Consider the following 68,085-nt stretch of genomic DNA (forward strand, 5'->3'; position numbering starts at 1 on the left):
TTTCACTGTCAACTCACTAATGTACCATGTTGCTGTTTCGCCCTTGGGCTTGTCTTCTGAGCAGTGGTGCTCCCACAACACACTGTGTGAAGACACAGGGAAGATTGTGGAAGCTGCATGCTTCTCTCTCAATCCAACAGGAAAAAAAGAAACTGATTGTGGGCTTTGTGTATCAAAGACAAATGCACCCCTTGTTGTTTGCACAATCGATTTTATTCACCGTTTTTAGTCAATTTTAAGAAAACTGCCTTTATACGCTTCCTATTGCGTGTATGTCGGGCAACACTGCCCAAAGCCTGAGGCATTGCCTTTAAAACCCTGATTGATTTAGGAATCTACTCATTTGTGAAAAGGGGGTGAAAGGAAGATAAACAGAACTAACTTGTTGTTTATTAAATGTCTGGGGGACATGATATGCATCAGGGGAGGAGAGATGTTATTTCGTGATTGTGCAAGTGTGCCCGGGCACATGTCACCCTCCCCGGGATGAGCTCTGACAGCCTCCCAGCGTAACTCCCTCCAAACGAACTGCGATCGGTTCACCTCAAAGGAGGAGGCACCGAGATGTCAACGTGACACATTCTTGATAGGATGAGACTTGCAAATGTCTAATTGGGGAATTTCTTTTTTAAACTCATAATAATTTACAGTCACACACAGATATGTCGCCTTATTTGCGTATTCTTCCACGCTCTGCTGCAGCGACAATCAGGAGAGGCCGCCTGATGTCTGACTAAATTAAGCCATCAGCGGATGATTAGAGATGCATCTATGAAGAGTCTTGGCTCAGCAGCACAGCGACCGGAGCTGTCTCACAGTCAGGTGCCGCCAAGTCGCGGAGCAACCAAACGGCACAAAACAGTTCAATTCGGCTGCTTACGAGCGGGCGCCTCTGATGTGGAAGGAAGAAGCAGCCCCACATGCCAGAGCAAGGTCAGCTGTAGACGAGTGGCCAAAGCGGCTTGAAGGGAAGATGACAGCGTCAATTCTACCGCACCAAAGAGCCGCAGACGGATGGCTGGGTCGCCCTTCCTGCTCGTCGTCTCACCTTCCACTTCCCATTCTCTCGTTCTTCAACCCGTTTTCTTCTTTCCACCTGTTGGCTTTATTCACCGGTCTGCTTGCCAACTCAGCTCAGAACACTATAAAATATTTAGGAAGCCTTTTTTTTCTTTTTTTTAAACCAGGAAATAGTTAATTTATTATAACATACAAACAAGAGGCATTTGGAAACTTGCTTGCCTGGCTCACTAATTGATCCATTATGTCAATCCTCACTACCAAAGAAAATCGGATGTGTTATCTGTCCGTTCCAAAAGAACAGAGGAAGAAAAGGTCATTAGTTCAGTGCACAACTTCCCATTACAGTCATAATGTCTCAATTTACTTTTGTTCGCTTGTTTTAATAAATGTGTGGACAGTACAGAAGGAAAAATCTGTGCTGTAACTATGAACCCAGAACACATTTCAGGGAGAATCACTAAAGCGGTTCACCTCCATTCTGTCTGTCAGTTTGCTCGTGATTTAATATGAAGGGCAATGGCTTGTGAAGACATTTTTCTTACATTTATGTTCAAGGACAGCATGAGCTATCCAAGCTGCCCCACACCATAAGATCCATCATAACTCACCGCTTTATTTTGCTGATTTCACGTGGTTTTTGTCTCACTGTGAGTTACATTGTGTTTCTGGGAAGGGTTTTCCCTGTTTTCCTGTTACATCTCGCTCTATTATTTGTTTTTGCTTTGGTGCTTCTATGTAACTGACGTAAACTGAGAGAAAAATCACGGCTTGTGGAGGGTGGGGGAGGTTGGGATGATGATGGGGAACATTGAGTTGTTGTTTTTGTTCCCATCATGCTTCAATTTTAATGCTTGTTATTTTGGACATAAATTCATAATGAAGTTTCAAAATAATATATTTATTTCATGACTTGTATTGTAAATGGTTTAACAGGCTGTGGCAACTTAGGCTATTGGTCTAATCTACATATCTATACATAGATTAAAACCTGTGAAATTCTCACTGTGAGGCAAGAAAGTTAACTCTAGGCGAGGGTTATTATTTATCCTCACCTGGTGAATTACACCATTATCACAAAGTGTATTGGGTTTTTTGTTCTTGTTTTGTTTATACAAGGCAGCTGCAGTGCTGTGCAGTATTCATTTCTTGTCACACAGTATTTATTGCAAGATTCAACAAGGCATAAACTTGAAAATTTGTCTCAGGCCATGAAGCCTGTATACTCGCTCCAATGCAGCACGTTGGCTTCCCTGTTTCCTTCCCATCTCTGGTGTGAGGGGAATCTGGTGTGTGCTCGACAGTCCTCTAAGAAACAATTTGTGGGAGATAAAGATTACTTCCACAGCAGCAAAACTCTGCTTCAAATGTGGCTAACACAAAATAGATGAGCGCTGATGCGTTATATGGCCTAATGCTAGCACTTCTTTTACCCGCTGGAAGAAGATAGACATAATCCGACTCTGCACAGAGGAATTTTCACAGCTCTTGCACATCACTGCATTTTACGGCAGTGGGGTCTCACTGTGGGTCTGCTACTGAAATACCAAGCCTCCTAATGGATTTGTGCATCGGGGTTTGCGCTGCATGTTTTCTCATGCATATGATATGCCCCAATGGGCTGTGGGTTATAATACTACCAGGGGGTTTTAGGTGTTATTTGGTTAAGGAATCCAATGAGAACAGAAATTGTGATAGATTATATGAATTCACTTTATTTTGGACTCAATTATAGATTAAAAAAAATATATATATTTTTTTTTTTTTACTGATAAATTTGTTCTATGGTCCCTTGTGTTTATTCTTTTGACAAATGTTGTTGCTCGAGATAAATTTAGATATTTAACCACAGATTAAAAAAAAAAATACAAATAAGAAGTGTGATTTGTGAGGAGGGGGGCATATCCTAACAGGGAAATGGAGTATGTTTCTTTTATCAACATGTTTTATTTCCTGTCATTTTTTTTTACGAGAAAAGAGATTAAGTGGAGTTTAAGAATATTCTTTATCTTATTAAAAATCATAAATTCAGAACAAATGTAATGTAAATATAATGAAGACCAATTAAAATATTGGAATAAGCCAAAAGTCTGTAACAGGTATGACAGTTGTTGTCAAGTTTAAAAGGACCTACCCCATAACGTAACCCTTTTTAATTGTCTATGAATCCCAATAGCCATTAATAAAAGCCATTAGTTTTGTGAAGTTGCTTAGGAAATATGACATCTATCAAAATTGCTACTTGCATTAAACTGTACTTTCATCACGTGATCTCAAGGTTTATATTCTAACTTTCACTTTTGATGTACGAGAGTTAACAGTTCTGCTTTACTTGGATTTCTAAAGACACACGCATTTTAAATGTTTTGTAGCATCAAGCACTGAGAGCTAAAGATAGATTTTACCCTCCTTGAAATATAAAATATTTCAAACGAAAAGCAAATAGTCAAGCAGAGGAGTGTTAGAGCCACATGATCCTCCATTGAATATACCTAAACTGTAAAGTAAAAGCAGATGTATGTATTATTGAGTGGTTCACTAAAATTCAAAGCTCTCTCTGCTGTACAAAGTTTGCAATAGTTTATATAGAAACCGTTTCCTTTGCTCGTCTCCTTTATTGTGAATATAATTGAACAATGTGTTTGAAGCAACATGTACTGCCTCCTATATGCAATCCTGATCTCGTTTCTTTCCGGAATGAACTCATTTACAATAGCAGGACCTCACAGTAGCCTACGCTGCTTTGGTAAACGTCTTGGATGCTTGGTGTTTCCATCAGTGAGCAACAACTAGAGGAAAATGCCTGTTGGCATCAATGAATGCTCCAAATGACCCTCCCCCTGGCTGTAAGTGTACATGCAGCATATGATACAGCTATTCATAGCACAAACTATTTTCACCGTGTTTTAATTCTGACTCCTGTTTCAAGTGGAAACTTCATTTACAGCAACAGTTCCCCATAACAACACTTTAGATATTTTCTGAAGGACGCCGTGTCGCCCGGTCAAAACAACAGGTGTGGAGTGAAGAGGGCCCCTATTTTGACATTGAAGACGACTGGTGACATAAACGGTGCCAGAGACTGAGCTCGGAGGATCCAGACACAGAGAGCCATGAGAAATACTTCCTTGAGTTGAAAGGTCAGAATGCACAAGGAAGGACAACCGTGTACTGAACTTGTGGTGACAGACTCCCTTGACTAAATATACAAATTGCTATTCCATTGAGAACACAACTTTAGTCGATCTTCTATTTTTGCACCGGTTTTATTAAAATTTATAATCCCACCATGACATATGCATGTAGCAGCGACTCTGTCGACCGGGGTTTACGGTCTATTCCCAAAGAGTCGCGCAATAAAACATCTAATTAACTTTTAGTTTCCAAAGAAAATAAGAAATGAAGTGAAATGGAGGGATGGTATTTTTATTCGGAATGACGTGATTGTCCTGTTTATGCAAAGAGGTCAGTGTTTACTTTTTGCTTAATCCTCACACCGACACAATGACATTCGGCGTCCGGTCCCACAAGTGTCCACTTTTGTGAAAACTCTTATCCTGAAGAAAAAGTCACATGTAAATTTTGCAATTTGAGTAATGTTTCTAAACTGAAGGAGAGACACTCTTTGTCACTTCAGAAGGCCGAGGTTGGGTTTAATCCTGGGGTGCAGAATATTCATTTTCTCCAGGTACTCTGGTTTCTTCAGACAGTCCCAAATCATGCATTTGTAACTTTGGTGATTTGAAATGACCTGTAGATGTGGATGTGAATGTGTGACTGTTTTGGCGTCTCTGCCCTGCATTGAACTGGAAACTGTTCACATTGTGTCTTGCATCAACCGATATTCATATTGTACAGAACTGAATTTGCCATGAAGTATTTTGAAAGGAGAATTGCCTTCAACTCAGACTCATTAGACCCGAGCTGAAAAGAAATAGATAAATTCCTCTATCCATCTTCCACCTTCATCCAGGTCATGATGAGAGATCCCATGTGGCAATACATGGTTACACTCTCAGGTTGCCAGTCACCACACAACTACTACAATTATACCTATGAGTCGTTTAGGACAACCATCCAACCTCAAATGCATTTTTTTTTTATTGTTGGAAACTCAATTAAACCCACACAGGCAGCGGGAGAATATCAACCTCCACATACAAAGACCTGGCCTGAACTGAACAATGTTAAAATAAAAAAAAAAGAAAGAATTCAAGGACCCTGAAATATTGTGATGTTGTCATAATCATAAACATTATTTGCATAATATCTTTAGCAGCTACGAACTGCTCCTTTTAACGATGGACTTGTTTAATGACACATTCACGTGGATGTAATGCAAAATTGATTCACATTTGAAGTACTAAACAAATGTGCTTCTGTGTGAGGTGAAATTATGTCTCCTGCTGCAGAAATGTGACACACGACGGAATAAATGTGTCCGATTCCGAGCAGTAAAACGTTGAAAACCTATGGCAGGTTTGCTCAAGACGCCAGGTGAACATAAACACGGTGGGTGCGCGGTGGGAAGACGAATGAATCCGACCGACAGCTTTATTACATGGTTGAACATGGAGGATGATGAGCACTGATTGACTGGTTTTATGTATCAAGACAAGAAGAACAAAAGATTTACTGTATGAGTCAGCGGCAACAGAACTCCAATAAAGACTAATCTAACTCAACATGCACGGCTTGGCTGAGTTTAAGAAGCGAATAAAGAATTATACAACCGCTATATTCTTTTTACAGGTAATCTACGGCGAGGAGCACAATAACATGGTGTAAAAAGGAAAACACGTTGTTATAATCCAGCGATTGTCAACAATAAAGCTGGTGCAAGTAACTGACAAAGAAGCCCAGACCTCAGTTTTATTTCTTCATGAGATGGTACCAGTTCCTTCTTGGGTTCTAAATTATCTAAATTGTTGTGTAATTGAAATAGAAATAACACTCTCGGGTGGCAGTCATTTGAAAACTAAGTGTAAAACTCGACCTATTATGTCCCTGGCTTTTTTTTTTTTTTCACAAAAGGAATGTAATAAATGTGACTATGTGATAATTGTGAAAGCTATTAAGTGCCAAATTGCATGAGATTTTATTGAAAAGCTGAACAATCGTTAGAAGAAGAACCAGATCTTCAAGAGAATGACGTAACCAAGAAGACCTGTCCAGCCTAATTTAATACTTTTAGCTGACAATGGAAAATCAAAAAGTCACGTGTACCCTTTTACAATGAGAACGATTTCTCTTAGCCAAGAAAAGCAGGATGAAGAAATCTTACTACAAACCAAACATTTTTTTGAAAAATGATTTCGCTTAGTTGTTGAACTATGAATAAAACACTAGTGACAGCCTTTATTTTTACCACTTTACTCCCTGAAGTTTAACTCTTGGTAAACGCTGTGCTCAAGTGACATATCCTACAGCGTTGAATCAAAACTGTAACATGTCACAAAAATAAGAAAATATCTTGTCAGTTTAATTAGCATCACATTTCAAAACAATATGATTCACTGCATAATTTAATTGCTTGAAATAAGCATATCATTGTGAACACAGATCACTGAATTCTTGGTTTTCCTGGCTGGTGAGTCTTGAGAGTCTTTTCAAATTAAATGTGTTTAGGGGGAACCTGCAGAGCCCAGGACCATGAAAACAAAGCCAACTAGAGCAGAAAGTGCCACTTCATGACACTCAGCGAGAGAGACTTCCACCAGAAACACAGCCAGTGCACCCACACCACCTCACTAAATGTATATAGTTGGCACGAAATGGTCCCAAACGACTCTCTGTTACATCAGCAATTAAACAAGAAATGTTCTGCAGAGTTGAATTATTCAGCACAAACACATACGGTACATGTGAAAGGTGCATTTAGTGCAACAGAAGACATTGCTGTTATGTCACGTCTTTTTCCTTTTTCTTCCAAAGATGCGATCTATTTTAGTTGGCAACAAATGATCCTTCAATAATGAACATGCACATTTCAATCCATCCCTTTTAGTGCTATTTTTAGAGCCTGTTTGGGAATGGAAGGAAGAGGCCATGCTGTGGGCATGTGAGGGCACACTTGTGTATTGGAACAAGAGATTACATTGCAATTAAACACTATCAGAATGTATTTGACTTTACAAATGCAGGTATAAAACATGCAGTGAACTTTATTTGGTTAAATGTTGAGAAATAAAAAAAAAAAAAAGAGTAATTTTTAATTTGGCAATTTGGTAAGAATTTCGGGACATATTTTTTATTTACTCAAAGGATAAAAAACGACATATTATGGGAGATGTAATGACAACTCGTGGGAAAATTGTGCTGAAAGCTCGTTGTTGAAAGGGTTAAAACGCAGGCCAAAACCGCCCTGCCAAAGCATCCATTCTGCCTCGATTACCTGGCACTTTGTGACAAAAATACAATCAAAACATTAACTTATAATTTCCAATAATAGTTCTTGGTCTTTTTGACTTTTTATTTTTTATTTTTATTTTTTTAAATTTTACTTGGAATCACATATTTTACCAATAGCAGATATTACGCCACCCTAAAATCACACCTCCGTGATGAAGCTCTTTGTTTACTTCTAAAGTCATCTGTCCCCACCTGCCTAAAGACTGCCACAATTGTCCCCGTCCCCAAATGCTCCACAGTGACAGGCCTAAACGACTACCGGCCGGTCGCCCTAACCCCGGTAGTCATGAAGTGCTTCGAGAGGCTGGTCATGACTCAGATCAAGGACTCCATCGACGTCACTGTGGACCCCCACCAATACGCATATAGGAAAAACCGCTCCACCGATGACGCCATCTCATCGGTGGTCCACACAACCCTCACCCATCTGGAGAGCAAAAACTCCTATGTCCGTCTGCTCTTCCTGGACTTCTCCTCAGCCTTCAACACCATCATCCCGCAGACCCTGGTGCAGAAGCTCCACTCCCTTGGACTGAGCCCCACACTGGGGAACTGGATCCTGGACTTCCTGACCAACAGACCACAAACTGTCAGGATCAACGACACCGTCTCCTCCCCCATCATCCTCAGCACCGGCTCACCTCAGGGCTGTGTGCTGAGCCCCCTCCTGTTCACTCTGCTGACATATGACTGCACGGCAATACACCCCAGCTGTCATATAGTGAAGTTTGCGGACGACACAGCAGTAGTGGGACGCATCACAAATAACGATGAGTCCAAATACAGAGAGGAGGTGGAACACCTGATGCAGTGGTGCAGTGGAAACAACCTCTGCATCAACGGGGAAAAGACCAAGGAGATGGTGGTGGACTTCAGGAGGGTCAGGTGCCCCCCCGCTCCCCTGCACATCGGAGGAGCAGCTGTGGAAGTGGTTTCCAGCTACAAGTACCTGGGGGTACACTTGTCCAAGGACCTCACCTGGAGCGCCAACACTTCCCGTCTGGTCAAGAAGGCCCACCAACGCCTCTACTTCCTCAGGAAGTTGCGGAAAGCAGGTCTGGGAAGCTCCGTCCTGAGGAGCTTCTACCACTGTGCGGTGGAGAGCGTCCTCTGCAGCTGCATCACTGTGTGGCATGGCGGATGCACCGCCGCTGAGAGGAAGGCTCTGCAGAGGGTGGTAAAGGCCGCTCAGAGGACTGTCGGGAGCGGCCTCCCCACCACCTCAGACCTCTACACAGCACGATGCAGGGGGAGGGCTCTCCGCATCATGAAGGACTCCACCCACCCAGCACATGGACTGTTTCAGCCCCTCCCCTCAGGAAAGCGGCTGAGGAGCATTAGGAGCAAAACCACCAGGCTCAGGAACAGCTTCTTCCCCGAAGCTGTGAGACTTGTGAACTCGAGCCATGTTCCGTAGACTCCCATCTTCCTGCACTACAAACACTTCACACTTACATTCTGCTCTTGTATATTTGTATATATTTTACGCTCTATATATTTTATTACTATATATTTTATTACTGGCTCACCGGGACCTGAGTCCAAATTTCGTATCATTCTTTGATATGACAATAAAGAATCCTTGAATCCTTGAATCCTTGAATCCTAAAGTAGCGTTTGCATAAAAGCTACCACTTTTAGGGAGGATCTGTCAAAACATAAATGCTGAAGGCAGCAGAAATGATTTTTCCTGAGAATTGGCAGACCTTTTACATCATTACTCAAAGAGAAACGCTATGGGAGGTCAGATTACAGATCTTGTGGCCGAATCAAACAGCCCATTTAAAAATATATAGACCTTTCACCATAATTTTCCCCAGAGTGATTGTTTAAAAATGAAATGGTACCAATTCTTCTTTGGGAAATGTAATTAGTTGAAGTTTTGTAAAACCCAATTTAATCAAATACTTCTCTTGAATCTATTTTTGCACTAAAACAAAAAATGCACTGCAAAGTAGTTTCACTAAAATCAAACCATTTTTTGAGATACAATGCTGTGATAAACATTGCATACAACTGAAGCTACATGCATGATTCGTGGGTGGCTCTTTCAGTATTGAGAGGGAATATTGGATACCTTCTGGTACAGTGTTTGCATGTTTACCCCCGGTGGTCTGATTTACTCCCACAGTTCCAAAACATGCATTTGAGGCTGATTTGTGAATTTAAATTGTCCTGAATTTGAATGTGTCTCTCCGTGTTTGTCCTATAATGTACTGATGTTCAGAGTGTCGCCCGTTACACCCGCAACAGATTACAAAATATTTAATTCAAATGATAAAAATAGACTATATACAACAAGTTAAACAATAAAAGAAAAATTGAGACAAAGTGAAAAGATGGCAAGCTATAAACAAATTTAATGAGAACATTCATCTTCGTACGATTACAATTTTGAGAGAAGCTAACAATGAATAGTGTATTGCGCAAATCAAAAAGATATATTATTCAGGAAAATCAACATAGCTTTTCAGGGTGAGACGTTTGTTCTGGTTTGGGGGTTTTTATCAGCTAAAGATAGAATTATCTGTTTACCTCAGCAAAAATGTTTATCTTATCCCCTTATAGATACATCTATTAATCGTGTCCATCACATCTTTATAATTTTTTAGTATGAAACATTTTGGATCATTATCCTTCACCAAACAGTTAAATTTCATTGCTTTAAATGGTTATGTTTATAAAACTTTTTTGCTCCTTTTGAGGTGTATTCTTACTTTTGTTAATGTTCTATTTTTTTATCATTTCTTGTGGTGAATATGTCTGTTTTTATAGATGTATATGAATAAAAATACCTTTTTAATAGTCAGTAACAGACTCATCCCACCAACGTGCACTACAGAGCATCACAGAATATCTCCCACTCCTGTGGCCATCAGTCGTTTGTGTTATTCTATAATTCTATTCTCCCATTAATTCAATTCAATTCAACTTTATTTAATTGTCATTAAATACAACACAGCAAATTGTAGGTGCCTTTTACAGAGAGAAACCCAACAAATTCACATGAGCAAACATAAGTGGCTGTGGAAAGGAAAAACTCCCTCGAGCAGGAAGAAACCTTTGCAGAACCAGGCTTGTTAGGGTGAGGGGATGGAGGAGAGAAAAGGATAAGACAGATAGACAGATTGGGGGAGGGAGTCAAACCCTGGTTGGGGTAGGGATAAAGACCGTAGTTTAGATACTGTAAGCCTTGTACATATTAATATTAAATATTTACTTATGTAATGTTTATTTGGTATTCTAAATTTCGACTCTGTTTATTCTATTCTGTGTGGAGCAATGCTGCAAAGAATTTATCTCTGGGATTAATTAAGCATTTTCTATTTTATTTTTAGAAGGAAGAAATGCTCTTTCATGGAATACAAATATATAATAATATGTGTGTGGGAGGGTTTCATGGAAAAATCGCGACTTTTTTTCTATAATATAAGAGTAAACATTTTCATTTAGAAATGAGGTCTGCTGTATTTTATAATGCAAAGATACTAAAGAACTCGTGAACAAATAATGATAAAAACAACGCCTTTATTATCTTCTTCTTCTTCTTCTTCTTCTTCTTATTATTATTATTATTATTATTATTATTATTATTATTATTGTAGCTATTGTGAAGTCTGATCTCGCGATACTCGCACCACTCAAGTCTCGTCACGTGACGATCCCGTGACCATACAGGAAGCGTGCTGTGCAGCATTGACAGGATAAACACCAACATAAGCTGTTATTAAAAGCTGTTGACTCTCTGTGTCGTCCTCTCGCCTCCTGTTAGCCCAGCAATGGACGGATCAGTCAGAGCATCTCCGGACGCTGTGCCGCCAGCGTATATCAGAGGGTGAGAAAACTGCCTTAGTGTAAATACACTGTAAGCTGCCGTTAGCCACCTAGCTCGTTTAGCTCATCCCGTTTGAACGCTTGATGCAGAACAAGCGACATCGTCAATACAAGTCTGTTGTTTTGGGGGTTATTTTCTTTATTATGCCGTTGTTCTCACATCAATATCTTCATGTCGTAGAGCTGCTCTCTTTCCGCATTGTGTTTTCCCTGCCCCACTCATGAAGTTGTGCTGCCTGTCCTCCAGGAACGAGAACTCCCTGGTTTCAGCCCTGAAGACTCTGCTGTTCTTCACCATCCTCATGGTCACGCTGCCCATTGGACTTTACTTTGCGTCAAAGGCCTACATCTTCGAGGGTAAGGCATGGTGGTGTTTTTAATCACCACAATCGGTGGGTTATGAGACTCTTCTGTGTTTATTTTGTTTGTTAAATTCACATGAAAGCTCACACACATCGAACTATCCACTTAAAAATCAACCGAAAAGAATAAATGCAATCGGAACAGGATCACACAGCCCACCTGAAGGCAGCTTCCCAATCATCTGATCTCGGCTTCTTAAGATTGCACTCTTGGTGGTCATTCCATCTTCCATCCATCCATTAATCTTCGATGCCACTTTATTTCGTTCGTTGATGCAGGGCATTGGAGCACAAAGCAAAGACAGAGAGACAGACAACCACACAAGCTTACATTTACACCTCGGGGCAATTTAGAGTCACCAATTAACCTTCCATGCCTGTTTTTGGACTGTGGGAGGAAATCAGGGTACCTAGAGGAAACCCACGCACACATGGGGAGAACATGCAAACTACCACAGAAAGGACCGGCTGGCATTTGAACAAGTCATTCTTCGCTATATGAGGGTTCTTATCGGATTTTTTTCTTTTATAATTTTGCTCATGGTGTTTTTTTTAAACCCCTGATTGTTTTGCTCTAGAGTGCATATCTGTAATCTGCCACACAAACATTCAATTGTTCATCCGTCCTCTTTACCACTTCATCACACTCGTGTTTGATGAGATACAGTGCATCCCAGAAGGTATTCACAGCATTTCACTTTTTCCGCATTTTGGGCAATTCCTTTTTGCAGCACCTCTCAAGCTTCATCAGATTGAATGGGAATGTGTTAGTCCATCTGGAAGGTTCTCCTCTCTCCAAAGAGGAACTCTGCAGCTCTGACACAGTGAGAATCAGATTCTTGGTCACCTCCCTGATTAAAAAAAATAATTAATTGAATCCATTTTGGAATAAGACTGCAACATAACAAAATGTGGAAAAGGTGAAGCCCTATGAATACGTTCTGGATGCACTGTACATAAAATAAACTTAATCTCTCAGCCTTGCACCATATACTTTCCCCTCAAGCTTCTTTTCTACATTTCTGTTCAATATTCAACCCACACACCTCCAAGATTGATAGTCTTTAGATCATATCTTGTTTTCATTATATCCTTGCATTTATACATTAGTCACCCTATTACATTTCTATTCATTTTATATCTAGTGTGAAGTGCATTGAACTATAACACTGATAAACACTATGTTAATGGGAAAGATACACTTTAATGATGTATTACTGTTTTCTGTATACATAGCTTGTGGCTTTGTGGCATTTATTGGTAAACCATGAACAAAGATGTGATGTCTCTTCTTTTTTTAATTCATTGACTTCAGGGACCAGAAAGAGAGAGGATGCAATGGAGAGGGAAAACCCAAATAAAAATTCTTTGTACTAGATTTAGCAACTAATTAATACCTATGTGTAATCGTTGGACAGAGAAAAATAAACAAAGCACAAAAACTAAATGAAACTTCACCAGTGAGCACAATCGGATTCCAAGCAAACGAGCACAAGGGTATTATATGCAACTACACACTCAACAAGAGCAATGAAGTAAAAAAAGCAATGGAGGTGTCACGCAAAAAGTTTCAAGGTCATAAAATAACATAGGCAATGTTGGTTGATGGTTTATTTGATTTAGCAACATTGGAGTCTATGCTGCAGATTGTTTAGGTTGATAGAAATTCCCTTGTGGCTTAAGAAGAAAAGACAGATTGTGTAATGACGTATGTGTCTTTAGGAACACTGCGATCTCCCTTTGATGCTCAGGGTAGAGCGACCATGTGCTTTCATGGTGGAGAAACACTTAATAGATCCATCAAATTCCTGCTGCGATATGCAGCTTAGATTATCTCTCTTGCTTCGGTTCCTGTGAGCTCTCATTTGTATACAAGAAGGTTGGGAGAAAAAAAAAAAGAAATCTCCCCAAGGTATTGGCCCGATGTGCGCTAGTGGCAACGTGAAGAGTTGATATCAACTGACAATGCACGCCAGTGAGTTCAAGCTATGCAGCAGAACCAATGGCAACCCAACGCAGATATTTCAACACATAGTTGTTCCTTGTGTTGGTTCTACGCTGACTTTTTGTCATCATTTTTGTCCTTATTGTGCAGATTTCCTTTACAGAAATCTATAGAGAAAGAGTATGTGTATTTAATTCATTGATCTTGTCCATTGCATCTCAAAGATAAATGTGCGTCCTTCCAGTTGTTTGCCTGCAATAGTGAGTGAACATCCAGCTGACTTGAATGCCCGCCCATCCTCGTGTGTGTGTGTGTGTGTGTGTGCGCGCGTGTGTGTGTATTCTTTAGACTGCTTAGAAAAGGAAGTAAACCTGTTAAGTTGAAATTCGTGCTCTCGTCGCATAACCTCAAGCTCATGAGTTCAAGTCTGGGTCAGAGGCTACATGTTCTCCCTTTTGTTTCTGGGGGCACCCCGGTGTCTTCCAAAAGTCCACTGGTCCGCTGATCTTGACCTTTTATTAAAAATTTTTTTATCATGAGCCATCAACATTTAGGTGAGAGTTCCTCTTGTGTCCAATTTAAATTTTTTTTAGCAACATGTGATTAAGGGATGAAGAAACTGATACCTTCATCCATGTGTTTGTAAAATGACCTGAGTACCATCAAGAACACACAGTAATACTGAAGAGCTGCCAGATATTGAAACGGACCGATTTATAATCAATATTTACCACGTCACGCCCCAGTGCTCCTCTTCTCCTTAAAGTGCTTCAAACCAGTTCTGAGTCGGTGAAGGTTTTTCAGGCGACTCGCCGTCTTGTCCTCACTGACTCTCCTCCTTTCCGTCTCCCTCTCAGGTTCGATGAAGATGTCGAGCTCCGACAGTTACTTCTACGCAGCCATAGTGGCCGTGCTGGCCGTGCATGTGGTGCTGGCCCTGTTTGTTTACGTGGCCTGGAACGAAGGCACGCCTAAAGGCAAGGGCAAACACGATTAAGGCACGTCCTTATCAGCTCGGACCGGAGGAGACGTAGACAGACGCGGGCAGAGATCCACAGAGCCCCCCCCCCCCCCCCCCCTTCCCTCCCCCTCCTTCCATCGTGGGCTTCAACACTTACAACAGCTCCATCTACAAACCAGACCAGCCTGAGTATCTGGTCCGCACGCAGGCTTTAACACAAAGTTAGAGCGTGAAAGTACTGTATTCTCTTTAGAATGCGGGAGTGCAAGCTGCGGGGCGTGTTTTGTCGCCACGCCCCGCGACCTATTACCTTTTGCGCCAAGAAAATACCAATTTAACACTGGATGACCCCCGGCTTTGAAGGGGGCTTTGTCCGAAACGAAGTGCTGCAACTTAAACACTTTGTTGGGCTGGGGAACATCTCGGGCCGTGACCGTTGGGTATGTGTGCGAATACATACCTTGTTTAACTTTAACTGTGTGAAAATGGAAGTTTATTTAGTCGACAGTCCGACTGTTCAGAGCATCAATGTAACTGTATCAGTAATTCTGTCCTCCACATTTTGTCACACATTTAAAAACGACCCCCGATGTCGGTTTAAACTGTTCATATGCTTAACTCTTCCTGCTGTGTCCTGGAACAAAGTCTTCATGATGTCTTGTTCTCAAAGTGATCTCGTTCATCTGCGAGTGCTCTTGAAGTTTGTTGACGTCTGATTGGCTTGTGTTGTGTATTGTGTGCAAGGTCAAATGAGGATAAGTGTATTTAAAAAAAAAAAAAAAACTTTTTGTAGAACGATCGTTTGAGAATGTAGATTTTGATGTGGTGCAGATGCAAGTACTCATTGCTTAAATAAACTTTAAATTACATTTTATTTGTTTTGTGTTTGTTTGCAAAATTGAAGTGAAACCCTTTGCTCGTGTGTTACATACAATAGGGCACTGCGATGATTTCGACCGAATTGGATAGTAAAGAAAACCTTGAATTCACTTTTTATATTCACAAAATAAGGCCTGCGCATGATTAGCGCGCTCAAACATGCATGAGGTCATGACTCGGTCTACTGTCTTTTCATTGGTCTTGCCAAACAGAAATTAAATTGTATAGGCTTTGTAGGGTTCTTTATAAACAATAAATTTGTTGGTGTTTTATTACAGAGGCCACTTCAGCTGTCACAAAATAAGCAGTCTTGATAAGCAATAACACAATGCTACAATGAAAGCTATAAAAATGGATCACTTAGTCCAGCCTCTTTGAAGCCAGTGAAGCATAATGTGATTTTTATTGTTACACATCGTTTGTGGTTGGTAAGGAGGCACAGAAAAGTAAAAAAAAAAAAAAAATTAAAAAATCTTTGACATCTGAAGGTGGTGGGCCTTTTTTTTTTTTTTTTTTCCCCCTACTCGTAAAGGTTGAAAAGAATCAATCAACACAAGCTTCGCCCTCGATGGTCCTATTTGGAGACTTCTGCAGAGTCACATGGTGGCAGCAAACGATGAGCCTGTTTCCACAGACAGCAGTAAAGAAGCCGAGATGAGAAGTGACACATACCAGGCAGTAATGATGTTTTATGCCTCAAAAACCATGTCAGCAGCTGATTCTTGTTTGCGCCCCCCCACCCCCCATCTCTCTCTCGCTCTCACACACTTCTGTGTCGCATGAGTCTCCTTCACCAGTACCAGCTCTTCTGTGGCTCCCCCTGCTCTGTGTTCAGTCCAGTTTGGGGCTGGAGCTGTGCGTTGAGTTTAGGAGGGAGGCTGGTGTTGGTAATGAGGTGACAGGCCTGCAAGCGATCAGACTGATTCAGTCAGCAAACGTCAGAAGTCTCCCCGTTTTTCCTCTCGGCTGATATTTCATCAGCTCACGCTTGCAGCAGTGCAAAGTTGGTGCAAGGGCAGGCTTTGCTTCTGGCTCTCTGTCGTTTATCACACATTAGCAGATTGGCTGCATAGTGTCAGAGTGATGAAAAACAGGCCAGAGAGCCCAGAAGTTACTTCAGTCAGAGATTTTTTTTTTTTTAATATAGAAATGTAAAAAAAAAAAACCCACACCACACGTAGATTAAAAATATTTGATTATGGTATAATTCCGCACACATTCAGGCCTGACTTCTTTGTATGCTGCACATACTTTATGACTGAGTAGGACAGATTACCGGTACTCAGATTTAGAGAGATGGAGCTAAATCTCTGCTCACTGTTGCATGCAACATGTAAAGTGATTCAGGTACAAGCTGTCACGCCTAGATTTCCCTTGTCCAGCAGATGGAGCCCCAGCAGCTCCATCCCAGAGTCCTGTGGTGTTTGTGTGGAGGCAGAGGAAGAGGGCAGTAGAGCACTGTGCAGCAGCTAGAGGGAAAACGCTGTGCCACAGTGCTCTGCAGGGACGGGAACAGAACAGAGTGATGAAGTAACTCATCTGGACACATAAAATCATATCCACCATTAAACATAACCAAAAGCTGCTCTCTGCGGTTGTTGCTCATTGTTATTCCCTGTGAAACCACTGCGATCAGGTGCTTGGAGAAAAACAAGAAACAACACATTGGGTTTTACTTATTTATTTCAAAGAACTTGAGCTTCCTCCCCCAACTCGCACGTGCTTTAGTCAGTCATTTCCTAATGCGCTTCACATTATAAGGTATTGTTGCACATGTCTGTTGGGATCCAATTAAAATATTGATAATAGTTGTATCCTCCATTCATTTCTTTTTATTGTGTTTGTTTTTGTTTTATTTTATTTTTCCATAAATTGAAAGGAATAAATCATGGAATGAAAGCACCCCCCCCCCAACCCTAATTTTTCCTGCCGCTGCAACACCCCAGAGAACACCTGCCCTCACACTTTAAAAGCACTGGTCAAGTGGATTATATTATTATACGGACTTTAATGAAGATGAACTGGAAAAGAAAGTATTCTCAGGTTCAACTGTCATGGCTTGTCCCGTTTGTTACAGATCAATGGCACTACAAATGTATTCAAATTGTCTTAATGTAAACCTGTAGGTATTCCCAATAATCCATCCTTCAAAAGCCGCCTCCTTAACATTTGACCATTTTAGTCCCATCTCACTATGGCAGGAGGAATTTCAGTTCTTTCATGTTGATAATCAAGAACTTGACAAGGAGAGATACTTTAAAGTTATCAATCTAGTGGGTTTTTTGCTTTGCTGTTAAAGGCCTTTCAAGGGACAGTGGATGCTTGTAAGTCTGGAAAAGCATTTGAAAAGATCTGATACCAATAATTACACAAGTGGGAAAAAAAAGAACTGCACTGTTACTCCTGAACGAGATTTTCTGGGAAGGCCAGAAAATCCAAGAGTAGACTGTTTAATACAAAATGAAGTCTCCAAGAGCCTGAAAAAGAAAAAAAAAAATTATCACACGGGCTGAAAATAATTTTTTCAACAATTGGTGTCACTTTAAATGCATTTATAGTCAAGAGGAGGTCACACAAGTTTGACCTGCATGGGAGGAGATCCAGGAAAATGTGTGTGCAGTCCAAAAAGAACATGAGAGCAAGGTTTTAGTTTGCCAGCGAACATATAGGCAAATATCAGGCCTTTTTTGTAATAATGTGCTTTGGACAGACTAATCAAAGATGGAGTGTTCCGTCACAGTTCGAGCAGACAGGTTTGGCGCAGACCACATGCAGTGTTTCAGAGGAACAAAATGTGAAGCATTATGGTGGAGATGTTTTGGTTCGCAGTTGCTTCACTACATCAGAGACTAGGCAGCCCAGACTCATTGATTTGACTATGAATACTGCATCAATCAATGCTGCACTGAGTGAATGATATCTCCCAAGAAAAATACAACTATATTGTGCTGAACATTCTCCACAATATTAATCTGGATGCATGAAATAAAGGCCCAATGAACACACATGCTCATGACACAGATCAACTATTTTCACCCTCAGGAATTTATCATGGCTTTTCTTTTTATTGCATTAAAGTTTCTGCATGGTTCATTTGTGGTAACTTTGTGTTCGCTATTGTGATCCTCTGGTTCCTAAAATTGATTTGTTGTCTGAAAAGTGTATGAATGTTTGGCAGATAGCGATTATCTCCATTTTAACTGTTTGAATTTTCCCTTGATTCCTTGACTGCTGAGTGTAAAAAAGAAAAGAAAAGAAAGAAAGAAAGAATTCCCATGTGGGATTTAAAATTGTAGTTGACTTGTGACTCTAGAACAAAAGTGCGAAGTGCAACCCCCCTTATCCTACCCTGGGACAAGTAACCAAACCAAAAGAGACATGCAACTACGGTACTAACTATCGCAGACATGATTTGTACTTTTGTATCTCCATCTTTTAAAAGAAGATTTTTTTTGTGTAACTAATTTAATTTAATTTAATTTAATTGTAAAATTTGGACATTCTCCCTGTGCGTGCATGAATTTTCTGTGTGTCATAAAATTTTACGCAACAGTCCAAAAATATGATTTGAGGTTCAGTAACTCCAAAGTGTCCACATGTGTGAATGTAACTGTCACTCTGCGATGGACCTGTCCATGGTGCCTTCACTCATAGTCAGCTGGGATCATCGCCAGAGGCCCTAAGTTCGATCAAAGTGTAAAAGATGGATGGATGTACATTTTAGTTGCTTTAGGGTCAATTCATGTCAAACTGTTGCTGTATTATGTTTTATTTTGGTTGAAATATTATATTTCTGGGAAAAAAATGTAAGGCATTACATTGCATTACATTTTGAGGCCCTGGGCATGCACCCAGTGTGCCTATCCAGTGCTCTCCTTATGTTCTGATGCAACCACAATGTAAAAGTTTGGCTTCATGAGAGGATTTCATTTCAAAGTGCTGGATATGACTCTGAGTCCTCATCATTCATATTGGTTCATCTGTCATCATTTCAGGAACACTTATAATCTCAGTCTCACAGACGATCACGTTATTGTGTTTCACAACGACCTCCATTTTTCATGATCTTTTGTAAAAAGTAGTTGTAACATAAAAAAAAAAAGAAGAAATCTTTATATTCATGGAGCCATACATTACAAATTACACATCTGATTGTTTTGTCTTGTTTTATGATTATTTGTTGTCCTCAATAACATACTGGGGATGTGAAGCACCTTGTATCTGGCACTTCAACATACAAAAATCAATCTTGTGTATCCAGAAATGACAACTGAAAGACATTGAACTCATTTGTTTTTCACACATTTAAACGGCAAGAAAAATCTGATTTGCTCTTCTTGTTGACACACGAAGCATTGACAGGAAATTATAAACGTACCAGGCCAGAGAGATGACGGCTCTCTCTCGTCATGAACATGCTATGTCATTAATTTCAAGGTTCTCATACCAGGAGGTGCGTGTGTGCCGAGCTTTCCTGGCACTGGTGAGACTTTCATGCTGTGCTGGAAATGCAGACAACAAAGACTTCACACATGACGTGTTTATTCCCACTTGACCGTGCTGATTTTTAACATACGGACATGTTTGCGCGCAGATCCCGATGAGTCAAACTACACCTGACAGATTCATTTGAGAGTTGCATGTCAGAGCTACTGGACATGGAAACCAAACACGACCCAAAGATCCAATTTAGGACTTTGACAATAAACTTTACATTATTGAGATACAAACTTAAGATTACAAATAAACAGCTAACCGTGCAAATTTAAGACAGGTTTATTTCAAGCAGTTTGTCACCGAGTGCCTTACAAAAAACAAAATAGCACAAATACAGGTAAACAAACAATGTGTTTATAATTATGTACTAGTTGGCTGTTGCAATAAAAAAAAAAAAGAGAAGGAAATAGAAAAAAAAGACACGTTACAAAATGTTGGAGCTCCTGAGACCAGTGCAATTTGTTCTGAGGCGCGATCTGGAATTTGAAACAGCAATTCCAATGTGTGTCAGGTATTGCGCAACTCGTCACTTCAAGTCTAAGCAAGTGAACGATGCTCAACGATGACCTGAAAACAGTTGGCGGGGAGGTTAATTTTAACTATTCGACCTATCTGATTTCTTTAAACAAGGTCAGGTCATTGCTGAACAAGTTCCTGCTTTGGATTCTGGAACATTAGGAAGATAAATCACAGAAATGTCCCATTTAGAGCTGAACCTACCGTTTTGTGGTTGTTGTTGTTGTTGTTGTTGTTGATTCATTTGTGGGTCACAACTCTGAATGGAGGATAAGTCCATACATTAAATAAATCAAATCAAATAAAAAAATAGCAATATCAACCAACATTTACTGAAAATACTGATTGATTGCTTTAAGAACAGTCTTTCACTACACAGTGAAATCCAATTGGCTTTCAAATAAAGAAAAAAAGAGAAGAAAAGAACCCAATAAAGAATAATATGACAGCTGTATTTTCTTGAAGAGGAAAGTTTGATACTTGTTGAACCATGTCAGTCTCGTCCACATCACAGTATACTTGTGGCCTCTCTGTGTGCCCCATAAATGTCACTCCCCTCTGAGCTGGAATGAGTCAAACCTATGCTATCTTAAAGAGAGAAGTCAGGACAGTATGTCTGAATGCTTCCGAACAACATATGATCACCCTCGCAGCAATTTAAGACCCCTCTGAGAAACATAAACCTTCTCATATCTTCAGATCGTCTATTCTAGTCTTGTTGTTGCTGTGTTTGGCTCCGTGGCTGGGCCTGGCCTGCGCAGGTGACCCCGGGACCGATCCTGCTCCCTTCTTTCCTTTCAGGTCACATTCCTCTGGCTTGCTGCTGATCCTCTCCACTGCCAGATTGTCTTTATTTTGCTTGTATGCGGCCTTGCTGTGGTATGGGTGGAAGGAAGCGTCTGTTCCTGCAGACAGTGGAGAGAGGTTGTAACTTGGTACGGGCGGGTAAGTATTTTGTACTTGGCGGTGTTCATGGAAGTAGTCGTCGTAGCTTGGCGCAAAAGGCACGGCACCCTCTCCTGGCTCATTGGAGATGCTCTCGGGGGACTGATTTCTCCTTGTGAAGGTGACGCCCTGGCGACACTTGGTAAAGCCCAAGTGGTAAATCTCTACGAGGTTGAGGAATAGCGACACACTGGCCACTCCCAGCATGAAAATGATGAAAATGGTTTTCTCAGTGGGCCGGGATATGTAGCAGTTAACCACATTGGGACAAGGTGGTCTGTCACATGTGTACATCGGTTTCAACTCAAAGCCATACAAGAGGTACTGGGCCACAATGAAGCCCACCTCAAACAGTGTCTTAAAGATCACATTGAAGACATATGTCCGCAGCAGCTCCCCCTGCAGACGCACTCGTCCTTTGTCGTCCCGAATCAAAGCCTTCTTTTGCTTGCCGTCCACAATGAGGGCCTGTTTGTCTGAATGATGTGGGAGCTCTTTTTCTCTCTGCTTCTCTTTCTCTTTATGCTTTTCCTCCATCCGCACCAGGTGGAGAATGTGTCCCAGGTAGATTAATGTCGGCGTGGACACAAAGATGATCTGCAGCACCCAGAAGCGGACGTGGGAGATGGGGAACGTGATGTCGTAGCAGACATTTTCGCAACCAGGTTGCTTGGTGTCGCACGTGAAGCCCGACTGTTCATCACCCCACACCCTCTCTGTGGCAGCACTCAGGATCAAGATGCGGAAGATGAACAGGACAGTGAGCCACACCTTCCCCACCACGGTGGAGTGCTCCTGAGCTTTTTCTAGAAGCTTCCCGAGCAGGTTCCAGTCCCCCATGGCTGTGTGAGGGTCAGATCTGTGGTCACAGAGACATCAGAGTTATGAAAGCAGTCCCATCAAAAAAAAAAAAAAATATGTGTCTCATAAAGAGTCGTCTCCACAGCAGAAGTGCACAGTGACAAAAATAAAAGTATTCCATACGTTAAAGTAAACTTGAACGTTCCAAACGGCTAAGTCTCCAAAATGTCTTACCAAGTTCAGCAGAGCTCAGCACAAATGAGACTCCAAGGAGCCAAGCTACAAACTGATTCCCCAAGTGGGAGACGCTTTGGCGGAGCAGGTAGTGGTCTTATCCACGTGTGCGCAGACAGGATTATATTTACTTTAGGAGAGTATATATTTGGCAAGTGTGGACAGGGGGAAGGCAGGGTTCAGTCATGACTCTGCAGCTCCTGGCCTCCGTGACCTGAACCATGGCAACACGATCCACACGCGGTGAAATCAAACACCAGGCCAATGTGGTAGCAGTACGAATTAGAAGCAGTTGAGTAATACTGGTACTGCCGGCCCCTGTGACACATTATGTTAAAAATATATTCCTGTTTGGATGGATTTGCTGTAGCAAAACAGAATAGGAAAGTCAAAGTATGCTACTGTGAAAGAGAATTGTGTCTGAGTAACGACTGACTTGTTGCAGGTGAACTGATGCTAAGAGACAAACCTTCTAACAAATCTTGCGTTTCAGCAGAATTAGACTGAGCGGACCTTCTGAGATTGCTGGCAGAAAGAGTTTAAAAGGAAGTCATGAGAAAAGTGTCTCAAGATGATGGAAAAAACTCTACACGCAGCTATTGGTCACGGTTTATCAACCTTCAGTGAAATTTAAACTAACAAAAAAATTCCACGTACTGGTAAATTCACAAAATATCACTGAAAACCTACCTTTACTGGACAAGGCCACCTTGTCAACTTATACGTCCCATGGAGTGAAGCTGTCCAGGTCTTGGATGGTCCATGAGGCGGCCCTGCTTCGCTGACAGGCCTCAGTGCATCGCTGATCTTAAGGCCCTGAGCAATGCCCTTGAATGGACAGGAAAAGTGGACCCCCTGCAAGCTGCAGACTCCGTTCCACACTGACAAAAACCCCCTGGGTCAGTGGTCTGTCTTCAAACGCTGCTCAGGACAGGAGTCAGGATCCTCAGGGTCTTCCGCTGACCACAACACACAGCCGTAACCCACTGGACACACACAACACACACTCAACCATGTCCAACCTGCCCTCTCTCAACCCCCTCCCTCCTCATCCCCACCCCCTTTACCATGGTTAAATTTGGCATCGTCCACACTCTAATGTAAACTATCAAAGCCCCTCTACTTGCTTGTTACAGTGAGTGACGGAGCAGCTGACCAATGAGGCTGCCTGCTAAAGTCTGTCTGGGCCACAAGTGTTCCAGGGCTCTAAATATAGCACAAGGGTCTCTCTCCTATCATTTGGGGAGGAGGGGGATATGATTCGGAGATGAGCAGCCACTGGCATCCTCAAGTCACAAATCACAATGACAGGAAGGAGACAAGTCAGTGAAAAAGTCCCATTTCTACATAACAGACAGGCGAGGTCAAACTCCGGCATCCAAACTAGGAATATTTTTCCCGGATTCCGTTTAAAACTACACAGAAGTGTCATCTATATCACGGAGCAAAAGAAAAACTCAATAACTTCAAATAATGCCTATTGGTAAGGCAGTTTATTTCTTAACATTGTATAGTTTCATCCCATTCTACAATGTGGATTGTTGACCTGGAAATAATAATAATAATAAAAAAAAGTAAGCATTTCAATAAGAGAGTACTGTATGCATTACATGAACAAAAGACAAAACAAACAAAAATGATCTTCATGACGTACCATCCGTGTGTGCCTGTGCATGACAGGACGTTTTCCGGACCAGACACTGAATAATAAAGCATGCTAATGTTAATGGGAACAGGTGCAACTTTATGGTAGTGATGTATTTCTGTTTGGAAAAGTAGGTCAACTACAAACATTCATCAGAGCCCAGAGGACTCTAACTACAAGACAGAAGCTGCAATAAAGCGAGGAGGTGGTATCCTCAAATGAATACAATCCGAGTCAAAACGACTACAGTACTGGGATTTACAGATCTCTAAAGAAATGAGCCAGCAGACAAGTAAAGACAGAAGGACAAATAGTTATTCTAGCCTTTTCGTCACTTGATCGATTATCGACTGATTTGTTCATTAAAGTACAGTGATAAGTAGTATTATTATGACTGGGTAAATACAACCACATTTATTTTGGATAGCACTTTTTTCTTGAGATAATATTTGCCAGAGCAGTACGAGTTGCACGGCCGCTTATAAATGTTTGGTTTTCTAGCACCATCCGTTATTATAGAGTCACTGCAATATTCTAAGTTACATAATGATTATTATATATATTTTCACAAAATCCATCTTAATGACAGTGCTGTAAAATGTAACCACCACACTGTTGCCATCTTAAAACTACAAGTCATTACTCACAAATGTCTTTCCCTCCCACAGTTGTGCTAGTTTTGACTCCCACTGGAATTAATGTGGTATAAAGCCGCATTAGTTTTTATACCTAAACATTCATTCAAACAACCGTTCAGCTGTTTAATTCCCTCAGTAATCTGCTTTTATTTAAAAAGATTGAAACTGTAGGTTTTGTACACTTTGCGCATTTTAATTTGAATTAAATACACAAAACATTCCAGCTATAGTCATTCCAAAGGTTTAGTTTGTTTTTATACAAGTTAGAACTTTTTGTACCTTTCAGATGACAGCACACCGTATTTGATCTCAACATAATATGAAAGTATTTCCATAAAAACCTAACAAACATGCTCGAAATAATTCCCTTCATCTTTTTTTTGTTGTCAAAGCCACATCTTTCATGCAACGGCAGTCAAAAAACATTGGCCAATATGAAAAATCTTCTGTGGTGTGCATACATGTGATGATGGGAAAGTGATATCCAAACTCCGAGTCGGTTGCCAAAAGCAACCTTTACAATGCAAAATTCCCTTAACATCTATTTTACACTTGATATCTTGTGTTCTGGATTAGATTTTTCCCCTGTATCAAAGCTTATGAAAACGACTGTTTTGGCAGAGATTTTGGTCTTTTAAGCACGCAAACCAGCCACACTGGCTGGATTTCAACAAAAGCACACTTTGAAGAGCCTCGCCAAGCAACGACAATGCATCTTTGACAACAACAAAGGAAAGTATAATGCTCACAGTTAAGAATTTAACTTGAGCAATCGTCCCACCTTGACAGCTCGCTTCAACTACAGAAAAAAAAAAAGGAAGAATTGCAGAGAGAAAACCAAACGATTTGAAGCAAGCTTGATCATACAATATTGTCAGCTATAACCGATTTAAATGTAAATGAGCTAAAACGCATAAATCCTCTGCTAAGACCATTCCTTACAGACTTTAAATTGTTTTGACAAAATCTGCAAATGTTCTTGTCAGTAAGAGTGAAAAGAGGAATGCATAAATAACATCTCAAATATACAGTGTACATGCCATTTGTGTAGAACACGCTCCATGAATAGGTGTGATGACTGATGATCAGTATCGAGGAAGTCTCAGAAAGCAGAACACCTTTCGCCCTTCTCAGTCGGGGTCTTTTTGGTCACAGTGAACTTCGACTTGAGCGAATGATCTGCTATCAGCTGATTGATTTCATTCTGTCTATAGGAAGACAATTTCTGACTTATCCAAGCTCCTTTGGACTCGTCGTCCGAGCCGCGACAGCACCGTTTGCAGGCCCTGCTGATGAGGTACAGGACCTCAGCCAGGTTGAGCAGCACACACACTCCAGACACTGCCAGCATGAACACGGTGAAGATGGTCTTCTCCGTCGGTCTGGAGACGAAACAGTCCACCGTGTTGGGGCAAGGGAACGAGTCACACTTCACCAGTCGCACCATCTTGAAGTCGGGATAGATCAAGTAAAAGATGTAGAGGAACGCCGCCTCAAAGACAATTCTGAAGATGATGCTGATCATGTATGTCCACCAGAGAGCTCCTGTGATCTGGAACTTCTGGTTCTTGATGCGTTCCAACTCCTTGGGGCTGCTGCGGCCAGCCCTTTTCAGAATCTTCTTATCCATGTGTCGTCGGTGAGCGACATGCATGGCCACCAGCAGTGCAGGGGTGGAGACCAGGATGAGCTGGAGTGCCCACAGGCGGATGTGCGAGATGGGGAAGAACTGGTCGTAGCAGACGCTGTTGCAGCCGGGCTGCTGGGTGTTGCAGGTGAAGCCAGACTTCTCATCTCCCCACACGCTCTCTGCAGCGACCACCAACACCAGGATACGAAAGATGAAGATGACCGAGAGCCAAATGCGTCCAATGCCAGTAGAGTGCCTGTTTACGCCGCTGATCACGGCATAAAAGGAGCCCCAGTTCATTTTTGCCTCCAGGTCTGCAAAAAAAGAACAAAAAAAACCAATAACATTGAGGGTAGACTTACAATTTTAGAGATTTTCATTAAGCAACAAATTAAAATTTAATATTACAGAAAACGATCAAGGAATTTCCTGAAAATTCAGCAAAATGCCTCAAACAGAATATTTTATATTTCTATAGTAACAAGTACCTTTTCACACTTCTTATTGACCAAAAGTCTGTTTTTTGTGAGTTCCCAAAGTACATCATCTGACACCTACAAATACTGTTGTTCGTAGAAAATGTAACCATCTTGAAAAGCATAACATTAGGTTTTAAAAAGTTTACCAGGCTCAGCCAGTGGTGCAAGCGGCGTAAGCAGCGCCCGGTCCAAAGATGACCATCTTGAGGTGTGATCTGAGCATCAAGCTGGATTTTGGCGGAGTGAGGAACAACAGACAAACATTGCCAAGTTGCTTGCCGGCCATATAAAAGCAGGGGCGATGGCCTACGGCCGTGCACCGTCACAAGACGCACCAGGTTGAGGCCAATTGCGAAACATTTGGTGGACCACGTGGTTCGTTCACCCTGTATTAATACCGTACTCCAAGACTGACCTTCCGCCCAGTTGCAGACAGACAGACTGCCAACAGATTCCTCCGACATGCCTGTTTCTTTGCGATTTTCCTTTCTTTTTTTTTTTTTTTGAGGACAAAGGAAAGTTTGATATGCCAGATGTGCCTAACAAAATTCTGAATTCCTAATGCTCTTTAGAGGCATATTAAGTACAAATACAAGCAGGGTGAGGGCAATGGCAATGTCACCATAAGCATTCCAAGTATTCTCCGAGGCATAAGGGTATGTCAGCCGTCACCCACATCAAACCCAACCCCTCCACACTCTGGATGTTAGTAGAAAAGGATCAAAAGGACAGAACATGTATTTTACCTTCTGCTGTGGTGGTACACAAAAATGTGTACAAAATGGGAAGAAATGAATGAAAATATTGTGTTTTTTCGCGAGCCAGAAGGCTGGATTGAGAACACCATGCGTTTGGAAAATGCAAATCATTCCTCCGCCACTAGCCACTGCCCTGCACCGTAGCAGTCATATGCTCTTATATAAACTATTTACATACAATGGCACCCTTTATTGTGCTGCAACAAGCCTCTTTAGAATTCAGATCAAACGCCTCGATTTCCGCCTACCCCGGGGCAAATGAAGGAATCTGTGTGGACACAAAAGGCCTCGGCCCGCCACATTATTTATTGTCCTTGGCAGAGCCGGCAAGTGAAGGAAGCTTTTGACCCAAGCCACAGGGAGCCAGGAACAGGTTTGCAAAATCATCCAGAAAATACTTTTTCTTATGCTCAGAGCACAGCAGGCCTCCTGCCCCTGTGTGTCAGCGTAAATTAGGATACATACATGTTTGATATCATTAAAGTATTCATCCTGCATGAACCATTTTCAAACTGTTTATACTCTGATCTAAGCCTTCTCGCTTTGTATCCATTTCTACCAGGAATTTTAGACACAGGCAACTGAACCATTTATATCACTAAAGATGAACCACGTTCAATAATTTGTGCCGTCATTCCCATTATTAAATCTAATCACAACTGAGGTTTAACAGCTGTGATCAGAAGCTCCCCTATAAAAAAAAAAAAACCCAACCTAATTTACAGTAACGGTAAACTTCACGCAGCAGAAAGCACAATGTGATTGTTTGTTCGGGAATATCAAATGATCTACAGCGGTCCACTGTACTGCGAGCACGTCTGCGTCACTTATGACAAGAGTTGTGGGAGGGTTTGGGTGGCTTGGCAATTCTTTGAATGAACTAAAAACTCATTTACATTTTCCTGACAGATGGGCCACACGAGGCATGCAGTGCAATTGCAGAGAGTCTTTTATTTCGGGAACGGAGAAGCATATGCACAGCAAACAATAAGTCAGCCACTCTACAAGAACAAATTAACCACTATCAAGTATCAACAACAAAGAATGTAACCTCAAATCAAAAATACTTAAAAATGTTTTCCTTTAAATCCTAGAAAATAGTTAAAACGAAATTCTATGTAACAGTATTTTAAGAAAATGTCAAAATAAAACAAGCAAAGCAGCTTTGTACCCACATCTGCACTTTCTACATGTTCAACCAGCCAGAGGGAATCACAATACCCAGGAGGTGGACAAACGTGTAGAGAAGTCAGATGGATCAAAGTGCTGTATTCTATAACAAAATCTCAAGTTCTAGCCATCTTATAGGGAGCGATTACAAATCATTAGGCATGACGTTTGTACTCGTTACCAAATGAGCTGCAATGTGAAACACAGAAAAGGTACAAAAGAGCCAATTGGGGCCATTTAATCCAGTAAGATATGCTATCCGTGTGCTTATTCCTTTACATAGATTGACGTTTCAGTGAATCGTAATATATTTAGTCAACTTTGATTAATTGCATCACTGGCTCTAAAGGGAGAACCCCCCCCCCCCCCCCCCCGAATAACAGTAGTGGCTTCAATGTGCTAATGTAGCAACTATAATCAAAATATTCTATCATTAATACCCATTTTAAGTGAAACTTTGCATTTAATAGCCTTTATTAAATCTAACAGAGCTTTATTTCCAAGTTTAGTCATTTTAGATGGTGTGTGTGTTTGCGTGATTTGACAAGACTGTCTATCATACAACACAAAAACACAACAACACATTTCCTGTTTTTGGAATTACTTCTTATTGTGAGCGTAGCGCTGGATGAGGTATTTCTCCCAGTCAGACTCTTGTTTACGAGACCGATGCTGGAAAGTATCTGCAAAACAAAATTCAGGACATTCAGTCACAGCGACAGTGATGGCAATGAGGGGGGAAAAAAAAAAAAGAAAGAAAGAAAAGTCAAGCGTGTGGCGTGTTCTACACGAGCTATACTGCCACCCGCTGTAGAAGCGCCACAACTGTCAAACTCCTACCTACTTTTTGTCACTGCCGCAGCATTCTTCACTTTGTCGTGCAGTGCATGCCCGTTTTGAGCCAGTCTCAGGGAAAGTGACGCACCTCTCCTAAAATATGGATTACAAACCGCATCATTGCACAGTCGGGATCTTAAACGGATACTTATGGGCTCAGGCGAATATTTAAAGAGATGGCAGAAATGAAAACAGTGCGGGGAAAAAGGGCATGCCTAACCTAATAATTTACTCCTCATTCTTCAAAGGCAACCTCATCCCTGAAGCTCTCAACACGGCTCGACAAACAACGCCGGTTTAAATGGCGTCTTCTACGGATTTCATGTTTCAGCTTTCATTAGAGGTTTGATAAGATACAGCACAGGGTTCACAGGAGGCCACTATAAAACAGAGCCGAGTTTTGTTTCAAACTATTCAGACTTGTAGTCATTAATTTGTGGATCTGCTTGCTGACAGCCAAGAGCACACGACGGTCCGGGGACTGCGTTGGGCCCTGCAGAGGTTTATCGCATTGCGTGATCGGTGAAGCAAATAAGCCCTAAAGATGCAAACAAAGACTTCACCAGTTGGATTACCGAGATGGCAAATTCCTTGAAGACGCAGCAACTATCTGGAGATGTTCAAGCCTTCACCTGCAACATGTTTGTTGTTTATCATGAGCTTTTGTATTCATATTTTTCGAGTGAATACTGTTTGAAGACTGCTTTTCTTGAAGTCTAAATAAACTTAAAAGACTGATTGAAAAGTTTGAAATTTAACATGCATCCTGGTTTTTTTTTAATCTTAACTTTATAAAATCAATTTATGTAGAAAAATAAACCTTAAAGCACATTTGTTGAGTTTGAATCAAGAAATGAGAAGTGCAACATTATCTGAAACGATCCGTCCTTTATGGTTCTGTTAATATTAAAGAGAATTAGACACCTGGCTGTAGTTCACTGTCAAATACCTCATAACACCAAGGCTTCCCTTTTCCAAGAAGAGTTCGACTGCAACTTTGGTCTCCTGTGGGTAAAACCGGGCAAAGAGCGTCCTGTTGCGCACGATGGCTTTGAACCAAGCCAGGGACTCTTCAGACCAGTGGCTCCCATTCACAGGCTTTACCTGAGGGAAAGGAAACAAGCACAAAATAGCATGACCTGAGATAATTCATTTCCTTTATCACTGACGAAGAGATAAGCTGCGACGAATCGTGTGGACAAGTGTAAGTAATTAAGTCTGCACTCTCGCGGCGTAGCTTATTAACCACTTCCATGTATAGAAATTCGGAGACAAGCGCATCGCAAGTCTGTTTCTGAACATGTCGACGTGTGCCCTCGTTGGGATATTCGTGTTCTCTCTCTCTCTATATATATATATATAAATATATATATATATATTTTAAGGAAAATAGTGAAGATGCGGATGAAGTGTGGCACTTGCATTCGCCAGTGAAACCTTTATGGCCTGAAGTGGCAAAGAAGCCATTTCAAGGGGGAGCGCCTTCAGATTCCTCAGTGACAGACAAATAGCGTCCCCGTGGTCAAGTCTTTTCACCTCCACCTGGATTGACGGCCTGCCGCTGGAGCCATCTTCGGCAATTTCGTCTTATATCAAAAAAATAGAAAAAAGAGGGAGAAAATATCCAGTTGACAGTGGCTACAGTCAGGTAAAGTGACACTGCTGCCACCTAGAGGCACATGAGGGCAAAACTATTAGGAGATTAAAAATAAACCCACCTCTGTTTATGCCACATATTTTCATCACCTGAGCCCGGCACCAGAGTTTCTGCTCGGGGAACCAGCCCATTACTACGGTTCCCAAGTCTGGAATGCAGTTCTGCTCGGCATATGAACTACTGGCTTTCCAGCTGCTGCGATAGAAGAAAAAAAAATATATAACGACAACCAGAACATGTGGATTATTAAAAAAAGAGAAGAAAAAAAAAATCTACAAAGAAAGCAGTAATGAACAAAATGGATAAATGGCTCTTTAAGCCCTGCAAATGTGATCGCGGAATCAGTGAGGGTTTTAGAGAACCTGAGAAAAAGCAGACAGGAGATTAGGGCTACATGTTGAATGACTTACTCTCTGATGAGGGACTGCAGCTTCTCAAGGGAGCCAGCGCACTGGACGTAGAAGTCCCCGGGATCGACGACATGGGACACCACGACTTCGGTCTCTGCAAATCTCCGGATCGGGAACCGGGGAATGCTTACTTTGTTGAACGTCTGCATTTTGGCTTCGGCTAAAATCTTCTTGCGTTTCGCTTCTGTCCATTCGGTAGTTTGGGTTTTCCCGTCATTCTTCGCATGGGAGGTCTCCACCTGAGCTGTTGCGTTATGGTCGCCATTGGCGACAGGTGGGCTCGGTTTTGATCCCCCTTGTCCCTCCTTGAAGAGGACGTCTCCAAGATCCCACAGTTCAGTTTCCGATGTAACCACACACTGGTAGGTCTGAGAAGCGCTGGACTCGACTTGCTTTACTCTGAAAACTGGGGCTTGGTTTTCAATATTCATTTGCGCCTTTCTTGGACTGAGCGAATCTACAAGGTCATCGCCTACGACGGGTCTAATTTGGGAGCTCTGCGTTTTGATGTCGGGTGAAACCGACTGTGGATAATGTGAAGCGTGTGCGCTCTTCGTCCACTCCATGACAAGGACCTTCGCTGGATCCACGCTTTTAGGCTTTTCTTTAAAGTAGCGAAGCAGCTGAGTGGAAGTTTGTTTTGGGTGTTGCACCTGCACATCACCCTCCCATCCCGAGCTCATCAGTGGGGGTATGGTCATGGGTTTAGGGTCGCTGATCTCTGGGGGTGTAACTTGTGTAGGAGGTGGTAGCTGGGGCCTCTCGGGACTAACCTCTTGCTTCTGAGTAGCAACAAGTGGAGCGATCCCCGAATCAGGTTGGCTGCTCGGGTCACACGTTTGTTGTTTTTCCGTCTCCGAAGAACAGCGAGAGACTGTAGTCAAAACAGCGCTTTCTAAGTTGGACGAGATGGTGCTCGTCACGTCATGTTGCTGGCCTGCGGCAGGCAGCGAGGTGAAGAAGGGTTTCAGCTCCCGAAGGGAGAGCGCGTCTCCAAGCTCTTGGACCGCTTTAGCTATGGAGCTGGCCATGAATGGGCTGCTCATCTTGGGCCCAGACTTGACTACATTTGTAATCAGGCTCTTTTTAAGTCGAAGTGGCTGAAGCTGGTTTACGCTCGCTTCATTTTTGACAGCAGGCAGGAAATCAACGTTTGGTGCTATGGAGATAAGAAGAAAAAAAAAAAGTCAGATTAACTAAAGCGGCAGAACATTTAATTATTCAAATCAAACAGCATTAAGCATAATCCTCATCTAGTAGTTCAAGGTTATTTCTCGGAGAATCTAAAACATTTGCTATGCCATACAGCAGCAAAACACTGTGTGATGAAATGTCAACTCACCAAGTGTGAAGTCTTTTAACAATGCTGCAAGATGCTGCATTACTTGACATTTCACATCCAAACCTTTGGAAAGATCAATGAAGTCAGTGGCGGGGCAAGAGGAGTCCAAGAAATCCTGAACTTCTCCATAGGCCTATAGGAAGAGAAAATATGATCAACATCAAAACTTTTTTCCCCACTACGTTTGCCAAAGCTTGTATACTTGCCAATAAATCTGATCTGCCAAAGGTTGAACAAACAAACAAACCACATATGTCTAAAGCCAACACAAAGTGAAACACATGAAAGATACCACTTCTGGTGGATAATTTAAGCTTTTATTAATGGACAGATAATTGATTTCTATTAATGTATCGAGTATTTGGGAGCAACTTTGATCATTAGCTTCTGTCTTTTTTTTTTTTTTTTTGCAGAACTATTGAAAACGTTTCTGTATTTTATAATTGAAAAGCGTACTTTAATTAATATCACAGTATATCCTCCCAGAGCATTACACACTTTACACAGGACACTTTACACAGGAGTGAGTTGACTATGTCGCAGCTGCATAAATACTTCAATTCAACCTTGCTCGTGAGGTTACGGAGTTCTTGTTCCACCGTATTCCGGGCACTTTCCAACAACAGCAGCTTCCGTATTAAGTGTACTTTCTGTGAAATAATGGAGGGCTGCTGCAGCTGGCGGCCGAGCGTCGCCTTTCCCGTCATGTTGTGTCCGTTCGCCCGGGGAGCCTCGGCTGAAGGTTAGCCTCTTCTTCTTCTGCTTCTTCTTTTTCCTCCTCCTCGTTCTTCTTCTTTCTCCTCCTCCTCTTCCTCGTCTCCGTGTGTTCCACTGGCAGCTAAAGGCGAGCTAGCTCACCAATCAAGCAACATGTCGCCAGCTGTTTTGACGTTGATTGAGATAATCTTCTTGCTGGCTTAAGTTAAAGAAATGTGGATTTTCCCAGCATCTGCACAATATATGGCGCTCATCTCCTCCGTCGACCTTCACCTCTGTCTCTTTAAAAGTCAACGCGCAAAGATTTACCCTCCTCGCGAGCGCCATTTTACCCCCCCCACAATATTTTTTAATATTTTTGTTTATTTGTTTTTTTTCACAATATTATTCTTCCGCGATAATTTGGCAAAATTAAAACTCAAATAGTTTTTTGTTGTGTGTTTGCTGTATTTGCAATTGAAGTATTGGAAATGATTGAAAGTCAGGTGTTGTTGTCATAATATTAAATATTTATAAATGATCTAATATACATTTAACTGTGTTTACTATTTTACTATGTTTACTGTTTTGCACCAATCTCACCAAAGTAAATTCCTCTTATTATGTAGAGTTAAACTATACCCGGCAATTAAATTGTTTCTGATTGGGACTATAAACATATAAAAGACACCTATACAACGTCAAATCTTGTCTTTACACCAGGGCTGCCAAACATAAGGCCTGTGGGTCAAAACCGGCCGCAAGAGTCTCCAATATGGCCCAACAAACAACAAAGCAAATTGAAAAAAAAATCAAATCAAAGAGAACATGGACACATTTTTTATATGCAGTAGATATAATGCAACATTGAGACCCAAGGTTATGGTGATGCTGCCATGAAGGCAAGCTATCAGATTGCTCGAAAACTAATGTCAAAGCCATGGGTGTCAGGGTGAGTTTGTAAAAACAAGCATAATGCAACAATTGAAGGAGTCGTTTTTTTGATTAGTTTTTTCGACTGTATTTTGCACCAGAAGGTATCATTAAAATTGGTTTCATGTTGTCATGGTGGTAATTTTCAGTAGTCATTTCTTGGTTTTGCAAAAATACAAAAATTTTTATCCGGTATACTCTGCGCCTAAACAAAGAAAAATATTGAAGTTTAGATTTAGAGGTCATTATGGCACGATTTCACAAGTCCAGCACACTCAGCATGAAATTTGTATGTGCCCCTGAACTAAAATGTGTTTCACACCACTGCTCTACACCATTCACGTAGGAAGAAAGTGTGATCATCAGGCAAGTTAAAGTTACGATAAGAAGAAGTGGTAAGCGATTTGGCTCAAGGTTTTGTCATCTATTACTGTCAGTGGTCTCCGGATTTCTAAATTAACAGCAAATTGGCTTAATTTCATTGCAGGTCTGATCCAATTGCTTGGCTGGTGATACAAACTACTGGTCATCGGAGTGCCTCAATTTGTCCAGTTCTAATTGACAATTATTTAGTTTAATGTCTCATTTTGCACTCTGAAATGACACGATGCAACAAATAAACAATTTGAGGTAAATCAATTTAGAAACCAAAATGCATTCTTAATGTTTGACTCTTCACAGTATACTGCAGAGTACTTACAGGAAACATTTCCTTGAATCCACAAGCTTGTTGCTATGAGGTAAGAGTGTTAACCACTGCTCTATCGTGTCCCCTGGGTCACTCACATAGACCCAAAAGCCTCACTTTCAAGATTCTTTGTTAGTCATATACATAGTTATACTTGTAGCACCACATAGTGTAATGTTTTTTATGTCTGCACATGTAAGGAACACATATAGATATGAAAATATACTTATATACACATTAATGAGGAAGGTAAGAATATGTCCTGTTGGAGTTAGAGCAGTGATTCATTGCGTGTAGGTGTGAATCTGTCTCTGTGTTGGCCTTGTGATGGACCGATGAGTGGTGAGATGGATGGATATAAAAACTGCAAGGCGTGGAGCACTTAAAGTGAGATCACCCCAGCCTCCCACAAAGCCTTTGTAAACTTTGTGAAACACTTTTAATCTGCCCCGCGAGCTTGCGTATTTCTTGCATCATATTCTGCGTATGTTTATAAAGTCAGCTTTCCATGAGGTCAGAAATACAGACACATTGTCAGCTTCACAACAATGCATTTTCCCTGGCAGTTCCACTGAGTATTTAAATATTTTTATTTTGGTCAAGCAGTTGGAGAAATCTTTTGCAGCTCATGCTCCAGTTACTTTGTTTCTACTGAATTGCGTTGGTATGAAAAATCGTTCGTAAAGAAGTCAAATGATTGTGGTGGAGTAAAAACTACACACTTTTTCCCACTGAGTTAAGCAATATTTTAGTAAATGCACTCGAATTTCAGCTCTTGAGCACAATATAGATGCATCCACACCACTAAGCAGTTCTTATACAGCATTTTTTTTTTAAAGCAGGATACGTTTTTCCTGGGCTGCAGCCAGACTGTCGGATGTGTCATTCACTCTTTCTACGCAGATATCAAATGAAGAGACTTTATGACAAGTCAAGACAGCGAGGAAGCCATTTATTATCTGTGGACTATTTGATAGACGGCGTCAAAATGAATACTGCTTGGGAACCCAGCAGATGGACTCCTCACCACCTCAGATCGATTTACTGCCTGACTTTACAAGTAATTATGGTGCAAAACTTTTGATATGTTCCTGACATTCTGTTCCCAAAACACTACCAAAATATTATTTTCTGTCAAAGATAAGAAACGATGAATATTGGCAATTTCAGAGGCAATTATTGTGATCTGGAGACTTTGTGAGTCGTGGACCACTGCCATACATTTCTCTTGAGTGTTCTGATACCAATAATATGTTAGGGGGGAGAGTAGCATGATGTGTTTGTTAGGACAACTCTGACTGCAGGTTAGCATATTTTGGAACATTAAACAAAGAAAAATGACAGCAGAACAAAGAGAAGGTTGGATGATATTCCTAATATAACAACACCAGTGCCAATAGAAGGACTTGCAGATGAAAATATGCAGAGAATGCTACTTGCTAAAAAAACATCCAGAATAAATGGAGTTTCAAATCATGTTGTTTATGCCGATTACTATATATATTTTTTAAAAACAAGTCCTTAGGGTTCTCACAAGGTCCTTCTGGGCGACCAGGTACCTTCAGTCACCACGTTGGCTCCCAGACAGAAACTGACAGTGAGGGCTGCTTTTTATTTTTTTTTCTACAAACTGTAATGTGCCAACAAACTGGGTGCCGCTAATGCTAAGTGCCAACTATTACCCACTGAGTAGAAGAATGAATACAATTTGTTACTTGCATTCCTTTGGCTTCACACCTAATGCTACTTACACAGCGTCCTATTCTTCCACTGCTCCTTGCTTGAACTTGTCATGCTGCTACTTGAGCTCGAACCCAAACCTTGTGGGTGTGGGCAACAAACACGCTTCCTCCAGTTGCTCAAGAGCCAGATCACTGTGCTGTCTGGCTGTTCTGACTCTGGTGCCGGTAATGGAAAGAAGTGAAAAATGCTGGAAGAGGATTTGTCAACAGAAGGACGGCAACAGGATAGCTTAACAGCACACCTTACAACAAGGCTCATGAGTCTCTATGCGCTTTAAACCCAAACTAGTTTACTCTCTGTGTAGATTTCCGAATCATCGCTTTTCGCATTAAAATGCACCATTTATGTATACATTGCAGACATTACGTAATTGTAACACATATTTGCTTCAATGAGGATGTTAGTTTCCCAGTAAGTTTATTGAGAGAGACTGAGCCCTGACTGACTGATAGGAAGTATTTTATGACTTTAGTGGAACAAATTGCTCAACACACTCTCTCTCTCACACACACACACAAACACACAAAACAGGAAATTGGATTAACTGAAATTGCTTCCCTTCCAGCCCACATTGATTTATTTCAAAGGAACAGGGGGCATCATTTGAGGGATGTCAACAGGAGCAAGTTATCAGGCATCACATTTTATTCATACACAGTTGCCATTTTCATCAATACATTTGAAAACATCATCTCACAATACTTGTTTCTTTCATAACAATTTACAAATCCCGTACACATATATACAATAAGCTTATTTAGATACAGCATACAAATCATACAATGTTTTATCTCTTCTTCTGATACTGACAATGTTAGGCATATCATTAAACACGAAACAATTTGAATCCAATGTTCCAAAACACGTGGAAGTGAAACCCCTCCGTCTGATAATCAGATTGTACTGACTCCCCCAGAAAAAAAAAACTGTTGATATTTATAATTTCAATCACAACACTGTAGCAGCACAGAGCAAAGTCATACACGCCCTTTATACTCAGTGGAGTAGAAAGAGCAGAACAGAGCGGGGAACAGAATGATTTCTGAACTCTTTACTGCATTTTATCTGCTAAAAATCTTCTTTTGCAGGCAGAACAGCCATTTAGCCACATTTGTGTTTCTTAACAAAATGGCTCATACAAAGTGAAAACTCCTCCGAATTGCACTTTGTTCTCCAAAGTGCAATTCGAATGGCTTGTTTGAATTATAGGACTTCTATGGATATACAAAAGAATGCAGTTACATGAGGGGTGTCAAACATGTGGCCCGTGGGCTAAAACCAGTGTTGCAAAGCGTAAAAATGACAAAATAACACTGAAGGCTGCAGAAACTGTGCTGAATATATATGTAAATATAAGTCTAAAGAGAATTACTTGTGGCCAGAAGAAGTTCTAATCAGACTTAAAAAAAAAAGATTTCAGTTGGATGACATAAGAATTAGTGACACTGAACATGTATTCATACTTGCTTGCGCTAAATCAAACTTGTCATTATGTTTTGGTTAAGAGGTTATTGCTTTTCTGGTTCGAGGTATTTCAAATTAAAAGGGTCTGTATGTGGCTCCTGAACTGAAATGAGTGTAACTCCTCTGTACTAATCGTTTTCAGACAGTTTGCTGAATTCACACTACGAAAGACTTTTGTGCACAACACAAGTTTTTGGTAGCGACAATGAGCACAAGTACGAGTCCAGTCACAAACAAGACGATTACGATCATCTGCCCAAAGTGAACTTCCTGTGCGTTTACACGAGCCAAACAATACATTGGAGGATTTTCCAGATATTCAGTCATGAAATAGCTTTTAACGCTCGTAAAGCATTGAGTCTGACCGACGTCGGGCAGTTTGGCCTCTGTCTGGTTCAAGACTGTCAGCCACCCACTGTCGCAACAGTTGAAATGATTTCCACTGATGTACATGTTCATGAGGTGTGCCGATAAATTGTGAATCAGCGACTGGTTTAAAGTTTTGAAATCATTATTCGTTATGTCGATGTCTCTCAGGGGAGAGCAACTTAAGCGGCCGGGTAACACATCCAGGTGGTTGTTCGATATGTTCAGCCGGGTTAAGGCTGGCATGCAGGGCAGAGAGAGATGAGAGCTGCTCATGTTTGTCTCACTGATAATCAGGGACTGAAGCGACGCTCGCACGCTCTCCAGCGCCCCCTCACGCATGACCATATCCACGTTCTTTGCAAGGTTGAGAGAAACCAAAGAAGTTCTCTGAAATGTGTTTCTTTGGAGTGTTTTGATGTTGTTTTCCTTCAAGTTGAGGTGCTTGAGTGTTTGTAATTGCTCAAACTCCACACAGGATGTGTTAAGATCCCCCCGCTGTGTTGAAGCACAAGGCTGCACTGAATTGTCTTGTAGATTTAACGTCTCCATCTGTGGGAGTGCTCTCAGGAAGAAGGGAGAAATAGACACAAGTCCGTTGCTTTTCATTTCAAGGTGCTTCAAGGAATGAAAGAAAAGCTGACGAATAGATCCCGAATCACTATAATTTCTAATATCCCAGTCGATGTTTTGTAGACAATTATAGCTCAAATTCAATGTTTCCAAGGATAAGAGGAGGCTTAAAGTCTCCAGTGGGAATGACGTGAAGTGGTTATAACTCAGGTCAATATAAATCAGCGGCATGAGCCTCCAGTTTGAGTGCAAGTTATTTTTTTTAACAGTTTTCTCACGTACAATCTCACGATAAAGAGAATTGGCCTCCGACACCATCGTAGCTTCTGAAGTCAAGCTACCTATCATGTTATTCTGTAAATGAAGATACTGCAAATGGCTAAATTTTGGAACCACGGGGAAGTAAAGAAGTTTGTTGTAGCTCAGATCGAGAATTTCGAGCTTGTACAGCGCATCGTTTTCACGTGCCACGAAGAACTCAACTGAATTCCTGCTCAGATTTAGGTATTTAACCTGGTACAATCTGAAATCGCAGATGCGTGCAAGGTTATTCCGTGCCAGGGTTAGGGTCTCTAATTGACTCAGAGGCTCGAATGTCCCCTGATCTATCTGTGATATCAGGTTCTCATCAATAGTAATGGTCCTCAAGCCTTTATTCCCCCTGAACAAGTTGTGAGAAAGGCTTGTTAAAACATTACCAGTCATCCTAAGATGATCAAGGGAGGGCTTGTTTCTGAGGTACAGCTCCACTGCGTCATCGCTCAAACCGTTCATTGATAGATCCAAATTCTTCAGCCCACTGAGACTCTGGAGGGCTTTGCTGTTGCTGCCAAGGTTGTTGTTCAGTTCATTTCTGGATAAATTCAACTGTTCAAGTCGAGCCAGGTTTTCAAAGGCCCCCTCAGAGATGAGATCCAGCTGGTTGTTGCTCAGGTCCAGCTGCTCCAAGTATGGCAAAGCAAGTGTGTGCAACTGTCTGATGAAGTTATTGGACAGGTCGAGACTTCGAAGTCTTGTATCCAAATCCAGCGGGACAGTCGAAAGGTTCTGGTTGTTCCAGGACTGCTCCTTGAAATGGAAGGGACGTTAATCATAATCCTAAAGTGAATTATGAAGACACGTAACATGAATTTAACAATCTCTCTCTCAAAAGAAAACAAAATAAACAATCACAAAACTACCCACTTTGTGAATCGTGGGAAAATCAACCCATCTGAGTGAAATTTTTGCATTGGATTTGTTTGACTTAACTTACCCCTGAAGCATCCGTACAGCCAATTTTATAAAGGTCATAGCTGAGTGACCAGAGCAGGAGGAGATTAGAGAACATATGTCGGATCATCGTCCCTCTGCTGCTTCTTCTGCTGCTGTTACACTGAACTACTGCTGTTTTCAGAGCCCTCTCTCTCTCTCTCTCACACACACACACACACACACACACACACACACACACACACACACACACACACACACACACACACACACACACACACACACACACACACACACACACACACACACACACACACACACACACACACACACACACACAGAGAAGCAAACAAACAGCTGTGGACACCAGATAGGCATTTTAGACACTATATTTAGATGATAAACACTCACACACTAATATGTCACTTTCGACTTTAAAAAGAATATAAACAGTGACCCTGTAATTTATAGATTAAGATTGTCATGTTTGTGCAGTAAATCCAGCATTTATAGAGATTTATGTGCAACTAACACTAGATTTGTGTTGAAATGCTGAAGCAGATGTTTTCGGTTACAATGTTTTTTTTGTTTTTTTTATTATTATTTTAACAGGATGCAATCAAGTATTAACAGTGCTGTGGACTTTCATGTGAACAAAGACAACACCTACTGAGTGATATAAATTCACGGGTGTGTTTGTTCCTGACCAACACTTTGGAAAACGGAAACCGCTCTAAAATAGATGGGAGGAACAAATAAGCAGACAGAGTGGAGGTGGAACAGGAGGGAAGCGCCTGGCGAGGTGCAAAGAGCAGAAAATAGACGAGAGGAGGCGGCGGTCGAGGCAAACGACTTCAGTGGTGGGTTTAATGGTTTAAAAGTCAACGATTGTGAAAAATGACAGATGACACGAGTTCATTTGAAAAGTTAATTGCACATTTTCCTGAGGTTAATAACAGGCCCCGGCAGTTTTTCCTGCTGCTGCCACTCAGTCCTTTATCAGCCTCCGCCTCAAACAACTCAGAGTCACTTTCAGCTTCCTGCAGCAACGAGCCGCATACTTATCATGCCCATTCTGTACTTGATCAGTTCAGCTGTATGACACCAAAAAACGTCGACTCTGAGTCCATGGAGATGAGGATTGAGGGCCTGTCCGGGATCACGAGCTCCAGCTCCTCGTTTTGAGACAAGCGCACCGTGCCTGAAAAGACAGAAATTGTTCAGAGACGAAAACAAGATATAATACGGGGGTGTCAAATATGCGCCACCTAAAACCGGCCAGCCAGGGGATCCTATTCGGGATGATCTTGACATATAAAAATGCACTTTATTTTGAAATAAATATCCAGTTGATTATATTAAGTCCTGATAAAAAAAAAAAAAAAAAAAGGGTAATTGAATGTTCTTGTATTCTTGTTATGAAAAGAGATCATCACCTGAGATCATATTTGTATGTAGTACATATCGAGCCCAATCCCTTCATGTCCCGTATGGCAACACTTTTCTTTCTGGATTGTTCTTTTAAAAGCATCAAATGTTTGTCGGTCATGACAAGTGAGGTTGTTCTGCTTCAGTTTAGCTGGCCTTTTGTTTTATGCCTTTCATATTTGCTTTCTTTTAAAGAGTCCAATGGGAAGATTGATACCATCCTCATGTCTGCTCAGCAGTGATGAGGGCAAAGCCTTGACAAGCACCAGGAAGGAAAACAGCCTCTCTTGCTGAAGCCAAAGGTAATGAAAACCCACCAGCAGCAGCAGCAGCAGCAACAGCGTCTCACTGACCTGCAGTGTAGCACGTATTGGCAGGAGGTTCATCGGGCATCTCTTGTAGGCAGCACAAGAGCTCCCTTTTGGGCCCCGCTTTAGTGGGTTCCCAGCTTTGAATGATATAACCCATAACTGTGCTCGGACTCTCAAACAAAACCTGTGAATTAAGCAGAACATTAGTGAATAGTTGCAACAAATTATAGGCAGTATCATCTTAGTTATGCTTGAGTTAGGGTGACACAATACTTGTCCAAACACCAAGTAATAACCATCTTCTTGGACAACAATCCTGTTTTCCTTTAGTGAAATTGTATTTCCTTGCTGCAGAGAAACAGTCCAAGGGATCACTGTTATATTTCCTATGGGGAAAGTCAAGATACACTTATTCAAAATAATGGCAGACAGTACAGTGCTAAAGCCAAGGACTTGAATTTAGTTTTACCTTTTAAGTCCGGTTGTTTGTTAGTGTTAGCTCTTAACTGCAGAAATGATGTTGGAGCTGGCATTAGAGAGGGAAATAAATATAATACTTTAACTTTATTAACTGTGCAAACACTGTTTCAGGTCTCACTACCAGATTAGACCGTAACTAATGGACATATTTTCAGTTCTCAGCTCCAACCCACCTCTGCAGCTGCTCTGTTCCCTTTTTACTCTCCTCGACGATAGCTTCACAAAACCCTGAGCTTTTTCGAAAACACTTGGCTTCATGTCCTAGGAGAAAACAAAGCATTAAGATAGTATTTATTATTGCAATGCTTTCTGAGTACTCACTAATGGCAGAAATCTCAGTAGTACAATGTCCAAGATGACTCCATCCCGCATAATCAGTGACATACCTCCCTTGTTTTAGACATCTTGGCCACCTTCCCATTGACTCCCTCAGAACGTGGCTGATTTAATTGTAGAATTACGTCCCCTTGGAGGTTGCGAAAATCATTTTCTAAAACACTGGCTCTGCGCAGGAGGAAAAGGCTGAGACAAAACACGAGTGCCGTTAGTGATAACAAAGCATTATAAAGCATAGCGAGGCTTGCAGACTGGATGTCCCCAAGTTACTCAAACGACTGAGGTCACACATCAGTGTACTCCGGAAACCTGAACATTCAGTTTCAAAATTAGTTTTCTAAATGAGGAACTATCTTCTCCGCGCCTGTCAAGATGTTATTCATTTAGATCACATGAAGATCACGGCCAACTTCGCAGTGTGTTGTGAAACTTGCTGTCAGACTAAGAGCCACGTTTTAATAAAAAGGCCTCGCTCACAGAACATCATTTGTTCTTGTCAGTATTCCTGCCAGCTTAGTGCGATGTGAAGGAGACGTCTGAACTTCATAAATTATTACTACCAGCTGGTCAAACACACACACACACACAAAAAAAAACCAGACAACTGCATTTTAGACAGAAAATGAAACATTTTAATCCATCAATCAACTCCATTTACAAAAGTATATCCCATTTTATATACAGTATGTACAGACGTGTATTAACAGCTATCATTTCTCTACATGGATTTATTCATAAGGTAACTAAAACAATAGCACTGTAACAAGACATATCACTGATATTCTTCAGGGATGCCGTAGTGCAAATGTGCGCAAAAAATGTAGTGCTGTTGCTCTGTGAATACCTTATAACTCCAGTTTTCTTAGCTTTGCAATGGATACCTTTATACTTGCTTTGAGCATTTATATAATCTCTTTTAATAACCCTGGAACATGTGGAGCTAATAAGCTCTTTTAAATCCACCTAAAACTGTTGACATGATCAAATTCAGTAAAAATGTCAAATAAACAGTTTTTGGAGATACAAGATTGTCATTCAACAGCACTTTAAAAAGTATGTAACTACTAAGTATCAGTCAGCGCAATGTCTTCCTTTGCTATAGAGATGCTGGGTGTGTTGACACATAAGGGTGACTATAAATAGATACTTTAGTTTGATGAGGACATTTGGTTCGTTGAGGCTCATCTCTCTCTGCACAGGATCGATGCGAATGGAAGCGGAACAGTCTATATTGTCCTTTTTAATACAGACGTGGAAGTGAGCAAAGTCATCCATGGGGACTTCTTCACTTTTAACAACCCAGAGTTTCCTCTTGACAGGGGCGGTTTTTAAAAGTCGCTCCGAATCAATGTATCAATCCTACATGGGACAGGACGTGATGACCAAGTGACTCGAGGACACGTGAGACTGTCTTGAGCAACTTTCCCACTTCTGCAGAGGGTGCTGACGGCTGGTGCAGTTATCCGTTCTGTCCAGCAGATGGCGCCTCTCCGAGCCTGACGCTTCCCAGGAAGGTGGTGTGGTTGGTCATGTTGATGAGTGTGTACTCATGGGCTATGCGTATGGAGATCCTCTGGCCGGCGCGGAGCGGGCTCACCCCAGCCGTGTAGCAGGTGTTGAACTTGCGCTGGCCTGTCTCGATGCTGCAGGTGCAGCGGAGGAACGGGTTGGAGTCCACCATCACGTCATAGCTGGCGATGTCGGTGAAGTTGAGGTAGTACACCTGGCGGAGAGGCGACGGAGAATTCACATAAGACTACGAGGGACTGTCAAAACAAGTCGACAAGATCACCTAAGATGCTTAATCAGACATTTAACAGCTGTAATATCACAGTAGCCGACCAGAGAATGAATTATAAAGCCTAAATTTTAACCACAGGGAGAACAGCAGGAAACATGTCTTAAATATCAACTCAAGCATTTCGCTTAACAAAGCAAGCAGGCTTCTCAACTTAACTAAAGAATAGCTGTCACTTCTTCTATCTCTGTAAATTTAAAGAGTTACGTCAAGGACCGTACTCACTTCTACCTGACTATATATGAAGTAGACACCGTCCAACAGCACCTCCAGCTGCCCAGTGCGAGAGTGCATTTTAAAGACGCGGTGATGGATGGACACCATCTTCCAGTTCTTAAGGACGCCTTGAGAGAGATCTGAAAATGTCACAATAAACACACAAAGAGGGAGAAAGTCAATAGAGGTTAACTGCAATCCAATCTTGGAGCAGACACAAAAAATTAAAAAAACCTAATGACGGTCACTCTCCGTCAAGACACTGCGATAAAGGATAATCTGAGTCTGCAGCAAAGCTCTTAGCTCCCGACTCCGAGGAAAAATACACCCCTAATCCTCTGCAAAAATCATCTTAAATACTGGTAATAACATCAAAATTCTCTGGTTTTAATTCTGAGTAATATCTCGGAAAGCAGAGGCAGACGGCACGTTAAGCCTATTTTGTAACCATCAACTGCATGAAAAAAACATGTAGCATTTATATTGTTTCTACTGTAACTTGAGATTGAGCAGGCATGTCCATTTACACAGTTCCAGACCCGAGTGTTTGACAAAGGACATTGGCAGGGATGATGCATTCCTGCTGTTTTCTGTCAAACCGAATGGTGTGAATGAGTCTGGATGGAAAACCCACCTTCCCTCACTTGAATGGTCGTTTCCTGGCCTTGCAAATGAACCACTGCAGGCTGCAAACAAAACAAAACAAAAGAAAAGATCTCTGGTGACTGTTCTGAACAGGAGCAACAGCTGTTTCTTCAGCAACATTGTGTGGGAGGCCATTTAAATATAAACGCGACATACTCTTACCTGGAATTCCTTTGTTTTAGTCCTGTCGGCAACCCCTGGAACAAGAAGAGAGAGAAGCAAATGTAAAATTCAGGGCCTTCGACACTGCCGAGGAACAAAAGAGTGATGATAATTAAAACAAAAACACGGACAGAGTTGAAAGATTGCTGTTCCACACGATGTTTGACATCCTGCATCAGAAACTCTCTCACTGCGGCGGCAACGAGTTAATCAATTTTGACAACTTGAGACCCCTTCCAGTGTGGGAAAGTGTCTGCGTGAGGGGAAATGCCGTAATCTAAGAAACTAATCTTTCAACGTGTTTTTAGAGCTCTTTGGCTACAGTTTTGCTTTATCCGAGTGAATTTTATTTTAAGTTGTATACCTGCTGGACCTTGAGCGCCTGGAGGTCCTTGTGGCCCAGGGGGTCCGGGGGGCCCGGCGGGTCCCACAACGTTGCTTCCTGGAATACCTGGGATTCCAGGGATGCCCGGTGGCCCCTGTGGGCCAGGTGGACCTGGGGGGCCAGGGGGCCCTGGCACTGAACGCTTTTTTCCTGGAGAGAGAGAAAGCAGCAATGGTTGACATTGGCTGAAATGTCACTTTTGCCTCCAAAAAAATCTTTGTATATACTAATAATCTATTAGGTATCTGTAGAAATTGTCAAATCAGATAATACCAAAGGAAGAACCAGTAAACAAATAGAAATGTGTTCCTTTAGAAACAGAATAAAAATATTGAAACCTTGGTCACCTTTCTAAAAATAGTCAGCAGGTAGCAGCTTGATTATTAACCAAGATGAATGAGGTTTGGGCTGAATTTGGATTACCTTTTTTCCTGTCTTTCCTTCTTTCCTTCCCAGTCGATTCTGGAAGAAACAAAAACAGTGTGATTAAGCTTGAAACGGTCTCCCAAACAATTATCATCTCGGATAACATCTCTAGTATTCCAACCATTCCGTGTAGGGATCCAAAACGGGCTAAAATAACAGATTCAGAGGTTGTGCGCCGAAAACCGGAGTGGAGGTATGTCAGTCTGTGGTATCTTGTAGTGTAGTAATTTGTAAGTGTGGTTTCACCTCCTCTGTATGAACAAGTGCCTTAAGCATTCACAGGCAGTGGAACTGGAGAAGATCATTAGAGAGATACTTTATCCTGCCAAAATCCTTTTCTTTGAATTAAGCCCAGATGGAGAATGCAGATGAAAGTGTGTGTGTGTGTGTGTGTGTGTGTGTGTGTGTGTGTGTGTGTGTGTGTGTGTGTGTGTGTGTGTGTGTGTGTGTGTGTGTGTGTGTGTGTGTGTGTGTGTGTGTGTGTGTGTGTGTGTGTGTGTGTGTGTGTGTGTGTGTGTACACATGCGCATGTGGGTTTGCCCTTTAAGACTGTGAGTTGGTGTGTACGCATGCATGGTGGTGGGGCATCTATGTCAGTGCTGGAAAGACATAATGCACCGCGTGCACGCGTGAACGCACGCTCCGTGCACAGCCGAAGAATCCCTTACAAAAAGCTTGCTCTTGTGTTTACCATGTCATTATAACTACAAAGGCCATTTAACCTTAAAACCTCACAGTTTGAGTCCCCCTCAAACATATGGCCAGTGTTTCTCCTCTGGCTAAATGACTGGATGCATCCACATAGATTTCTCTTAACGAGCAGCCCTATCTGGAATCTGGTGCCCGTTAGAGGAGTGCCGAGAACGCGCGTGCGCACACGCGTGCGCGCAAACACACACACACACACACACAAAAGCACACATCTAAGGCTGAGATTACAAAAGCCTTTGTCTGTGTGCTGAGAGCAGAGGAGAGACCTGGGAATGATTAGTGTTTAGAGGCTCGGGACTTTACTGATTTATGTAGAAAGTCTCAAAGGTGAGTTTTTTCTTCTAATTTAAACACAATCACTAAACTTCCCCCAAGTATTCAGTGTCACGACACAGACATTGGAATGCCTTGTGATCATGCTGCACTTGTTGCACTCAGACGCAGAACTTCAAAGGCTGTGCTATTTTTTTTTTTTTTAATTTGCATAGCTCAGATTCTAAACAAAAACTACAAAAGCAAATTCTGACATATTGGCCATATGGTTTTATGCGGAGCTATTGATGAACATAAATCAATTTGGACGATTTATCGAAAACCTTCGGACTCTCGAAGGATGTCGCAAAAGGCCACCTGGCTCCCCAAAGTGGTACGTCTTTCGGTTGTATGTTTTGATGCTTCAGACCTCACTGATTACACCGATTGATTCCAAAAGTGTGTAAGTGCTTCGTTGACAGGCACAAAAGATTATTTGGGGGACCCGATATCATTTATGGGGGGGCATACACGCGCTTCACAGTCTGTTTCAAATTGGTGAAACCCTCCCAAACTCATTGTTGTCCTTGTTTGCTGTCCAAGTAATAATCGATTCCATTCCAGTTTCACTCTTGCTCTATAAACTCTGCAACATTGTGCAGCGGTGCTCCTTTTAAGGGAACACAAAGCAGTAAAAAACTCAATTCCACAAAAAAGTGAGAAACCGTGAACAAATTGTTTTCAAAATTCAGGGGGCTCTTGCCCGGCATAAGCCTGTTATTTATACTGTACCGAATCTCCTAACAAACAAAGAACGGATACAGAAACCATTGCTCAAACGTCCACCCACTGCACCAGACTGACGCAGGTGCACTGGAGAGCAACAGCTTATTTTTTTTTGTGATCAAGTGAAATTAATTTGGAGCATGACTTTTAAGAATTAAGAAAGACAATCAGCTTTGATAGCGGGGCGTGAAGTTAAAAGACAGAGCAGTAGTATGTGAAATGTTTTTTTTTTCTAAATGACATCGCACCTGTTTCTGGCTGATTGCCGGGACTCCTTTTCGCTCGCTGAGTTATACCTCTGGTATCCTCTGTGGCGCGGAAGCCGCTACCTCTGTGCAAGAACTTCTCCTGGTGGGACACAGAGACAAAATAAGCCATTATGTATGGAAAATTACACAAAATTCATGTGTGTCGTGGCTTTAAACACAGAGACTCTGACTTGAACACTGGGAATGTGTGAATATTAATATCAGTCCAGACCACCTTAGATGAATTATGTGGGGCAAACAAAAGACGTGAATGGGACAAGGCTATTGAGAGTGAAACCTATGTTACAAGTGGCCTCTTCCATTCTTGAGGGATAATGTTTGCACAGACACAACTGGAGGCATTTGAAAAGATGTGAGACATTGTCAGGCAGCACATTCAGTTGTGGCCAAGTCATTGTCTCTCCCATTGGGGCTGTAAACCTATCCTGTAACCCAAGTCACTTTTGTCTGCGTTTCTGCCGTTTGAGACAGCCACCTGGACACGGCTGCTCTAAAATTCACCTTTTTACACAAAAGGAGGACATGAACTGTAGTTAGCAATACCCATTCACATAGCACCTGGTCGCCATCCCTATTCAGTGGTGGCATGAATAAGCTAAAAACAAATTGTTAAAAAAAAGAAGAAAAAAGGATCTGATGAAGCTGGTTTGCGTTCGTCCGCAAAAACAGGAAAAGCTCTGCAGCCGTGGTGGGGTGTTCCCATGGGCGAGTGAGCGGCGGGACAAACCGCATGCTTGTGTTCTTATGTGACTCGTTCTGGGGGCGACCCACATTCACATGAACTCTGTGGGACGCGCTGACCTGACTGTAACACGCTCAAGACGCGACCGGCTCCGACGAGGAAAAGGTTTCGTGCTGTGAAGTCAAGAGTTTCAAACACAGAGTCGCTGTTCTGTTAGAAGAGCCAGTTTGTGATCACATCTTTGGAGGGTTCCCAGGATCCGATAGACAAAGAGACCTGGCACAGGAAACGCAGCAAGACCACCCAAAGCCTTCTTTTCGTCAAGGCTCGCAATATACGAGATCGCTTTCGGTGGTGCTTTGGAGTGTCAGCATAAATAATGGTCGGAGTGCGAGGCATAAATGTTCTCACTGGCTGAGGACGGACAACCAGACGGCCCATATGTAGCTCTGGACATCTGCTCGGTATTTGGAAAACTGACATGTCCAAAGCGGTGACACGTGCAGCACCTTAGCATGGATCAAGCGGTAATAAATAAAGCTGTATCGTTTAGCTTAACTGCGAGAAATGAACCAGACAAGCTTACCGACAAACAAGTCTGACCTCTCTTTTCCCGTGGGGACCTGGCCTGAGACGACATACTCCCCATTTCCATCTGTGACGCTCGAGTAAACATAGTTATTAAACCCCGACGACAAGAAACCTCCCTCTCCTGAAGGCAGAGCGAACTCCTTGCGAGTCTCTGTGTGGTTTGAAGGCACAGCAACTGAAAGAGCATGAGGACACAGACAAGAAAATTCATGTTTTGAGTTGCTTCTATACCTCATCTCAGATGTGGATTCCCCCCCCCCCCCCCCCCCCCCCCCCCAACACCCCCACATGGGTTGAGAGATGAGTTGTATCGTGTCAAACACCCCCGTTGGCCATGTCGGGCAAGCTCAAAGTAGTTAAAGTCTACATCTCTGACCAGCTGGCAACCATGTCTGACCTTACAAGTACGGGAACTCCAGCTCGATGGAGGAGTATGTGTTGGAGTGGTTTATCCACACACAGACCTCCAGATGTTCCTGCAAGCAGCGACGTTAGCCGTTCATTTGGTGTGCAGGTGTCTCCACATCTCCTCTCCAGCTGTTGGCACATGGGGGGGATTTTACCTCTCAAAGGATTCTTGGTGTATGTGCAGGCATATGGCATTACACTTTCGTCTGTTCTGACAGCCAAACATGATTCAACAGCCAATTTTCTGGCCTGAGATTAAGCTCCAGCAGGACGACAAAAGACAAACAAGCAAGTCTGCGAGGCTACTACCAAACTGCTGGGGCTGATGTTGTAGATGAAGGCAGCAATGTGTTTCAATTTTCCCTCAAAGTTCTTCCATTATACGACTATGAGAAATGGTTTTGCGCTCTTGTTTGCTTCATTTCACTTCATTACAACATTTACAGCCTTCATACCCTTCAAAGGCACGCAGAGTTACAGTAAATCACGATGACAACGTGTTGGTATGTATGCCAAGTGCCAACTATTGAGTAAACCATTCTTTTTCAACACAAGGGAAAAATGCTATTAATTAGAGGCCTTTCAAATCTTCAAAGCGTGGGGGTTGCAGTTGTGCACAGACGACGCGATTCCCTGTTGCTTCGTGAGGATATGACTAAAATTCAGCCACCCTGGGGATGTGTAATTTTGGGATCACAAGCCTTCTTTTTTCGCCGTATTAACACTTAACTATTATCACGGCTTGAATTCCTACCAATTTTAGAACTGAAACTACCAAAAGCTCCCATAGATTCATAACAATTCAATCTAATTGCAAAAATGAGCTCCAGCTTGTGCATGTTTTTTTTTTTTTAAAGTGTGCTGCACTGCTTCTGGCTCACGTTTCTCCACAAATGCAGACATGCTGGTTTCTGAATTTTGGACTATCACTTAAAGTTCTGTGGTTGGGAATGTGAGGTTACAAAGTTGAAGGGGTGAAACTGAGGGCTGGTGGCTGTGGTTGCAGACCGGGTGCCCGTCACTACTCTACAGGCATTACTAACTTCAGTGGCATGCATACACTTGAGAGCTGATTGCTTATAATACTCCTGTGATTCACACTCTTGGATTCAACACCGACAGCGCGCTTTCTTCTTAAATATCATACAAGAGGAGTGGTCTTCCCACTCAGTCACTATCAGACGCTGCTCGCTGGAAGGACATGTGTTTCTAACCATAACTCGGGGTAATTTAATAACAGTATGCATAGATTGTCATCTAAAAAAGCTGTGGAGCTCAACCTAAGGGAAATGTAGCCTGTCAGCAGCCAATCACGTCGCAGATTGTTGCAACACTTGCTGGCAAAATGATTCGTAGCTGAATGTTGAGAGTGCCTTGAGAATTTATTATTTTGGTAGATGTTTGTGACTCTGGACTTAATCTATACTGGGCGTCTACGCCATCTGTCTGTCAAGGAAATTCAGACTTGTATGGAATAAGTCCACGGCCTTGTAATGCTGAGGCTTCTACCTCTTATGCTTTGTGCTTCTCTGACACATGTGTCGATACCAATTAATCCCCGGTATGTCGTCTCGCTCCGTGTGCCGCTATACTGCCGTTCAAACTAATCACGCACTGGTCACAATTAAAGTAGATGTGGGTGACAGCCCACCCCGGGCGCCCCTACGCTCGTATGCTGGTGAGGACTTTGTGTCCCATCAAACTAACTTTTTTAATAGCCGTTAACTAGACTCCAGATGTTTCAGCATCTGTTCTTTGAGACTTTGAAGGCATACATCAGAGGAGAAGATTATTTCATACAATGGTTATAAGAAAAATGTTAGGCGCGGGAATAAAATGCTATCTAAGCGAGTACAATTAAACGGTCGGCGGAGAACCTTTTTTATTGCATTCACCCCCTGACATCAGGTGAATGAGGGTCAGGCTGACTGAGGGTGACACTTGCTCTCGGTATGCTCTACATCACAATCTTACTGCAGGTTTTAGAGCCACACACACCTGAGAGAGAATTTTTTACGGTTGGGAACTGCGCAGATCTGCTAGACAGCTGGGATTTACTGCCTTGCTCAAGGGCATATACCAACTGTGCCTGTTGAGGTGAAGACTGTTTGTTCACTTCCCGGGCTCCGATCATAAATGACCAGATCATCTGCTCTCATTAAGAAGCAACTAGGAAGACGTGAAAAAGTGCGAAGTCTCAAGTGGTGCCTAATGTCTAACTGCATTCCAGAAATGAATGAATTTCTGTTACAAATGACTCTGCTTTGATGAAGTTTTATGTCTCTGGAGGTGTTAAAGTGCCTATTTAAACAGCAACACTTGTGTTTCCACAACTGCACGGAGAAAATTAAGACCAAATACAAAATAACATATCCTAAGAGACTGAAAAAGATCTACATGGTTACAAATTTGTACAAATTTATTATAATATTATTTGCTGCTTTACTTGGTTTTCTCTTTCTTTGCGTCACCTCAGAACCCAGGTTCAAAGTAGGCTTGTCGGTTCCCAGCAAGATGCTGAAAAGTGATTACGAACTTGTATTATTACCACTTACACAGCCGTGATTCTTATCTGGCACTTTGAGCCAGAGTCCTTCTGTAGATCAGGTGCATCTGCATATAAGGTGTGCAGGTCTGTAGCAAAGTCAAAGGCATCAACAGACATTTCCGTAATGTAAATTGGTGTCGATTAAGAACTTTATAAAATGTTAACCGTAAAAAGTTATACTACCGTGTAAAGCTGAATTTGCTGCCAAAATAACAAAACTCATGCAACAGTGAAACATGCTTCCTAGTAACTTCCTAGTAATCATAAAAGCTTCAGTCAAACTTCATTTCAACGGGGCAAAAGTTTCATTTATGTTCAGTTTGACTGAAAAACGCCCTAAACAGGACAATTATTCCCCGTTCTTGTGATTTCTGACAAACCTGGTGCTTATCGAGGCTGATCTTTGTTTGACACTGACCAGCCCTGCTGAAAACAATAAGACTTGCACTAAATTGTGTGTTTAAAGCTGCTCTTACATGACAAGAAACCACACCACTTGTCTTTTTTAAAACAAAACTCCACCACACTGCAAAGCAATCTGAGTTTCAACTGATACATTGGTATCATATGATGACAAGGCCAATGTATTTCATGTCTGTGATGTCCGATTTAGGCCTGCGTGGTACGACTGTTTGTTCCTATGCCTGATTTGCCTTACTTTGTTTTTAAGACTCTTCACGTTCTGTTACACTTGTCTGTATACCTGGCCATCACATCAAATTTCAATGATGCTGCTGAAGTGCCTTTGATGACGACTTGTGTGAAAAATCCAATAAACAATTTTTAGCTGTACAAAAGAGCGTCTTCAAAGGGCGGACCTGAAAAGCTAACAAGTGCGGCCGCTGCGTCTAAATGCCACATGCTCCTGTTTCTCCAACTATGTAAACTGTGGGATGTGTAATCAGAGTTGTTTAATGCAGACATCTGGCAAGGACAGCATCACAGCGCTGCTAAATATTTACAGCTGGGCCACAGTCTTTCACCTCATGAAGCGTCACCATCTGGATTGAATACCAAGCCCATCTCGCTCGGCTTTAACCAGGGAGAGCCACTACTATCTAAAAGAAGCTTCGCAGCAAGGACACGCTGAGGACGAAATATATAGGTTGAGCACGTGAAGGGGAAACGATACAGAGCAAATCCCGACATGAGCCATGGAGCTTCCGATGGAGGAATAAACGCACCCGTTGTGGATAACTTGAATTTCTCAAGGTGGCTGTCAAGCTCGAACTAAATGCCCCACGCAGAGGGTCGCTCTCTCTGCAGGAGAAAAAGATCACACAACTGGTGACCCACGAGCTAATTGAGCGAACGCAAAGTCGAGAGGCACACCTGGTGCTTTTTGCACTGATGAAATTAGGGATTGTGGCGGTGGTGCGGTGGTGGAGGGGGCTGTTGCCAAAGCCACAGACAACACAGTGAAGGTTCAATCAGCCCGCTGCCAGAAAAGAAAACACATGTGAGAAGAGGGGCTGGCTCCGCTCCAAGTACCAACTGGCCCATCTAAGTCCTGATGAATTTACATCAGCCCTGGGGCTTTGCACCTGCTGGTGATCCAGTTCATTTTCCGTCCACCTGCTCCAGCACATTGACTGACCCTCCCCTGTCAGTCCACTCAGGCTTCCAGCATCAACCTCTGGAAAGTGGGTGAGATGTGCTTCATTTCAAGAAAAACAAAACATTTATTTTTTTCCTTAGATGAAATAACAGGAAAAACAGCAGAACTTATTGATTTTTTTTTTTTTTTTTTAAGATAACCATGCCCCCCCCCCCCCCCCCCCCCCCAAAAAAAAAAAAAAAAAACTTGCCACCCTGGATGTGTTTACCTGAACCTGAACAGGAGACAGAAACTTATACCTTTACGCATCCTTGTCCAAGAGGCTGAGACACGCACAGATGCAAACATATTTGTCTGGAAAACCGAGCTGGCAAAACTTCGTGACAGGCTACTGTAAAAGAAGTTGCCCAGAAACATGCCATGGCAGAGCAGACACCGAACCTGACACCGTGATACTGGAAGAGGAGGACAGGGCGGAGGTGAATGAACACGATCAGCCTCCGTGTCAGGAATGAAAACAATGCCGTTCTCACAAGCTACCGTGCCTTTTCATTGTCATTAATATGGATCAGGTTTTATTTCATTTTTTTTTTTTTAAATTCTCTAGAGATCCGTTTACCTGCTGCTGCCCCTCTCTGTTGCTGCCGCTGCTCCCGGGGTCCAGACGCGGGTGTCCGGCGGAGAGCAGCTCCGCACCTCCCGGGTCAGCCGGGTCACTGCCCGCAAGTGTCAGCAGAGAGTCCCGCTTCTGGTGGATTATTTCCCTTTTGACTTCGGACCGCAGATCCAAATAGCAGACGAGCGTGACCGCGTGCAGGGACAGCGACAGCAGGAATAATCCCAGGAAAACGACGCTGCTGCTCCGACCCCGGCACTTCTTGTTGCACGTGCAGGGAGCCGCCGTGGGCATCACTTTGTCCGGGAAGTCCTCCGCGGATGAACCGTCGCATGCCATGATCGGACAGAGGGGCGAGTCATAGGCTCCTTATCGGCATAATCAGCTCGGGCCGCGGCTATTCATTTAACGTGGAGACTCATAGGTGCAGCCGCAGGTCGGTGCAAACTTCTGCCAGTATCTGTAGTAACAATGGAGGCACGCCCACCGCCCCTGTGATTGGTCCGCAGACATCACTGTCCCGCAGAGTCCGGGCCACAGGTTGTGGCGGCTGCGTGCAGTGGTTGAGCGACACCTATTGGACAAAGCCCGCAACTGCAGCGCATCAGCGACTTGGGGAGGATGATGTGAGAGGATATTCTCCATTTCTTCCCCCTTCCTCCTGTTTGTTTGTTGCTCACTCTGTTTTGTTGATTGACCTCCATCCAGTGATTTGCTTCCTGCTGTGCGAGTGTGAATAAAGATGGGTGGTCACCGGTGCATTGTTTATGCACACGTTTTATGTGTTTTAGGGGTTTGGACGTGCTATTTTTCATTGGCTGACTTTGTTTGGTGCTTTGTTTTGTAATGTGGGTGGCACATGGGCAGTGGTGCATGGACCGGTGGTCCTGAGTGAGGAGCTGGTTCAAACCCTTGGTAAATATTGCCCAGCTTTGTTACTGAGAGAGAGCATGCGGTTGATGACTAAATCATATCATCAAAGAGTGGAAAAGTAATACAAATTATGCTCTTAAACAGACTACAGATTACATGATTATGCTTAATTGCTTTAGGACTCTGTGAGGCCGAACAGTATGATAGCAGGCCTGGAAAAGAGTCAATGTCACAGTGAGTTCAGCAACACTTTGTGTACAACACCATCAAACACTCTAAACATGTGTCACTCGGCTGCACTTGGGGAGTAGTTTGACATTTACATTACGAAAATGCCAACTGAGGACAATGCTCTTATGAGACTGACTGTGGCTTTGCGGTTTCGACATTTTCGAGATCCAAAGCCGACCTCGGTACTTTTCTGAAGTAGATACTTTGATCTCGCGAGTGAGCAACTCGTGCATCAGCCCGTCCTTCAGCTTCGAGATGATGAAACCAAAGTGGTAAGCAGGGCTGAAACTTGGTGGAGCTGATGGATCACCATCTTTGATTAGTTTCTGGGCAAGTGCCACATTGCATCGGTCTTCATTTCACTGGGACAAAACCTGACATTTGCGTGCACTTGACCTACACGAGGGAACACGCTCTACGTGCTCAATCTGACAGACCCTGAGTAACCGCTGGCTTTCACTGGATATTGTGTGGGGAAATAATGGAGAATAATGACTTTTAGAGATCAGAAAATGGTGTTTCATCATGGTGAAATATTTCTGCCATAAAGCTGATTACTCTGTGAAGGTGAGATTCAATATTTCTTTTCGGTTTCCTGCTGCCACTGCATCACATTTTTATTTTTCCTTCATTTCTCCAACTCATCCTGGAGGGAAAAAAAAGTGTTTCTCATCAGCTGCCACTGAAGGGCAGCATTGCCAAGCCATAAATCAATAACGGTGCATTCCAGCATCCCGGTGAACTTGAACTTAAAATCTAAAGCCTCATTCAGTCACTTAATGAAATTTAATTTTTTATCTCGTACTTCTAATGTGTCGCTGCAAGTGTAGCTTTACACAGCTTCTCTGTGGAATATTGATCTTAAATTAAACATCCTTCCTCTTTTTCTCCTTGGAAGTCATTTCTCCATTGTTAGCACATAAGATAGTGGAATCGAAGGAAGAAAGACATCCAAAAGTAACCCTCAAAGGGCCTGTGACTGAGGGCTGCTGCTAAGCCTGTTTGCTATGCTTCTCAGCCCAGCAGCATGCGCAATGACTTTCAGAAGCCGATAATTCAGGACGGGAGTAGTTAATCAAATACATTTCCAATAATTTCACAAAATTTGTCATATTTAATTTATTTCGCAAGTGTACGAGTAAATGCAATGACAAATGTATTCAAGCAAAATCCAATTTTAAAACTTGTTTGTTTTGGGGAAAGAGGAGGTCAAACTGCCCTGAGCTGGAGGTCAAAATCATCACAATGAGTGAACTCTCTATCAACTGCCTTGTTTCAGACGACACAACTCATCATGAAAGCCTCTGACAAATGAAGCTGGTTTTGTCGTGATTGGGTTTTTATTTTTATTTTATTTTATTTATTTTTTTTACGTGGCATTGAAAAAAAGCAGGAATAATTCTTATAACGTCCCCCGGGCTTCAATGCAGCGTTCATAAATGGTGTGCCACTCTATCCTCTCTGAGCTTATAACAAGATTTAGAGGCTTTCCCTGCCAGATGATAGAGGAATAGGCACTCTTGTATTTTACCACTGAGAGTCGAGTGGTAGGCTGAGGACAGTTGCTTCAAGAGGCTGTAGGAAAATGATGGATGCCGAGGAGATGCTATCTGTAAAATTCTCCTTTTCTCTTACTCATTGATAAAATAGCTCAAATTCAAATTGACTTTCAGTTGCCATTAAAAGAAATCAGATTTGAGCTAAAGTGATTCATGGCTACTAGAATAATGCCATTACATATTACAGCACATTGTTTTAGGCGTCTCCACCCCATGCATTACCTTCTCAGGACGAAGTCTTTGTTTCTGCATATTGGATTGGGGAGGTGTAACCTTGGCTAATTGATATGCTGTGGCATTTGATTTCCTACCTATAAATCTCCTGCAAATTGGAACATGTCTGCCATTTCCTCGAACAATGATGAATTCACTCTCATTGTGGATGTCTATCTTAAGAGTCCTCATCAGGATTGGTCAGGTCTCTCTCTCTCTCTCTCTCTCTCTCTCTCTCTCTCTTTCTCACTCTCTCACTTTGTCTTTTTGTATGGTGTTGCTTTTGTTCCTTCACCTTGCCCCCTCTCCTTCTGTTGGCTGACTGCTGTGTGCAGGTAACTTAATTGATTCCCCCCCCCCCCCCCATAACTCCACATAAGACTTGACGAAGTTCAGTTGCCCTTTTAGAATGCAAAGGTTTGTTTTCTGCCATTTCTCAAGGCCACTATGTTCAGCGGAACCTGCAAAACAATACCATGTCAAAAATGGACGTATTCAGAAAAAGGCTTTGTTTTGCTATTGTTTCAGAAGCTTTTGTTTACCAGAGGAGATGAAAGCAGGTGATAAAACCTTACAAAGAGAAGTATAAAAAGGCACAGACAAGAATTCAGATTTGAGTTTGCGTGCATTATATCAGCAAATGTGTGTTCATGGAGATTCATCAGCTATTTAGTTATCCTTTGTGGTCCTTCTTGCATTCACAGAAAGCTCGGGTGAGAGAGAGAAAAGAATAAGAAAAAAAGATACTCATTAAATGCAATGACTCTCTCACTTTGAATTTAATACACGCCAATATGCCAGTATTATATTGACTATTGTGCACATAATGATTTGTGTTATATATTGCATGAATACATATGCAGCATATTAAAGGTCAGATGCGTCCGATGTAGTGGTACGATATATAAATACTACTCAGGCGTCGGTCTGTCTGCCTCCTTTTTACATTGTTCGCAACTCTAATCCTGTGGATTTTGACTTGTTCCTACACTATATGTCCTCCCGGTCACACCTGGCATTTGAACCTGGGTTCCCGAATGCTCAGTTTAAAAACTTAAAATGACACGCCACTCTTTAAAAATTTTTTTTAAGCATGATAGCATTGGGACCCAGTAGGACACAGATTGATAGACATATCTGGCCTTTTGCCTGTAAAATACTCTACCCTGCTCACCTGCTATCCAGCAGTGATGGATGCTGGTCCTACCGAACCACGAGGCAGCACAAACACACATGACTGTAATGAACATATTTGTCTATGTTTTTCCATCTCAGTTTTTGTGGAGCTTGATGATGATACTGACTAGATTCAGGTGCATTGTAGCATGATAGTCTTCCTCCAGGAGCAGGATTTCATGCTACTCAGTGAGTTAAGAACCTTATCAGACTGTTATTTGGTAACAATAAGTTAGAAAGAGCTATGGGAGCTTTTTTTCCATGAGAAATGCTTCATATTTTGCAATGTATATATATATATCTCAGCAGAGACAAAAAACAACATAGCAATGAATGAAAAGACAAAGCATTTCAGTGTAATTTCATAGAGGATACAACAATTAACAGCTGTCACATTATGTACTGTATAATGTTATACAAGCATTAAATTAAATGTTAATTAGCACAGCTCTCAGAATTGTAACGTGAGTAATTGATGTGCATGATAAACTGTGACACAAATGAGAGATTCACATTGAAACTCTTTCCCAAACTGTATACAGACTTTGATGAAAGTTTCTGTGCCTGAAAGCACTTTTTTGTTTCTCATGTGCCAAGACTTCACATTTTGAGGCAAAGTATTAAACAGTGATGTTTTGCTGAAAAGGCTGGATATGCTTGCCTTGCCTAAAGCTCTTCAGAACTCCTCTGAGTAACCATGTCTGTTACACCACAGTCCCATCAGCAGAGCTGAGGCACAATAATGTAATTAAATTTATTAATGAAAAGCAGAAAACCTGTAAGACATACAGTGCAATCACACAGAGTGCATAACAAAGAAAACACAGCAGAACGCAACGCGGCTGATGATTAACTGCAGTATGACTGTGGGGCTTCACACAAAACTGTTCTTAAAATCTACAGTCCCCAATCCTTTTCTATATCCGCTTTATCAATTTTAAAGTCACGAGAGGCAGAAGCCTACCCCGGCAGATACTGGGAAGAACACGGCATACACCTGGGATAGGTAACACAGGGAACTTTCACAATTAATGGCAATTAAGCTGTACCCATGGGCATAGCATATCATATTCACATGCATATCTTTGAATTGTGTCCATGGAGGGAGAATATGTAAACCCTATATAGACTGCAGCAAATCAAACTACACCACAACACAACTGCTTCTATTTTACCAGTCAACTGCTGTTTTAGATCGCCTCATTCATTCTTCTCATATGACGTTCGAAATTCAAAATTCATTCATTCATTCAAAATTGACTAAAGCTACAATCATCAATGCACTTTCCACTTGGAAAAAAATAAGTGCGCATGATTTAACACAAAGACAATGTTCACTTTTCTTTTTTTCACCCAGGTTTATGATCATGCTTCTAATCACTTCATGAGTAATTACTTTTCTACATTTTCAGTGGGGAAAAAAAACGTACTCACTGTACTGTATATGTCATTTATTAGCGCTATTAACACCTGTCAGTGGAGTCTTTAAAGTTACACTTAACCAATCGGCTAAGAACAGCAAGCGATGAAAAACAATTAACATCATGTCTGTTTATTACCTTTTACTACTGCTACCTACCTTTTCACAAATGCTGTGAAATAACAGAATTTTAAGACAAGCTCAAACAAAAAATATAATTGAATATCTGTATTAGTTGTAATTAATTCATACTGTGTATCTGTGGCTCTTGTGGTGTTGTTTAGTTAAAAAATTAAAAAAATCACCTTGTGAATGTGTATTAGAAAACACAGAGTTGTAATCTGAGTCACATTCTTCCTGGTTCGTTGCCATCTCCATTATTGCAGGACTGTTTACGTTTAAGGTTTGTAGGCATCAAATTGCGCTGTAACCCTCAGCAGGTAATCTATGATTCACACTATCTTCTTGTAGACACTCGTGTATCTTGGATGCGCCGTGAAGCCGAACCCAATAAAGAGGTGAAATATGAGTGAAATGCATGTTTATGTGAGCCTTTATATGTGCCAGGCTGATAGTTTACGGCGTCTCCGCTCCCTGGATGTTTTCCACGCCGCTTGTTTGTGAGGCTCATGTGAGGCTGCCACCTTCAATAAACAGTCACTGCCCTTATCGAAACCTCTAAGCTGGGCCAACAGCATGATCAAGAGTCACACCTGAGGTGAACCCAGAGGTAATCTACACTCCGGCTTCTTTTCCTCCGCCGCCCTCTTTGTTTGTTCTCCTTGTCTTGTGTGCTTTATTTACTTAGATTTTCATTTGGCCTGGAATGGGAAGAATATTTTGTGGCAAGCCACTGCATCATTCTCTGGATTGGAGCCTTCTGTGAAATCGTGTCACGATAATCCACCACTCTCGTATGTCAGTTTTTCCATTTCCCACCCAAGACCCGACGACCTCAGTCCATCTCATCCACTCCCACCCATGCATTTTGTCACACACTTCATTTTTTTTTCTTTGTTTTTTTTTTTTTTTTTTGTTGTCGTCCTCGATCCCGCACCTATTCTCCGCTCGTAAACCCACCTCTCAGCACGGTCACCGCTGGGAAGAAAAATGCTCGCTTGCTCAGGTCAGCGTTCATATTTTTCCCCTCATGGGGTGAGTTCACCTGAACTCCACAAGATGAATGACTCCAGTGCTCTCACTCGGAAATGGCTGTGGTTAAACAACACAGCCCCGTTCCTTCCTTCAAACAGCTGAACGGACGGGCTCAAAAAATACAAATGGGATGTGTGAAAAGGCCAAACGCTGAAAGTAATTGCTGTTGTGTTCACCTGAGAAAAAGAAAACAACTTACAAAGAAGTTGTTTGCAGCGCGCCATGAAAGAAACATATCAAATTGCCCAAGCAGAAGTGGCAGCGGTTCAATCACCTGAAATGAACTGATTCATTTTTGAAAAGCATTCCCAGTTATTTTGACTCTCTCTTTATTTACCCGACGGACGTTTTTAACACAGAGAGCCGTGTCAATGCGGCCGCGCCAGACGCCTTCACACGCGGATGACTTTAAACGACAGCAAAAGACTTCCCTGTGGAAAAATGTATGGTGATACCCAGTCATCTTGTAATGTGGTTTCAGTAAACCACAGACAAGACGCTCAGAGCTATAGAGCTGACATACATGTGACACCCGGGAGAATACCGGAGGGGAAATACCCAACGGTGGTAGGCACAGTCTCCTGAAGTCAAATTACTTTGTCCATGTTATATCTAACAGCTTTGAGCAAACTGTTATTGCCGGAATTGTACATCATATGCATGAATGCTAGGCAGACATGCTTTCTTTTACATCATGTTTGCCATTCGAATTTCCTTTCTAGGTCATGACACCTGCTAAATATTAAAAAAGAAAAAAAAAATATTTTCCAGCTTATACAAGTAAGTTAATCTCACTAGACAATAAAGTTTCATCAATTTCGTTGAATTCAAAAATGAACTCTTGACTAAATAACTCTGTAAGTGTCAGTGTTGGTTAATTTGTTAATTACGTAACAATTCTGATGTAAAAAAAAAAATTACCTCAAAGATTCACTTCGATTTATAATGATCACAAAAATGCTTATATGAAACATGCTGATATTGCACAAACTACTACTTTGTGCTTGTTGTTTTATTTCTATTGATGAACCTTATGAATCTCTTTAATTAAAGACTAACGTGGAAAAAAAAGGTTTTGGATTTCAAGTCAAGCCTCAAATATGAGGTAAAATAAATGAAGAAAAAAAAAGTGACATAGCTACACTGAGAGACAAGAGGAGCTCAGTTCAATAGATTTGCAGCAAAATGAGCAGAATCCACTTCCTTAATACTGATTTTTGTTCCTCTGTAAGTCAGACAACTTGCTTCAAGTTTTATCTTTCAATGAAAAGGTTTGATAAACTATAGCGGTGTCTCTCTCATGAGTCAGTCACACAAAAATAGTACAAGGTACAAATGCAAATCACAATGAAGCTATTCATAATTCTTATGCAATATTCTGTACATATCATATTGATATCATGCCACAACAGCTACATGGCAAAAAAAACTAAACATATTTGGTGTCATCAGTCTCAGTCTACTTGTTCATATACCTTGTAGTCTAAAATATGAACTCCATATGAGCAGTGAGAAGTTGCATCCACCCATCTTCTATACTTTCTGTCCCAGTGTATTCAAACATAAACCCCAGAGATGCAATCTCTCCACATACAAGCTCTACTGCCAGAAATCAAATCAGGGATAGTCACATAATAAGGAAAGAATGTCAACTAGTAAACCATCATGCAGCTGCTGAAAGAAATGTAGTATCATTTTATTACAGATGTTCAAAACTCCCAAAACTGCCAATCAGGGCATTTATTGACGGATTGTAATGACCTCAAAAAGGCCCCCAGATACAGTCAGTCACCATAACCACACTCGAGAATCCCCCTGGAGTCAGATGTTGTAAACGCAGACAAAATCTATCTGCTTCTGTCACAACTCTTATGGTAAAGTTCCCGCTTTACTTACCTTGAAATTTCTGATCCCCGCCTCTGCGACACATCAATTCTGCCATTTTACTACCAACCTTCTCGACAGCTCCTTCATTGAGGGTTTCCTGAAGCTGCCGTCTCCTCCTGGTCAGCACCGTCAATCACGACGTAGTCACACTGCAGGGAACATTAACACTCTAAATCTCCACACTGGATTTATGATCTTGGAACAATGAATGTCAAAAACATTCAGATGGTCATGATATAGCCGCTGGGAGGAAAAATTAGGAAATCGCCAATTTGCGGTATTTCTCGTCACCTCATGAAACAAAGATTTTTTTTTTCTCCTAGTACAGTGAAGAGACATTTTATTGCATGGTCTGTGAAGAAATATGGAGTCTTTAATGTCCAGCAGTGGATGGATGATTTAGAGATAGTAGTCCCTTCAGAGGAAGTAGATTGAATTATGGGCCAGTAAGAGGTTAAATACTCAGCAACAAAGGTATCAGTAATCAAGAAAGTGGCGGTGACCCCCATCAAGAGGTTTGTAGCCAGTATAAGGTCGTCACATTAACTCTATTCAATCTCAACAAGAACATCTCCAAAATGGGAAATCTAAAATATGATTTCACAGACTATGATGACTTATGTTGCGTGTTAAATTAGAAAACAGTCCTTGAATGTATTTAGGTTTTTGGCCTTATTCTGTACCATTCGCAGCATTAACACATGTTTTTCTTTTAAGCTGTTCTCCAGTTGCCAGATTTTTCTCCTTATCCAAATGAGACCTTGTTGTTTTTTCCAGATGCTTTTTCTTGATGTTTCATCCATCTGATCTACTGGATGGCAGGTGGTACCATGAGGGAACAGTAGAAAAGCTCACTGGGATTTGTTCTAGCTTTCACCACAGCTGGCTAGGTTAACCACCAACTTATTCTTTATCTTTGAGGTTGTTTTTTTTTCTCCCTTGCAAGACCTTCAACAACACAATGAATTCAGACGTGGCTAACACTTCCAACCGATTATTAGTTTTTAAATCAGTCACTCTTCACTCTTAAGTCACTCTTAATCAGCGGGCATCAATATTAACATCAGCGTCATTATTGGTACAAAACATTTAGTAGTTATGAGCTTTGTTAATTATAATATTTTGAGTTCAGCTTATTGTCGATCTTTATCTAACACTGATTGTTTGAGGAAAAAGCCGCTGTAATGTAAAACATCGCAGACAGGCTACATAATATCTCGCTACTGAAACCAAACATTGCTCAAAAGATCATTTAAATAAATGTTCTTATGTCATTATCTATTCATATGACATTGACAGTCTGTGCTACTGTAACATTGTTTTGGTTGTACTTGAACCTTCTCCTGATTTCTATCAGTTATTCTGAGACACCAATGACGGGTAAAAGTACTAGAAGAGTTATCCTTGTATGTCACAGAAGAGGATGAACAAATTTCTTTTTTTTATTCTTGCTGTCCTTTTGTCTGCTCTGCAATAACCCAAGTCTCTGTTATAGATTATAATTGAATTCAGATCTATTTCAAAATATTTAAAGACCACGGCTGTAAAATATAGTGCAGTAAATTGCAATTTGTGCTTTTGTAACTCACAGTCGTCTGTCTCCTAGTCAATAACAGTGGAACTGACAATCACCTCTCTAACAGTGTGTGATAAATATAGACGAGACGCAAACGGAGGGATCATCTTTATTGAATTTACACATAAGCTTCATTAGAACAGGTCAAGGACGCGCTCCTGAGTCTGGCTAACTTTTTAATCTCTGGGAAATTGCAATGCACAACTGCTTCTGTAAGCTTTACAGTGGGATTTGCACATCTAAGGGTCACCATGACTTTCAGGCCGTTCTAAAACCCCCATTTTTCTTGATTCCACATTTTGCTTCATGCTTGTGACAAATTGGATTTGATTTATTCTGGGTTGTGTGCAGGTCTCGGTATTATGTGGTTTGTAAAGTAGCAGGGTGCTTTGCCTTGACTGGCGGAAACAGATTGTCTGGTATATCCAAACTTGGAAAGGCAGAGGTTATTTATAGATGACTTCACCTGGCATCACAGGACGTATTAGTCGCTGAATTAGCAATTCAACAAGTAAACCTTTGTTTTCAAACGATTAGAGGTGTCAGGACACATGAAGCCAAAATGATGCAATTTCAAACTCTGAAGATTTACCACTGCCGAGCCCCGAGAGCCTGTTAGGGAACTGCAATAACCATAATTCACTGCACCTACATGACAGAGTGCACCTCGGCGTCTGAGCATCACGGCTCCTCTGATTTCCAGGGTGTCTGTGGCAACCCAGGCTAAAGGGACAGTAAGTTTGAATTGTCGCCTTGAAATGCAGGTGAGAGGGTTAGCAGTCACAGCAGTCACACTGTGTAGCCGCGCCATTAACTCATACAAGTGGGGTTTGGCTGGTGGAATATATGAAAAATTATTTCAACTTCTTGTTGCAATCCCCTATTCGCTTGGGTGACAAACAAGATTCTGCACACCTGTCTGGGATAGGGTTGGTTTCATTAAATTTGATATCGAGATATATTGACACATTAGAAGAAACGAGAAATCCTCGTTCAGGGCTTCAAGTGCTTTAAGTGCAGTTTTTCATGTCACTGCAATTATTTATTCAAATTCATGAATATAATTAAGGAGTCAAAGTGTTTGGTTTGAACTTTTCAGTGTGACCTTGAAAAGTGCCTCAAACCTCCATCTGTCACTTTGCGTTAAGACTTTCCTGCTGATGATCTCAGCTCCTCTGTGCCCTCTATCTCCTTCCCTCCATCTCATTATCTCTCCAAATATCATAACTTATTCAGAAGCCTTTAAAAGGCAGACTATACCCTGACACAGCAATATCCACCAAGAGTCTGCCAGTTCATTAAAAAATCTTATCAAACATGCGCAACACAAACACGCACACCGACACGGACACACCAGCTAATTCGGCTCTCCCGGAAGATTTGCCCTGCGGTGTTAACAAGTTTCAGGGTGCAAGAATTGGATACTGTCCTCAAGGCCTGAGCTGAATGTGGGCTGAACACTGGCAATGAGAAGCACTGTCCTCAAAACCTGTGAACAACATGTGTAGTTTTAGATCTGTCACAAGCAAAAACTGCTGACCAGAAAGATTTTAAATTATGTTGTCAACTGTCACATGCCACAATAATTTTCCCTTCTGGCATCCAGCATTTAAATTACCCGCACCTGGCTGCCATGTTGGTTGCATGTTTTTGATGAAAATCACTTACCAAGAAGGAAAGCTTTTTCAATAGTCTCTTGGTGGAATAGCTTAGGGCTTTATTAGGGACCATACGCCTGTCTGACAACACACTCCTGATGTTGTGTTAAATCCCATATGCAGCTGCGTGTTACTCAGAGCGTCTTACGGCACGCACGCATGTGTGTGTGTGTGTGTGTGTATGCGCTGTTGGGTAAACGGCCCTCTTCAGCTTTATTACCTGGCCATGAATCATGAGCCTTCATTACAGCCCGCTCATTGTGCTCTGAAGGTTAAGCAAACCAATTAGAGTTCCCCACACGCCGTTGGGGTTCTCAGCAACAACTGCATCCCCACGTCTTGCATTTTAAATAGGCAGATGAGCGCTGGGATTAAAGGAAGGGAAAGACGGGGAAAGTGCGGGGGGGGGGGCTGCAAAGGGTTAATGGTCAGCGTCGCAAGAGAAAAGAAAGCACATGGAAGAGAGAAAAAGAAGAGGGAGAGGAGGAAATAGACGATGAGGGAAAGAGAAAAAGAAAGAGGCCCTATTAAAAGAAATGACACCGTCATGGTTCACTGGGCGCCTGCACTGGGCGGCAGTACCCCTGTGCTTAATGCTCTCTGGCTGTCAGCGCCACAGTCAGCAGCACTGCCTGGCTGCTCCCAGGGGGATGCTGTGTTGGTCTATGCTCTCGATTAACTCTGCTGCTTATTAGAATAGATACCGGGAAAGGACCCAGCCAACCAAAGAGCAGGTCCGGTGGAGTGCAGACGCGGTGCACTGTGATCACAATGCGGAGTGTAATTTTGGAGGGGTTTTTTTTCCCAGTAACTCAGATCCGAAGGTTCTGATACACCAGCTCTGTCATCAAAATGCTTTGTTCAACCCAAATCCCAGCTTCCTGCGATGGGTGGGCTTTGAGTGACGCACAGGGGGATTTTTAATTGTCACCGCATTAATTTCCCTTGGATGAGTGGATGCATTTGTCAGGAGCACGTCTGTGCACGTCTGCATCAGAAGGAATTTGGCGCTATTTGCAAGCTGTAGTCTCGCTCATATTCTCATGAGCAAAGAATGAGGAACAGCGAAAAGACTGTCAACAG

At 41.9% G+C, this 68,085-nt stretch overlaps 6 protein-coding genes across 6 annotated transcripts; 1 reads left to right on the forward strand and 5 right to left on the reverse strand.

Moving 5' to 3' along the window:
• Positions 1–11,102: 11,102 nt before the first annotated feature.
• vma21 (vacuolar ATPase assembly factor VMA21) lies at positions 11,103–15,795 on the forward strand. Its single transcript, XM_080502540.1, has 3 exons — positions 11,103–11,266; positions 11,513–11,622; positions 14,430–15,795. Exons 1-3 carry the CDS (start codon positions 11,211–11,213, stop codon positions 14,567–14,569), a joined length of 306 nt encoding a protein of 101 aa, XP_080358666.1. The 5' UTR covers positions 11,103–11,210; the 3' UTR covers positions 14,570–15,795.
• A 3,790-nt stretch (positions 15,796–19,585) lies between these two features.
• Positions 19,586–23,421, reverse strand: LOC308134198 (gap junction alpha-3 protein-like). The gene is made up of 2 exons (XM_080501840.1): positions 23,096–23,421; positions 19,586–22,229 (listed from the first exon to the last, which is right to left on the reverse strand). Exon 2 carries the CDS (start codon positions 22,208–22,210, stop codon positions 21,113–21,115), a length of 1,098 nt encoding a protein of 365 aa, XP_080357966.1. The 5' UTR covers positions 22,211–22,229; positions 23,096–23,421; the 3' UTR covers positions 19,586–21,112.
• Positions 23,422–24,069: 648 nt separating this feature from the next.
• LOC308134384 (gap junction beta-1 protein-like) lies at positions 24,070–26,618 on the reverse strand (the record flags this gene model as incomplete). The annotated part of the gene is made up of 1 exon (XM_080502093.1): positions 24,070–26,618. One exon carries the CDS (start codon positions 26,616–26,618, stop codon positions 25,791–25,793), a length of 828 nt encoding a protein of 275 aa, XP_080358219.1. The 3' UTR covers positions 24,070–25,790.
• A 2,707-nt stretch (positions 26,619–29,325) lies between these two features.
• On the reverse strand, positions 29,326–40,791 carry LOC308134119 (uncharacterized protein; the record flags this gene model as incomplete). The annotated part of the gene is made up of 8 exons (XM_080501749.1): positions 40,690–40,791; positions 38,838–40,502; positions 32,972–33,104; positions 31,630–32,788; positions 31,309–31,414; positions 30,512–30,666; positions 29,570–29,655; positions 29,326–29,408 (listed from the first exon to the last, which is right to left on the reverse strand). The coding sequence occupies exons 1-8, from the start codon at positions 40,774–40,776 to the stop codon at positions 29,326–29,328; spliced, it is 3,474 nt and encodes a 1,157-aa protein (XP_080357875.1). The 5' UTR covers positions 40,777–40,791.
• A 940-nt stretch (positions 40,792–41,731) lies between these two features.
• LOC308134287 (tumor necrosis factor ligand superfamily member 13B-like) lies at positions 41,732–43,437 on the reverse strand (the record flags this gene model as incomplete). The annotated part of the gene is made up of 6 exons (XM_080501955.1): positions 41,732–41,847; positions 42,428–42,569; positions 42,659–42,771; positions 42,855–42,911; positions 43,039–43,126; positions 43,252–43,437. The coding sequence occupies 6 exons, from the start codon at positions 43,435–43,437 to the stop codon at positions 41,732–41,734; spliced, it is 702 nt and encodes a 233-aa protein (XP_080358081.1).
• A 1,223-nt stretch (positions 43,438–44,660) lies between these two features.
• eda (ectodysplasin A) lies at positions 44,661–55,593 on the reverse strand (the record flags this gene model as incomplete). The annotated part of the gene is made up of 8 exons (XM_080502343.1): positions 44,661–44,924; positions 45,225–45,355; positions 45,850–45,901; positions 46,023–46,057; positions 46,387–46,557; positions 46,831–46,869; positions 48,831–48,930; positions 55,258–55,593. 8 exons carry the CDS (start codon positions 55,591–55,593, stop codon positions 44,661–44,663), a joined length of 1,128 nt encoding a protein of 375 aa, XP_080358469.1.
• Positions 55,594–68,085: the final 12,492 nt, after the last annotated feature.

Source organism: Blennius ocellaris (assembly GCF_963422515.1).
Source record: "Blennius ocellaris genome assembly, chromosome: 9".
Classification (NCBI taxonomy): Eukaryota; Metazoa; Chordata; class Actinopteri; order Blenniiformes; family Blenniidae; genus Blennius; species Blennius ocellaris.

Excerpts from the sequence above, each read along its gene's own strand:
- vma21 (XM_080502540.1), top strand. The coding sequence starts at position 11,211 with ATGGACGGATCAGTCAGAGCATCTCCGGACGCTGTGCCGCCAGCGTAT. Across the intron at positions 11,267-11,512 it reads CCGCCAGCGTATATCAGAGG|GAACGAGAACTCCCTGGTTT; the intron begins GTGAGAAAACTG and ends CCTGTCCTCCAG. Across the intron at positions 11,623-14,429 it reads AAAGGCCTACATCTTCGAGG|GTTCGATGAAGATGTCGAGC; the intron begins GTAAGGCATGGT and ends TCTCCCTCTCAG.
- LOC308134198 (XM_080501840.1), bottom strand. The coding sequence starts at position 22,210 with ATGGGGGACTGGAACCTGCTCGGGAAGCTTCTAGAAAAAGCTCAGGAG.